General features: G+C 31.4%; 2 protein-coding genes across 2 annotated transcripts; both read right to left on the minus strand.

Moving 5' to 3' along the window:
* Positions 1-10,140: 10,140 nt before the first annotated feature.
* On the minus strand, positions 10,141-44,210 carry LOC143056427 (uncharacterized). Its single transcript, XM_076229515.1, has 26 exons — positions 44,024-44,210; positions 42,309-42,480; positions 41,916-42,022; positions 38,649-38,840; positions 35,642-35,697; positions 34,169-34,337; positions 33,221-33,327; positions 32,578-32,674; positions 31,166-31,278; positions 30,267-30,507; positions 29,911-29,948; positions 28,581-28,709; positions 27,593-27,677; positions 26,614-26,751; positions 25,462-25,577; positions 24,695-24,798; positions 24,022-24,340; positions 22,277-22,362; positions 21,364-21,412; positions 20,254-20,385; positions 18,231-18,476; positions 17,050-17,224; positions 15,627-15,786; positions 14,165-14,421; positions 13,838-13,919; positions 10,141-10,269 (listed from the first exon to the last, which is right to left on the minus strand). The coding sequence occupies exons 1-26, from the start codon at positions 44,142-44,144 to the stop codon at positions 10,170-10,172; spliced, it is 3,591 nt and encodes a 1,196-aa protein (XP_076085630.1). The 5' UTR covers positions 44,145-44,210; the 3' UTR covers positions 10,141-10,169.
* Positions 44,211-44,715: 505 nt separating this feature from the next.
* On the minus strand, positions 44,716-58,422 carry LOC143057481 (E3 ubiquitin-protein ligase MIB2-like). The gene is made up of 9 exons (XM_076230789.1): positions 58,375-58,422; positions 56,622-56,665; positions 55,838-55,906; positions 53,342-53,429; positions 52,351-52,563; positions 49,350-49,521; positions 47,873-47,970; positions 46,615-46,797; positions 44,716-44,846 (listed from the first exon to the last, which is right to left on the minus strand). The coding sequence occupies exons 2-9, from the start codon at positions 56,658-56,660 to the stop codon at positions 44,716-44,718; spliced, it is 993 nt and encodes a 330-aa protein (XP_076086904.1). The 5' UTR covers positions 56,661-56,665; positions 58,375-58,422.
* Positions 58,423-60,315: the final 1,893 nt, after the last annotated feature.

Raw genomic sequence — 60,315 nt, forward strand, 5'->3', positions numbered from 1 at the left:
TGACGTAATAATTATGTCATAATGAAATTATCACAATTTGAAAGGTTAATCCTTCTTCTTTCTGTTGGTACCTCATTTATAAAATTTACAGAAAGATGAGTGGAATTACATCAGTTTAAAGATGTCTGATTGGAGATGAAAAATCTTTGTATTGTGCTATCTTAATTAGCACAATTTATTAAGCTTTGTAAAAACTCATTTACGTCGTTCGTGGCTAAATTATAACGTTTGTTAGCTCCAGTTCAAAGTTATTTCGGCTGGGTCAGCATATTTGGCATCTCAAAATCATTGAAATGCAATGCATGCAAGTAAAGGTAGAATCAATTTATACACATATATTGATAAATGAAATTATTGGTACATTTAAATCAACGGATGTAAACATTAGATGATTGCCTATTTTTAAACGTAACGAAACATATTCATTGAAGTTGAATGTTTCAGACGTTTCCTTTCTAAGGTTTCTGTTATTTATTTGAAAATATTTGGGTTTTTTTAAGCTAGTTGAAACATATATCAGCTTTCTTGTAGATTGTTTGAATCCTTAACAAAACGGTACTTTTTACTCGAATATCCTATTAATTATTTTTATAACAAACTGTGCGTGTTAAAGACCGTACCTTGACCCATGATTATCAACTTTGGTAAATTGTGACTTGGATGGAGAGTGGTCTCATTGGCACTCATACTACATCTCCCTATATCTTTTTACATAGGTAATTTACATTTTGAATATAAAGTACATACATTCACAGAATTTATGCATGGTAATCATCTATAGTAACAAAACAAACATTGCCATTGGTAGCGTCACATTAAATACATACTACACAATAAAGGGATGTAACGTTGTAAATTAAATGTTCTTACTTAAACATTAAGTCTTGGTAAAGGGTTACTAAAGAACTTAATTAATATTTTTAATTAATATCTATTTTCTAAAAATACATTTCTCCCCTAAATGTATATGATAAACATCGTGTTTGAATACATTGTTTTGTGTACAGTTAACCCACGGATACACAAGGCCTACTTTGACTATCGACTGCATGTAGACAAAACCTGACTTACACTGCATGTAAACATTTTGTTTTATCAATGGAACACAATTGTGTTTAGTCTACGTGTGAATAACACTGACACAACACCGAATATATGGCAGTGTAAAAAGTAAAATCACAAAAATACTGAACTCAGAGGAAAATCAATTCGGAAAGTCCATAATCACATGGCAAAATCAAATAACAAAACGCATCAAAAACGAATGGACAAGAACTGTCATATTCCTGACTTGGTACAGGTATTGGTGTAAGCACGTCTAAAAGTTCATTCAATATTTGAGGACATTGGTTTATCATTCATTTTTTGCTATAGAGTTGCTGCATACAAGAATGCTTTGAACCAATGTTTCATATTTGTAAATTGCTTGCAACTCTTTAAACGTTTTCCTAATATGGTAATCATTTTGCATCGTGCTGCTTGATCTCCGGTTTTCCATGTATAAGATATAAACTGTTTTCTTGTTGGCAACACTGTATCATGATGCTATATTAGGTTTTTTCCCTTCTTTTTTTTTGGGCTGTCGTAGTGTGATTAGTTAGTTTGGTTATCGAAGGGAAAGCTTTTTTTTATATTGGTAAATATTTATTAGTGGGACTTTTGTGGTGTTTGTTTTTCATCTTGATTAATATATCTGATTTTCTCATTTGCTTTTATATTAAGTCTAAAATCAATGATACACTTATGATTCCACAATTTGTTTTTGGAGTATATCTTTATTAAAAGCAAAAATATGGCAATGTATCTCTGATAGGCATTATAAAATAAATTTAAAAAATAAAAAATAAAAAAAAACTATGAAAATACTACAACAATTCCCTCGATATGTTTGACATCCGGAGAAATATTGTAAACATTCATGATAGTATGTATACAAAGTATAACCCATAAAAGAAGAAAAATATAAAAACAAATGGCAATGATAAAAACGACTAAGCTATAATAATAGTTGATTCAAAATTTGCATAAAAACAATGAAAATGTATTGAACTGTTGTTTGATCATGTTGATTTGATGATAGCCGGCAAATTAACAAATTGCATTGTTTGAAAAAAGTATGAGTAAAATAAAGTAATCATTTTAGATACTGTTAATTTATTATTGTTCGTTGAATATAAATTATTGTGGATATCGTGGTTTCTCAGTAATCACGAATTACAATGTACCATGAAATATAAAATTTCTATTAAATTGTAAGCAGACTTCGGCAAAAAACACGAAATCAAATATCCACTTAACTGAAAGTTTAACTTAATCTAGTCAAATTTGTACCCACGCAAACAAATCCTACACAGTACAAACCAAATAGTAACAGCCATCCTTCAAATTATCTAAAGTAACAATTTTTTGTAAGCCATATTAAAGGGGAATAAGCTTCCAAATTCATGATCACCTATTCCACTCAAAAACATTATAAAACGTCAATCCAAAATGCAAAAAAGTCGTTAAGAAAAAAATTACAAATCATGGACTCGCTATAATCATAATGTATAAAAACTTCCTTTGTATTCAAAGTCATAATAAACGAGTGACCGGTGAAAAATAATATTATTCCAATTCCTGAACCAATGCATACAAACATCATAAACTTAGTCTTCTGTGCACGATTTTGTTATTTTTTTCGCATAAATTTCGTAGAATCGTCAATTTTTTTTCAATCGGTCAGTGTTGTTGTGAACATATGGCAGGTAATTAAAGTTCGTGTTTTGAAGCCGAAGTTTAACGATTGTCACCCGTTGTCAACAATCAACAAAGCATGGATATTGAGCACGTGTTTAACATGTACAATCAGATAATAGTTTATTTTTAGAACATCCATGCTGATAACAAATGTATTAATGATTTTGTTACACTCAAAGTTGAATAAAAAAAATTAAAACAACAATGTTAATATGCTGCGTGTATGTTTAAGAAAATTACAGCTATCACAAAGCTGAACAAAAAAAAACAAGAAAAGCATATAAGAAACACGAATATGAATACAATAAAACCAACATTATAACTACAGACCTTAGGCTAATAAGTTCATCCATCTATCTCGTCATTTAGTTATATAAATTGATCAAACGTCAAAGAAAAAACATATACATACATACATATTATCAGCAATCTTGAATTAAAAAAAGTATGGAAATATCGATCAACATTGCTTTTTTTTATATTTCTGATAATGAAAACATAAACAAACGCAAAATATAACACACTATTTTATGTGTGAACAAAATAATTAAAACCCATCTTATTTCTCTTCAACATTATACTTGCATATCATGCTAATGTTTTATCGATGAAAATATTTCAGTTTGATAAAAACATGAATGACAGTTTAACATTTTTTTTTGCAATGGTTGAGGGTCTCAGCAAGCAAACACAATTACATATCTCACATTCGGAATAATTATCAAGATTATAACTACAATTCTTTATCATAACAGGGATTACAGCTTTAACTTGTTGTTTTTATTTTCCGTATTATTGTCATTCATTTGACATTCTTTTTTTCATTTCATTTTTGGCTTAAGTCGTCATTATATTGTACATATTTATTTCTTCGAACTTGAATAATTTTTTTTCCTTTGTGCATTTTACTATGTTTGTTGATTAATTGTGTTTCAAATTCTTCATTTTTTTTCACGTTTCTCAATACATTATGACAAATCATCTAAAATGATGTATTGACACTCCAATGCAAATTCAATACGGGAAATCCATAAAAACATCAAATGCTATCAATCAACAAAATAACTGCCATATTCCTTATTTAGTACAGAGTAAATAGTTCGTGAAAACTTGTTTAACAGGTAAATAAATCTCCGACGTATGTGGTTTGTATATCAAGATGAATAAGTTCACAAATAAGGATCCGGAGGTCTCATGGCAATAAAAAAAAGACAATTTTTAATCTATCATTTGGGGAAGGGAAAATTGAAAGATTGATACATATTACTGTTCTAGACTATATATTTGTGATCACAAAAGATCACCTTCCAACGAACGACGTCTACAAAAATTGGTCTGATTTCAGAATCGTAAATCAATCGTTATTATATGCATTTATATGATTACCAAAATTAAGTATCGGCCATGCTTATGTTTAAAAAGTTGTTAAATAGTAAAATGTGAGATAAAATTCAATTCAGTCTTTAAGATACAGCTTGGAGTACATTGACTATTTACCAACTATTTAATTTAATTGGTGAGAACAATCTTTAAACTGCTTAAACTACTTAAAAAGAAAAACAACATGTAATGATTACTTCAAATGCAGTTATGTTTACACATACAATAATATGTTTTTATAGGCATTGTTAATTGTAAATCAGTAGAATCCAGAACTTGGTATACATTAAACGTTAGTACTGGCAACAAAATATGTAAGTGCATAAAGAATTTGATTTGAACTCTGTGCTTCACCAGTTAATATTTGGTCCTGAAATATCAAAATAAAAATATGTGACAATGAACAATACGTTTATTGAAACATATGTTAGAACATTTGCACATCTTATAATTATAATTCTTGTGAATAGTTTTTTTTAATGTTTAATATCCAAATGTAGGTTCCTTTTGATGAAGGATTATGACGTCGTATAGCGTATGGCGTTGTTAAATTGAACATAATGCATAAATCCTACAAAAATGGATGTTTGATCTGAAATATATCCACAACTTAACTGTGCAGAACAAAAAGATAATTTCAAAATGTTAATTATCAATATTCAATTAATTATTGACATCAATGCATTAAAACAAAAATACCGTCGAACAAGTTAATACGCCCGAACAATATGGCTTATGGCAGACAGTGAATTAGGTTTATTTAGGTTAAAATTATATTGCATTCAATGTTATAGGATTTAATAACTTATTTGCATTTATTGTTCAAAAGTTACCGTTTGCAAATGTATATTTGTCGCTGTATCGATATCAATGAATGCATAGTTTCTTATGTTTGCTGCAATAGAATGAAATAAAATTAGTCAACATAATTTAACTTACTTCTAACATAATCATCTGATGACACAGACTGACTGTCAGAATCATTCTTATCCGACGATAAAAATCCAAATTGATAATCATCGTCCTCATCTTCCGTTTGGTCTTCAAAATTCTCCAGAGTCTTGGCAATTTTTGATAACTGGAGTAAAAGAAAACACATATATTACATACAAAATTATCAGTTAAACAGCGAAATTATAATACCGAGTGATTTTTAAAACATGTTGCATGTAGACAAGCGGCCTATCGAAGTGATCAGGTCGTCATTAATAAGACACTTCATCCTCTGGTCTATGGTCTATACAAAACAAAACGCCAACAGTACCAACTTGTAAACTTTCATGTGTTTTCTGCATTTCCCTATCTGTAGACTGGGTGAAACGTTTCAGACCTTTTGCATCGTCATTATGTTTGACGGAGTGACGTTACACTGCTGCTTAACCATTATGGAAAAAAAGTCGCTTACTAACCTAATTTAAATTCGCAGAGTCTTCACGCAGTCCTGTTTGACCATCATAATTCTTAAAATGTTTAGGAAGTACGAAGTATAAGTATACTCCACAACATGTATGAAGCATTTATTGAAAGATTAACGGTATTATTCAGTGTTATTTCATATCAGTAAAAAATTAGCTTCTCTTATTGGATAAAAAAGGGCCACATGACATTCAATATTCTTCAGTTATATATTTCATCGGTCATTAACAGAACAGACATACTAGAAAACCGGTCATAAACGGACTTGTTAACATGTTAATGCCCGGCGTGGTTTCTCTTGTAATGACCAGTGGGGCGTGGTTTCTCTGTTCAGTGAGATATCCCCTTACTAACACATTTTCCTATTTAATTTTTTATTTAAGTTGAACTATCTACCATATGTTTTTGTAAACTACAAAATTATAGGAAACTTGATTTAGTGTTCATTTACTGAAAAATTGCACTTAAATGAATGGCAGTTACTTGTAGTTACATGTATTACTTCGACTAGTCTTCACTCTTTATAGAAACCGTACAATAACTCGATTTGGAATTTGTAAAAACAGGGTTCCTCCATGAAATAAACATAATAGTAACTGAAGAACTGGTCGTAATCGTGATAAATAGACTACCCATAGGACAGTGGCATTGATCATGACTTCGCCTACAACATTATCACTGTCTAAGTCAATACCACTATACTGTGGGCAGTCCATTAATCACGATAATGACAAGTTGTTCAATAACTTTTATGCAATTTACAAGTAGGTTGTCTTTATATATACATGGTAAATGCAGAAATAAATATCTATATTATGTTTGAGTGAGGAATATCAAAACTTCATCAGTTAAAACAAATTTCATTTACGGAGGAAAACAACGATCAAGTATGTAAAGGGTTGATTGCCGGATTTTTTTCGGAAATGCATTTTTTTTCGTGCACACTTTGTTGTGTAATTACATGTATGTATAACTAAATCATTTTTATAAAATAGTAGTATACATTGTCAAGTATTATATCAAATGTCAGAGTGTTATTACACTTAACGTTGATGTAAACACAATGTCAGATTAAGGGTGACATATTTTCCATTTCGAAATAGAAACATTTTTTCACATCACAGGATTGTGCATGTAACTACATCTATTATACTTAAAGTAGGTGTTATGCCATTTTTCCTTTAAAGAATCGGCTCCCTCGGTATAGATCTTTACACAAAATGTCATTGTGCATTAACATATTTAATTAGAATTGTGATCACCTTGGCTTCCAATTTATTTGAATTAACTATCCAATGAACTTTTATGAATAATGTGGAGTCTCAAAAATCCTTAAAGGATTTTAGATGAGTAAACTTGCGTATGAAATATCAGACATGTATTAAACTACAAAATTGTCGACGGTCATATAACATTTGGGGTTCATCATTTAAATATAAACATTTTATATATATATGCGTTTGAACTGAATTAAAGATATATATATTATGAATATATTGCTAACAAAAAATGCATGTATGTAAATATGTCTGAAATGTACTAAATTATAATCCTGTTACATTTGATAACTATGTTTCCATGTTGTCAAAATTAAAAAAAAAATAATATTAAAAAATGAAATGTGTCAGTTGTTTTATCAAATAGATGGAATTTTATCCTTCAAAAAGTAGTATTTCTAAAACTATATTCAAACCATTATTGCGATAAAACTAGCCCATATCTTATTTCGAATTCCTCAGTTGTTTTATCAATATGATTTGTTGATTCGTAAGGGATTCATACAATTTTGACAACATCACGAACATGTCATATGTCAGTTTTTTACCCTCAAATGTATGCCTGTCAAATATTTTCTTTATAATAAATAAATTGTACGCCTTTCAATATGTTGTGATACAATGTCAACTTACGTTGATAAAGAATTGTGCGCTAAAAACAGGAAAAAAATAGTTTTCAGAAACTACTAATTTGCTACACATGTGTTAATAATAAAATAGAGGTTGTGATAAAGACTTTGCGTTGTCAGTTTATTTTCGATTTATGAGTTTGACTGTCCCTTTGGTATCTTTCGTCCCTCTTTTAAAATGTATAAAATATCTATACTTTTTAGAAATAAATGCCTGCTAACGTTCTCGGTTGGTGAAAATAAAAGGTTGTCATATACTTTTTTTTTAAATATTGACTTTCATTTAGTTTATGTATACATTTAGAAGAAAAAAGACCAAACGAAAAATAGAATGTAATACCAACCATTGTCTTTATTCCTTTCAACTTTTTATCCACATGCTGCATGTTTTCCATTATCTGAAAGAAGAGAAAACTATTGTGGCATATTTTTCTTTTGCTGATAACTTCCATTTAATTTTTTTCAAAGAATATTGTTTAAAGATTTAAATGAAATATTTCGTCACATTAACACATAAGTTTGTAGTTACTGTCATTCATACGGGAATCGTAACATCCATTGAAATTACCAAACTGTATTTATGGAAGTAGACCTTAAACAGAAAAATAACTCTAAAATCATCAGTACGTTAATGTCACCTGTTTTCATCAATATATACTAAGCTTCTCGGTTGCATAGATTATTTTAATCTGTTTAAGGTAAATGCTTTAAATTCATTGATGAAATTACAAAAGCATCATTGAATTAAAGAGTTATCTCCCTGAACCATTGTCTGCCCCCTTAATACAAATTATGATCAGTATAGAGAAGGCAAATTATTAATACTGTATGTTTTAAATTATTTGCAGCGATATACCCTGATTGTGTTGAAGCGATTGAAAACACAGACTGATTAATCAATTTAAGCATATTAATGTAATAATTTTGATTTGGTATAAATTAAAATTTAGAATTCAAGAGTGCTATCATACAAAGGCAATTGTTACAAAGTATCAAGCAGTACCATCGCAAACTATTATAAAATGCAACCGACAATTTTCCGATTTGTTTTAGTAGAATTTGTACTTTATCATACAAACATCAAAAAATAGTTAAGTTCTTAAATAATCCTTGCATTGATTTTATATTACAATATATGTTTTCAAACAAGATATGAATAATAAAAATCTAAAAAAATAATTATTTTATGACGTATCTGTTCCAGTAACCACATGTTCATATTGCAAAATATTAAAAATAGAAAGGTGAGATTCTCAACCAATTTACATACATGGCATGATACTAAGAGATCCAAGTAATTATACACCGTGTGATGAACAAGAATATGTTTAGTTTACCTTCTCATTTTGTTTGCCATTTTTTTCGTTCTGTTTGTCTTGTTTTTCGTTCTGTTTGTCTTGTTTTTTGCTGTTTGTATCCATTTGTCTCTGCAACATCTGTACGATAGAAATTGTCAAGTTTACTTTTTAAAATGTTATTGGATTTAGAACATATGCACAATCTTTTACAATTGAATTGCGTCACACAATGACATAAAAATTGAAGTTGAAGTAGAAAAAAATAAAAAGCTTGGAGTCAACTTGCATGCTAAAATGATAAATAATGAAAAATAAACAACAAAACTAAAAAGCATGTAAACGCTACTGTTGACATATCTCATCATCCTCATAGCTCGCCTTAGTTATATCAACAGTCACATTGTCTTCATTTAGATATAAGAAGATGTGGTGTTTGTGTTTGTACTGTTTATGTCTAGAAGCTATCTGTTATTGATGCTGATGAGTGAAGCTTATTTGAACTGTTATTGTTCTGTATGTCATGAAGTTGAACCCTTTTCTAAGCTTATCGGAGGGTTTGGCTCTATCAAATATGTTTAACCCGAGACAGTCTGTATGTTTGATTTTAAAGTCAGGAACCTATATTTCTGTTCATCATATTTAATATTCGTTCGCTTATTTTAATACACCTCAGACCTTTGATTTTCTTGTTTGAATTGTTTTACATTAAGAATTGTCAATATCTTTTCTAAAAAAGCTTTCTATCAGTTCATAAATATAACAGTATACATATCAGTTTAAAACATGGCTAAGATTATACATATCAGTTTAAAACATGGCTAAGATTATACATTGGATATATATCATAGTCCTAAAAAGAGTTGTGCTATTTAATCTAACATTTTGTGATAATTAATCTACATAAATTGTCCTCAAGAACGTTTTTTTTTTTGTAAACACCGAGTGAAGAATGAAGGGTTTGGTTGAAAACTTTGAGCAAAGCCTATATCCAATATTGGTTTTCAAAATATCGTTCTCTCTTTATCTCTCCTTCTTTGTTTATAGATAAAGGAAGATGTGGTATGAGTGCCAATGACACAACTCTCATTCCAAGTCACAATTTATATAAATGAACCATTATAGGTCAAGGTTCTGTCTTCAACACGGAGCCTAGGCTCACACCAAACAGCAAACTATAAAGGGTTCCAAAATTACTAGTGTAAAACCATTCAAACAGTTAAACCAACGATTCAATCTATATAAAAAACGAGAAACGAGAAACATTTATGAACCACATCAACAAACGACAACTACGGAATCAGATGTCCGACATAGGACATGTGCAAACAATTGCAGCGGGATCAAACGTTTTATGGTACCAAACCTTCTCCCGTTTCTAAAACGCTAACAGTAGCATAACATCACAACATAGAAATACACACTATAAAATATCAATTGAAATGACTTAACTCAATCAAAAAACGCAGTGACACAAATAAATTATAATTCATGTTTACCGTAATTCTGTCAACTTCAGAAAGGTCTATTTCCCTGAAAATGAATGTTATAGTAATCAGTCCTTCGTGATATCATCATAAACGTATCAAATTGGAACACTAAAAGAAATTCCCGGTTTGCTTGTAAAATTATGGAAATTCGACTATAGTTCCATAAATCAACGAGTGTATTTAATCTTAAGTGTATTTAATCTTAAAAAGGAACGTTTGTCAGTTGATATATATGCTATGTCGGGCATGTTGGTTGGTAGATGGGTTCATCGGACACACTTTTTAAACTAGGTACCCTAATAATGCTAGTGACCAAACTTCGTTGAATTTGTCTTGGCAGCTTCAGAAAAGAAGTTGTTTTTAAGATTACCATGTGAACGAAAAATTCGAAAACCATTTCAAATCATTACTATTGAAATAATATTTTGTAGATGAATGCTTGATCGTTTCATAATTCAAGGATATTTGAAGCTCGCCTTTTTATTTATATTTTGATGATTTAAATCATGCAACGGTCATTGAATGAACAGTAAGCTAAATATATGCGTCCGATGCAACCCCTGAGTGTCTCCCCATCAACACGAACGATTTTTTTTATTTTTTTTGGTGTTTTAACGAAACTTTTAAGCACCGGATTTAGACTATTTCATGGCGGCCAGTTATTATTGGTAGAGAAAGCTGGAGTGCCCGGAGAAAACCACAAACCTTCGATAAGAAAACTGACACTCCTAGTCAATAAAGATTAGAGTCGAGTGCACCCGCACAAGCGAGGTTCGAAATTACAAACTCAGTGTTGACTACTTAGACCACTCGGCCACAGAGGCCCTTCAACACAAACGATAAAGAGTCGTAGTATGTTTTTTTTAAATGTATTTAGTTGCTTTATTTGTCAAAGAAAAAATTATGAAAATTGTTTTAAATCGTGAAAAAGCTGAGTGCAACATGACATTTGTGTGTACTCTCGGGAACTAACAGTCCACTAGAAATGCTATCTTCATAAAGCCAATTAATTGGAAAATAACAGTAGATATTTAGCGCTTCTGAAGCGATTTCTTAAACAAACGCATAACAACACATTTTAAAGTTGATGATGCATAAGACCAGAAACAAGCTCTATGATGAAATGAAACCTAACACATGGCGACAGACATGTTGAATTATTTTCAGCATCAGCAATCAGAAAAAGAGGGGCGAAATATACCTGAGGAACAGTCAAACTCACAGATAAAAAATAAACTGACAACGCCATGGCTAGCAAAGGAAAAGACAAACGAACCAATAATAGTACAAAAGACACAACATAGAAAACTAAATAGTGAGCAACATGAACCCACCGAAAAAGCTGGGGCCGATTTAAGGTGCTCCGGAATTGTTACCAGATCCTGCTACACAAGTGGTACCCGTCGTGTTTCTCGTGCTACTACAAACCCGGTAAATAATCTAATCTAATATGCTACTGGAATACTCAAGTGATGACATGTGCAACCATTAATAGATGATGGTCAGGTATATATATATATATATATAGGCATTGTGTCAAATATTAATTCGAAAACTGGGATCAAAAAGTTAAGCTCGTTCAACATGTTAAAAATGTTTAAAGTCTCGACAAATAGAGTATATGTATCTAACAAGTTGATTTCAACTTAGTCCTCTCAAGAGTTAAATATTAACGTGTGAAAAAGTAACGCTTTACTGAATATCAGAAGGCTGATGTTCGTTAGAGTGATGATAGTATTTTATTTTTGTATTTCAATGACTAAAAATTAATAAGAAATGTACAGGTCATCTGTCATTGAAGAGTGTTCGTTGCTGTCTACGAATGTGTATATTATATGAGTAACTTTCTGTAACTGTCCTTTCGACGTTAATTAAATATTCTTGATAACAAAAGATAAAAACATAAAGAGGAGTCATACAAAAAATCAAAACATATTCTCATTTGTGTCCGTCGGTATCATTTTGTTTTTGTTTCTGTAATTAGTAATTACTTCAGTTTCATCATGCATATCTTTTATATCGTCATGTTATTAAATTTACTGTTTGCAGAAGTATAAAATGTTCTAAATAATAAGGATATTCTTATCCCAAGCAGAAATCACTAGCCGTATTTGGCACAACTTTTTTGAACCTTTGATTATCAGTGCTGTAAAACTTTGTACTTGTTTTGACTTTCATACTTATGTATCTGGGCGTCACTTGTAAGTTTTGTGTGGACGACACGCACTTTTAACGTATCAAATTTTAAATCTGTGCCTTTTGTTAGCTATTATTTGTGTGTTTCTTTGTTTAATATGTTCTCCTATGTATTTGTCTAACATGTTCTTCTATGTATTTGTATTGTATTCCTGTAATGTCATGTTGTCATTTTAATGTTATATTTAACATTGTCATAAAAAGCGGGAGGTTTGGCATGCAACAACACCAGGTTCAACCAACCATTTGTTTCTTTTTAAAAAAAATGTCCTGTACCAAGTCAGGAATATGGCCATTGTTATCATGTTTTACAAATTTCCTGTTTACAAAACTTTGAATTTTTCGAAAAACTAAGGATTTTCTTATCCCAGGCATAGATAACCTTAGCCGTATTTGGAACAACTTTTTGGAAATTTTGGACCCTCAATGCTCTTCAACTTTGAACTTGTTTGGTTTTACACATATTTTGATATGAGCGTCACAGATGAGTCTTATGTAGACGAAACGCGCGTCTGGCGTACTAAATTATAATCCTGGTACCTTTCATAATTATGTACACCACTGGGTCAATGCCACTGCTGGTGGACGTTTCGTATCGAGGGTATCACCAGCCATGTAGTCAACATTTCGGTGTTGACATGAATATCAATAATGTGATCATTTTTTTACAAATTTCCTGTTTACAAAACTTTGCATTTTTCGAAAAACTAAGGATTTTCTTATCACAAGCATAGATAACCTTCGCCATATTTGGCACAACGTTTTGGAAATTTTGTACCCTCAATGCTCTTCAACTTTGAACTTGTTTGGCTTGATACATATTTTGATATGAGCGTCACTGATGAGTCTTATGTAGACTAAACGCGCGTCTGGCGTACTAAATTATAATCCTGGTACCTTTGATAACCAATTATATTATAGTTCGTTACTATGAGTGTTATATTTTAACGTTGTGTTTCTGTTGTGTCGTTTGTTTTCTCTTATATTTGTGTTTGAATTGACATTGCTATAAGACGTGTCACGGTACTTTTCTACCCAAAATTCATGTATTTGGTTTTGATGTTATATTTGTTATTCTTATCGGATTTTGTCTAATGCTTAGGTCGTTTTTGTGTGTGTTACATGTTAATGTTGTGTGTCGTTGTTCTTCTCTTATATTTGATGCATTTCCCTCAGTTCCAGATTTAGTTTTTTCCATCGATTTACGAGTTTTGAACAGCGATATACTACTGTTGCCTTTATTTACCCGGATTGTTTTTTTTTTTTTTTTTTTTTTTTTATCTCAATCGGTTTCTGAACAACGATATACTTATGTTGCCTTTATCTAATTAAAAACTCATTAGAAGAATACTTTATTTTTTTTGGTAGTATTTATTCATTTAAAATTTAAAAAAAAATAGTAATTGTTTATTTACCCTTTTGCTTTTAGTGCTCCATTGCCCTCTGCTTCTTTTGTTGTTTTCAGCTTCAAATCAAAATTTGTATTGTACAAAAAAACTGAAATTATATAAAGCAAGTGCATTTAAATATAAACTACTTGTGTGTTTTATAGTTTCATATATTTCCAAAATGATAAACAAAATAATGATGCATTGTGAATCAAATCGCACTTATTAACTAGACATACTTATAACCTTGGATAACTTGCATTAGATATGCATGAACTAGATTTTAACTGTGTCAGTATTTTCTTCAATATCAAAGAGTATATTTCAAAACGATTGCAACAATTTACATATTACCTCTAACAAACATAGGGCGATGATTAAGGGTTATTGTATCCCTTTTTCCAGAACCCTGGTCCCGAAATATTTTATAAATTTTTCCACACAAATGGGGACAACTGAACCAAAATATGGCATGCACGATTGTTGCTGGCAGTACAAGTAGTTGAAGATGTACTGGAAAAACTGTCTTGATGCTGTATTCTTCAAGGAAGTCAGTCTGAATTTGCGCCCAGTAAAACTCAGATTCTTTATGAACTTTTTGAAATGTATCACTGAAAGAAAGAAAAAAGTTAGCATTTTTGTGTAACAACTCGTCAATCTGTTCGTACGTTCAAATGAGTTTCCGTCTCTAACAAAACGTTGCCGCACTTTAATTCTTTGAAACTGCTATCCCAACTGCTAATAATTATAAAGCACAGATGTAACTTAAAATTTAATTGCGTAATTTCTACTGTTCTTCATGTTACCCCTATGTACTAGTATATACAAGCGGTGACATTATATATATATGTTCAATGCGCAAATTCTCTTTTTATTTCATAATGGAGAAAATAACGTATGTTTTCTTTTTTTTCGAAACGTTAGTTTAACAGAAATAAACGATAATCATAGGTTTTATAAGGAAACAAAATACTCATATATTTTATAAAATCATAATTGATGTTTAGAAGATATAAATAGTGAAATCAATGTGTGTTTGTGTTTAATCATATATCACTTGCAGCCTTCAACATGTTCAAGACATATTGACTCTACATTAAGTTTTCTTCAAATCAGAAGACAAGGGTTATTTCTGATCCTACAAGCTTTTTTATAATTCATCAGTAAATAAAGGCAACAGTAGTATACCGCTGTTCAAACTCATAAATCCATGGACAAAAAACAAAATCGGGTAACAAACTTAAACTGAGGGAAACGCTTTAAATATAAGAGGAGAACAACGACACAACACTACAATGTAACACACACAAAAACGGACCAAGCATCAGACAAAATCCCACGAGAATAAAAAAAATAACATCAAAACCAAATAGATGAATTTGGGATAGACAAGTAGCGTGACACGTCTTATCGCAATGTGAATGTACACTCAAAAATAAGAGAAAACAAACGACGCAACTTTAAAATGTAAAATGTTAAAATTACGTTCTTTTTATTCGCTGTATATTACAATTGTTATTTGATAATTGTTTTGTAATGCCAAACCATGTTATGTAAAGACAACCTATCATCAAGTAAAAATAAACCTACAGAACGTTATATCAGTTTTTGGTATAAGGCAGCGGTGGCGCTCCATACTCTGGTGGAAGTTTGTTCTATTTGTAATCATACCACATCTTCCTGTGTTGATATTGGAAAAATCTATCATCCTTGATAAAACACACTGCCTAAATAATTTTTAATTAAAATAAACAAATCAACTTGATTCTTTGGCACTTTTAATATATTTAAATTAAGTAGTGCGTTATACATTTACCTGTACATAGCTATCAACAGATTCAGGAGTAAGATTACTGCTATTAATCCGTAGAGGGCTTTCAAGTAAGGCGTAAGGTATACACCAAGCTTTGCAGGACATCTCGGTACATCAGTATTTTCATAAACTGTTCGGTTAAATGTGCAGTGCGGTTCAGATACTGAAATAAATTAAATGAATTGTTAAAGGCATTCATAAGAAGCCATCATATTTGGTAATTGTTTGGTAATACAGTCCAAAATAATGTGTGCTTCTTAAAATTCTGTATTGGATCTTATTATTGTACTTTTTTTTTAAAAGTTATATGAATTGATACCAGTTGTTCCCCAACCGTCTTACGAAGACATACTTGTGGTTTGTTTCCCTTAGGTATAGTATGATTGTAAAGAAGAGCAAATTGAATGTACACAAGATATCAGACAGGAGATGTTTGTAATGTTTGAAATTTTATAGGAATAAGTCAGTTTTCGACCCTTCCCTATTTTTCTGAAAGATAACCATTTGTTGATTATATCCCATGTAAGTTTACGAGAAAATGATCCACATGGCACCTTTACACATTTATCAATTGAGATGTACACTTTAGTCATTGATTGAATATCACTAAATACTATTAAACACAAATAATATTTTATATATGCAATATGCAAATGTTTTCTTCATATAACATAATACCAATTGATCTATTCCACTGAAATAGTGAAATAGTAATATATAATGTCAATATTTTAAGTGAAATTGAAAACGATGTGCGAAAACGGCAAATTATGCGAAAGACTATCTTTTTTTCCTCAAGTGTTTCGAGTGATAGATTGTTAAAATGAGGATGTTTCTTCAAATACGAAATACTGTTTCTAGCTTAATGCTGTTCGATTTTAATTTTAATACTTTTGTTCACAACAATAATACATTGTAGAAAAGCTAGCCTCAACTGAGGTTCAACCCACCATATATTCTTAAAGTGTCCTGTACCAATTCAGGAAAATGGCAGTTGTTATTTTATAGTTCGTTTCTGTGTGTTGAATTGTTGTTTTTAGTTAACTTCATTGTTTCTGTTGCTTCGTTGTTTTCCTCTTATAGTTGACGTGTTTCCCTCGGTTTAAGTTTGAAATCCGGATTTGTTTTTTTCTTAATCGATTTATGACTTTCGAACAGCAGTGTACTACTTTTGCCTTTATTTTGTAATGAAGTTGAATTCATTTCTATAGGTTATGATCTTTGATGGCATCGAAAGTATTGTTTTCTTATTGTTCTTATGCTTCGATTTATTTCTAGAACACGCAATTGCTTAATTTTTGTTCATTATCATGTTATTTCAAAGTAGAGGCAACATAATGACCGATGGTTAAATTTGTGCAAATACTGGCTGTAAAACCAGTTTTTCGCCTTTATAGATCAACACATACTTGTTATCATCACTTACGTGTGACACTATCTAGATTAAGTTCTCCAAATAACATCCAGTAACCATTTTGTATTATCTTTTCAATCTGAAGCCAGCTTAACTCAGAATTAGGATACAAAAGTGCATAAAAAGATATGTTGTAACACATCATTATGACTGCCATTATAATCATGAAGGAAACAGTATCTCGAGCCTGCAATAAAGACGATACTGTAAAATATATCATGGCACATTTTTTTAACCATTGTCTTGTGCTAAAGATAGTACAATGTATTTAGAGCTCGGAAGAATGTGTACCCAAACATTCCTTCTACATGAACCTGTCCAATGACAAAAGCTCGCTAACCAATATATGTCATTGTTCGCTCTTAACAAAATATTGTAATTGCTTGTTTTTTTGTTTATTCTTTGAAAAACAAATGGAGCCGTTGATGAACTCTTTCAGAAAGTTTAAAAAACTGTATATATTGAAGTGTTTTGTAGCTTACTATACGATACAGATTGTGCACACTGTTGCGGTAATACGAATATTTGTAGTTGCTTATATCGGCATCATTTAGTCTGTGGAAGAACACTTTTTTCAACATAAGGTAGAGTGTTCTTTTTGACAACTCCGGTAGACTCCACACTCATATACTTAAAACACTGCAAAATTAACAAAGTGCTGAAAACTACGTCAAACAGTTATCAATAAGTCAATGAATGGTATGGAACCGATGAAAATGTACCTCTGACAAATAGAGAAGAGTACATCACGTGTGTTATATACTTTAGTTTGAACACATACATCTTTTCTATTGGGCATTGTTTCACCTAATTAGTGAGTTAAGGTGAATGAAACAAAGAAAGCATTATAACACAATTTTGAATTACTATTACCTTTTGACTGTGTGTCGGAAATCAACAAAATGTGTGCATCGAAATTTAAAAAGAGGAAAACGATATCTTCCTCCACAAGCTAACCGCCGGATTAGCATAGCCAATTGACAACACCAGTGTTAGTTAAAACATCAAAATATAAATTGCAAAAGCTAGAATATAGCTAGAATTGTTAGAATTGATATTATAAGTGCACTGTCAGATTTGTACAATAACTAAAGCAGCTTTGATGAGTGTAAAACACAATCGAGTAGTACTTTTTCGTATGGTATAAGATTGAACAATTTGAAGTGTCATTATATATCAATTGAAATCCATACCATTTTTCGTATCATGACTAACTTTGGTCCTAACATTGCTGACATGCAGAACAGATTTAAAATTCTTATTGATAAGAAAATAAATGCTGCCACCAACAAAACTTTGGATGCATCTCGACACCGGGGTCCTTGGCATGACTTTATCAACATTCCAGAAGCATAAACTATTATTGACAGCCAATCTAATTGGTTCCAACAATCACTAGCATAACTCTTCCATTTTTTTCTTATTATAGAAACGATGAGCTTAAATAACATAAAAAAAAACATTCAACATTTATTATTTTTTTCAAATACATAGACATGGTTTTATTTTCCTACCAAACATTTATTTCAATACATTTTTGTTTACATTACCGTGAAATCAATATATCTAGTGTCAGTTTCTTGTCATGTGAGAGAAGAATGACGTCCAACATGAACGCAATTGCCTGGTACAAGTAGAACACACACAATATGTATGAAAAAGTTGTGATTAAAAGAGTAAAAACATATTCAAATGGCGAATTTCAGAAAAAAAAACTTTCAACATGAATATATAAAATTTTAAGAACATAGAAATAGAACATGTTTTAATTCGAGTCTATATTAAACGTCCATTTGAATATATCAGAACTGGATAGTTTAATGGTATTATTATGTTGCATTTCGTATACCAGTAGCCAATAAAAGTAAAATAACAACAATACCGAACTCCAAGGACAATTCTAAACAGTAAGTCCCTGAGAAAAAAAGTGCATTCTATAAACAAAAACAAAAAACAAGAAAAATCAAAACAAGAAGCACCTTGAGAAAGTAAATGCTTCCGAAAAAGAATCCATGACAAACATACACACGTATAGCATCAACAGAAGGAGGATCTTCAAACTATGTACAACAAGGCTTTTCCATCAAAAGTTCATTTTACAATACATGAATATGCTGGCGTAGACTAAAGAATAAACTATTCACATTTCAAATCCTGTGTCCAACTACGAGTAGATTAATCATGTTACATAGAATATAAGCATATATAGGGGCTTAAACACATACAATACATGTATATCAAGGGACATTATACAGACCACAAAGGTTCAAAATGTATCGTCTGTATACATATTTATGTAACGTTCAATGTTCCCGAATTATAAGTTGTCACTACACCGTTTCGGCTTATAAATGAATCGTTCAAAAACACAACAAATATTAGTTTATTTTATATGTATTTTTTTCGACAATTGCACAGCATTTTGCAATGAGTGAAAAATGACAAAATTACGTTTACAATTCAGTGTAGTACACCATTTTCATTTAATAAATGCATTTCACCCTTGTAGAAGTCACGTGTCCAAAGGGACACTGAACCGAATGTTGGTTTACGGAAATTATACTGTACGTTAAACCAAATTATACATTATTTAACAACAGAAGTCGGTTTTACAAAAAAACCTTACGACTAAGATTGATCGTTAGTCATGGACAATTCAGTATGCTATCGACCAATCTTTGTGAAATCGACTCCAGAATTTTAATGTAAACGATGTTTCTAATATCATATGAACATATTTATTGAGACTACATATATGTGAGGAAATTAGTTACTCCGTGAGATTAATTCATTTATCTAGTCGAATTTAAAACAGGTAGGATCGCTTCATATCTTCTTTTTATAGTCGACATCAACGAATATTTTGATATTCCAAACTATGAAGCCTTTCTCCTCATCCGTACAGAGCATCAATACTAACCTCGGTTCGGTGGCATTTACATGTGCTTCGTATGTCTGAAATTAGTATTGTGAGCAATTGTTTGTTGACTTTTGTTTGTCTTTTCTGTATTTTGTTTTAGGCGTTATTGGTCGTGTTTCTGAATGTTATTTTTTTCGAATTACATATTTAAAAAAAAAGCTTTCTATTTTCTCTTTCGAGTTTTCATTCTAATATACTTTTGTTTTTTTAGAAACCGTCTACCAATATTTTTCGCTGAATAACGTAGAATTGCTGAAGCATAGATGAGTTATAAAAATAAGTATTTAACAAATAACCTGCTTGGTTTCATCCACAAAGAAGCTGACCATCCATACTATTATAAAATAGTCCGAATAGGTAATTCTGTCATCACTGTAGTCAAACAACAGCATGTATGCATATGCAGTATTGAGCGTTAAGAAGCCAAACTGCAACATAAATCAAGAGATAAATCTGAATGCAGAACATGTAAATCCTGTCAATCATTACCATAATTATAACATACGAATCCAACTAAGTAATGTGTGTTACAAATGATAACGTTCTACTTTTCCACTACAAATGCTTAATGAGAACAAAAACCACTAACACGACCAGAAGACATTATCATGATTATAAGGCAATGTTAAAACAGCATAAAAGCTCAAATCCTTTTTTTAATTTAGAGTCGTATTGGATAAAAGCATTGAAAGATGTGATTGATTTGCTCTAGTGTTATACAGTCTGTGGAATGTAAGTTCGATCAATCCCAGACAAAAATACAAGAAACTAAAACAGGGGCCAAAGATACCAGAGGGAAAGTCAAACTCATAGATTGAAAATAAACTGACAATGCCATGGCTACAAAATTTTGCAGAAAACAACAGACAAATAATAGTACAGAAGAAAAAACTAAAGACTAAGCAACACGAACCCTATCAAAAACTGGGGTATATCTCAGGTGCTCCTGAAGAATAAGTAGATCCTGCACTACAAACGACTGAAAATAGCACAGTTACTTTAAAATATAAGAGAGCCATAGTGTAGTTGTTAGCGCATCGGACTTCTAACACAAAGGCTCCTGCTTCGATCCCCGTTCCGTTGAGAAAATGTCAGGTTCTTAATTTTCGGTTGTCTCTTGACACAATTTGCGAGTATGATCTTGAGAAACGTTGATTGTCCGCCAAATGAGGACGATAAATGGCTGACTCGTATAAAGAGTGAGCCATATCTCTTGCACGTAAAATACACCCTTGTAGATTTCGAAAGAGAGCAGGCTAAAACTCATACCCGGAAAGTCGAAATAGGTTAATCGAAGTTGCAATAACTTGTTTCCGAATCCATTATAAATAAATATTTTTGAACTAAAGGTAATGCTTTAAAGTACTGAATTGGTCTACAGAAATGTAAAATATGAATTGTCATACCATTTGCAAGGACACTTTCATGAACGGAAGGTTATACTTCTTGTAAAACCTGAAATAATTAAATGACAGTGTTAATCTTTCTTATAATTGTTAAACAATAAGTCGAAAACAAACTGACAACGCCATCCAAAGCAAAAAGAAAAACACAGAGATAAACAACATTATATATATCACAACTGTGAAAACCTAAGATTGAGAATTGAGAAAAACGAAACCCTTCCCTCCGAGAGAAACCTGCTTCACAAATGAAACCCGAGATATTGTTCTTGCAAGTACAAATCTGATGATTTGTTTAAAAATAAACAAAGAATGTTCAAAATTAGAAAGATCATACCATAGGGAACATGTGTAGTAAGTTTCAAGTTTATTGGACTTCAACTTCATCAAAAACTACCTTGACCAAAAACTTGTAACCTGAAGCGGGACGGACGGACGAACGAACGAAAGAATGGACGGAACCAAGAACGAACGAACGAACGGATGCACATACCAGAAAACATAATGTCCCTAAATGGGTCAAAAAAGGAAGAGACCAAAGGAAATAAAGAACAATCATTCAGTGAGTCCAACGGGTAAAGGAGTAAATATCTTTTGCATTTCTCAGTGTTCTGACTTGTTTGACAAAATTTGTGTTTGTCTTTCTAATTTGAATGAACCGATTCACGAAAGCAGCCATTTTTTGAAGGTGTATTGTGATTTGGTAGTGTTAACCTTTCTTATAAAATTACTAATGATTATTTTTTTCTGATCTCAAATATTCTTTTTGTTTCATCAAAATTTTGCAACTTGCAAGTTCCACTAGGTTGCTAATGTGTTGGTGATAGTTTTTAAGTTTCTAATTGTTTACATCGCTTTCAATGGGTGAGAAGTTGGTTTATATTATAAAATGAATAATAATACAACACACACTCACCTAATTAAAGGACCTGCTTCCATACTTATCATTAATAAAGGCAACACAATTATGTGTACAACAGCAAGACCGAAGAAGCGCACACTCTAGATAACAAATATGAATACTTAAAGTTAAGAAAAAATACAATCATTGGTACAGTTGGGTGCAGACCAAGCATTACATGTAAACGGGCCTAAAAAGTTGACGCGGCGTTTACTCGCGTGCACTTCATGTAAACGCCGCGTTAACTCTGCGTTAACTACGAAATTTTAGTAGACATAAATAGAAAACGGGCGTTTACTTTCGCGTTTACCTCCGCGAAAACCGCGTGTCTTCTAATTTTGTAAAAAGTAAACGGGCGTTTACTTTCTCGTTTCGTCGCGTTAACGCGAAAAAGGCGTATCTTCTATTTTTGTAAAAAAAAGTAAACGCCCGTTTACTGTTTGTAGTAAACGCGCGTAACGTAGATTGTACTCGTATCCTTGATACACTGACCTAATATATCACATGATAAGGTACATCAAAATATCCATCTGTCCATTTTCGATCAACATATTGACGATTGCATTTAATGAAATGACACTTCTTTAATTAATCTATTGATTTTTTTTTTAAATATGCCAGTTTAATTGTGAGTCGATATTTGTACATGTAAATTTTGAACAGAAAAATAGAAAATCCGCTGTTGAAAGTTTTTGGAACTGACTTTTTTTGCAATTAATAAATGTTATTATTTCTAATAAAAAGTATTTTTGATTGTTAAGGTTCAAAACACATATACGTAAAATATTAAGTCATTTCAACAACGTAAATAAATGTACAAATGCATCCGACAATTATTTTATAATATACACAATTAGTTAACGCGAAAAGTAAACGCGCGTCTACTCTCAAGTGCATGTAAAAATACAATTAAGAAATCTGTAGTAAACGCCCGTTTACTTTTACGTGCACGTAAAATTAAACTAGTGAAATCTGAAGTAAACGGCCGTTTACTACTGACTAAACGGACACAGAGTAAACGCGCGTTTACTCGAGTAGACATTATAAATTTCCATTTTGACCGCGTTAACGTAAATAAAGTAAACGGGCGTTTACTAGTAAACGCGAAATTTAAAGTCAACTAACGAAATATGTGCACGCCACGTTAACTTGCGTTTACTTTATGTAATGCTTGGTCTGCACCCAACTGTATGTTCACTTACTTTAACGTCATTTGTTTTAATTATTATATTTTTCAAATTAGTAACTTCATGCAACTCAGAAGAGCTAACAAAGTTCACATAACTCATACAACTATCTGCAAATTCACCACATTGTCACTTGTCAAATGTGTGTATTTCTATAATTTCGAAATGAAGTTGTCTTATTCTTATCGTTTTGTTGCATGAAACCAAATACCTTTACATAAGTTTTTACATTCTATTCCTCTTGTAAATGTTATTAATGTTTATTTTCAATAGATAGGCGAAAAACAGCCATATAAAGACGAACTTCTCTTCTACTTTTTCTTTATTTTTATTTTAAAATCCAGGAAATAAAATTTTGTATTTACGACGGACGCACGTTTCGTTTACAAAAGACTCACCAGTGGCGCTCGAATAAAAAAAAATGCAAAAATATAAACACTTAATTTATTATGTGAATCTGTTTTACAACTGCTTTAATCAAGTCTAGACTTAAAGTAAGCGTTATAACATATATTCTGTCACACGATGTAGTCCTTATACATCTACAAATAGATGTGATAATCTTAAACTAACCGTTCGCTTATCTAACTTCTCAGTACCGTACCACATTTCATTTAGGATATTCCTCACTGTGCTGTTGTCAAGAAAAGTCTTGTTTTGAGTCTTGATAGCATCCTCTATGTATCCATGATTTACCAATAGCCGTCCAGCATGGTTAATATGCTCTCCCAATTGTTGTTCTTCTTTTTTTTCTGAATCTTTATTAGAACTTTGTAATTTGTTCTTTTTTATTTTCGCGGATACGTCCTTTATTTTGGCGGATACGTCCTTTTTTTTCTTGTCAGCCTCGTTAATACAGCTTGTTATTCGAATTGCTCGCTGAGTAATTGCACTTTGAAAAAAAGAGGGATACAATGCTTACAGAAAAACAGATTTGATAAGATTTTTCGTAGATCTCAAATTGAAGAGTTATTATACATGACATATGGATCGATTAACATTAACTTTACGAGACTCAAAAAATGTTTAGTCATTTGTGGTTTTAATGTACATTGTAAACAGTCATGACAGTTATTACAGTCTTCGCTCGTGAATCAACGTTGGTACAATATTAATGTAATTCATGAAGCAAACTCATGAAAGGAAGTAAACTACGTCAAAGATATTTAGAACATGGAAGAATATTTATGTTAATGAAAGAATAAACGATACGACCCAATACTGTTAAAGATTGAATTATAATTACCTTTTCAATCGTTGCAATTTTTCCTTTAGGAATGAATTTGTTCTCCAGTTACTGATTTCATCTTCTAAGATGACACAACCGATAAGAATATAACGAATCCTAATCTGAATTGTAAAACATATCAATGCAAAAAACGTTTAGTTGGTAAGTTGTCTTAATATGCACAACTCTTCATTGGAAGAAATGTTTTTTTCTAAACAGATTAATAGATTAAGGACATCATTCGTAAATATAGATTGTTATATAGACGTATTTTACATTCAATATGTTATGGTGATATTATATACAAATCACAAAAAAATGGCCATAACCACAAAAGCAAACCAATGGGATATAGCTACGATGCTGTCAGGTCATTAAGAATTATATATTTTGGTCTTGACAATGATTCATTCATAGATTCGTCTGATATAGTTTATGATGGTATGACTAAACTCCTACCGGGAGGGATTGTGTTTGATCTTCATATGACGAAGGCATAATCTTTTATTCAGTATAATTAAGGGTTGTAACTAGCATGTCTTTGCTAACTTATGTAACATTGTAATTTTGCGTAGTTGCTTCTGTTACTAATTCTGACTGTGTGTTTTGCCGTGTGTTTTTTTAGTCGAAATTTGCTAGAGGTAAATGGGGATATCTAACAAATATGTTTAACCCAACCGCATTTTTACGTCTGTCACAAGTCAAGAGCTCCTAACAGTTGTAAGTTTTGTATGATTTTTTTTCTGTTAAAATTATACATAACTTTCGTAATACTTTGAACTTACACATCCTGTTTCTATCAGTTGTTGTGCACCATTCCAATACTGTTTTTTCAACAGGGCGTATAAAATTAGACCGTACAACTCAGACGTTGAAACCTTGAGTTCTAGTTGTTTGCGTTCTGTGTAAAAATGTGAATACACTAAGTTCATTTATATGTGTTTTCCAATCGAAATAAGAAAAACGAGCATATCAAAATTAATGAATAATAACATTTAAGTATTCTAAACCACTAGAAAAAAAAATAAAAATAATATTGTTTAAATAACAGTACATAAAAAAATCATGATTTATCAGCATTAACCCTGTTCGAGTTCTGAACTGTCCAGGCAGTGATCCCATATAAAACGCGGCAAAAATCTTGTTTTCAAGTAAAACAAGATAGTGAAGATAGTTTTAATATTTGGTCCTGTCTACGTATGAAGACAAAACATGAACGAAGCTCCTGATTGTCCTGATAGTCGTGCATGTACATGTATGTATCTTGTTTCAGTGGCAAGATGTATATTCATCTAGCACTCTTAAATCTTTTCATGTGCCATATGCCAAATATAAACAATCAATTATGTTTTCCAACAGATGCATTGACTCTTTGACAGAAAACAAATACATTCGCAGTAAATAGTTCAAAGGTACCAGGATTATAATTAAGTACGCCAGACGCGCGTTTCGTCTACATAAGACTCATCAGTGACGCTCATATCAAAATATTTATAAAGCCAAACAAGTACAAAGTTGAAGAGCATTGAGGATCCAAAATTTCAAAAAGTTGTGCCAAATACGGCTAAGGTAATCTATGCCTGGGATAAGAAAATCCTTAATTTTTCGAAAAAATAAAAGTTTTGTACACGGGAAATTTATAAAAATGACCACATTATTGATATTCATGTCAATACCGAAGTGTTGACTACTTGGCTGGTAATACCCTCGGGGACGAAACGTCCACCAGCAGTGGCATCGACCCAGTGGTGTAAATAGTTATCAAAGGTACCAGGATTATAATTTAGTAGCCCAGACGCGCGTTTCGTCTACATAAGACTCATCAGTGACGCTCATATCAAAATATCATGTGACATTTGTTGTGATTTCCGTATACAGTAATTTACATCGAAATGTATAAAATAAAAAATGTGTATCTGGAAAAACTTCGCACTTACTTTTTTTCTTTGGTTTATCCTTTTTGAAGTTCAAAAATATTTTTGTTTTGGCTATTTTGCTAGTTATTTTGTTATCTTCATCTGTTTTGCTGGCTTTTGCTGATTCGTCTTCATCTTTTGAATCGTCTACTTTTTTTACTTTGAGAAAAACAAAGATGTTTCATATGTGTTTAAAGGGGTTATCAGCAATGTGTACATATTAGCTTTGATCCTACTGCCTCATATGTTTATGATCATCGCCATGACTTGATCCTCAAAAATATTAGACAATGACGTCATACATCAGTAAATAAACGTCAGGTGTTCCAGTCTGTTCACGTCAATTTAAAAATTAATTGCTTCTTACCAATTATTCATGTATGATAGCATGCATTCATGTGAGACTTGTTGTTTCTGTTTTCTTTTAATTGCCATTGTTCAATAGTAAAGTGCAATATATAAATCTCTCTCTTAAATTTGGTTAGTTTAAATATGGCTTTGGATCAATGCTTTACAAAAAAAGACAACAGATACCTAAGGGACATTCACACTCAAAAGTCGAAAATTAACGATAAACAACAACAGTCAAAAAATACTTAAACAAGTATCATTATTTAGAACACAACATAAGGAGCAATAGAGTAAGCATCACGAACCCCACGATAAACGAAGACTGGTCGTATGTTGTCCATAGGTAGGTAGACCCTGTTTCACATGTGTCAGCTAGTGTCTTGCTCATGTTGATACGTGCACAATCATAATTTAATTGTGTATTCACATTCAAATAAAAAAGGACGTTATAGTGGCTACAATGTTTAGAACTTATCCGTCGTTATCTGTGATAAGGTGTTTTTTATGTAGTAAAAATTGTTAACTGATCACATCCTTATTGATATAGTCGAAGTCTCTTTTTTATATACTGTGGTTTTCAAAGTTTTACTGTAAATATGTTTATATGTATACACTCAACACAGAATCAACTCAATAACTATATAGATACCTCGAAAATCAGGAGTTTTGTATGCCATATTGGTCATGGATTGTAGATAAGACCATAGGCCGTTTTTAATTTCTGCTGTCATATCCTTTAATTAAAAAACCAACATATGTTTAACTATAATAATAAAATATGAAGATCTTTTGTGTAATCATTGTATCTGGAATAAGTAAAACAAATCCAAATAAATCATCATCCGTAATAGAAATAAGAATACCATTTCTCAATGTATGATTCTTTTTAATTCTATAAAACTGTTTTCTTTAATAAAATAAAAGATATTTTCTGCAAAAAGTAAAGTAAAACAAATACGGATCTCCGAGGAAAATTCAAAACAGAAAGTCCCAAATCAAATTGCAAAATCAAAAGCTCAACCGCATTACACGAATTGATAACAATTGTCATATTCCTGACTTGGTCGAGGCATTGTTCTGTGTTAACAATGGTCGATTAATCTGGTGTTAGAGCTAGCTAAACCTCTCAATTGTACTACAGCATATTTGTGTGTAAAAGTTTAATACTGCGTAGATATGGTGGCTCATTATCATATCAAACTTGAATACCCTAGTTGCAAAGGTAAGTAAAGATCAAATGATTCACACGACAATCTATGGTGCTATTTCTTAAGAAATCACCCTGTACACATACGTTCAGTATTTGTCTTACGTTCTTGTTAATTTTGTAGACAAATAATCACACAACACTCCACTTGACGACTTTGTTGTACTCTTCTTTGTCATTTATTTTGATAATGGTGGATAATAAGACATTTAATTTATACGTGTTTCTCGTTTCTCGTTTTTTTATATAGATTAGACCGTTGGTTTTCCCGTTTAAATGGTTTTACACTAGTAATTTTGGTGAAGGCCGTACTTTGACCTATAATGGTTTACTTTTTTCAAATTGTTATTTGGATGGAAAGTTGTCTCATTGGCACTCACACCACATCTTCCTATATCTATTTAACCTAAATATTTACTTATATTCGTACCTGTTCAAATATGTATTCGAGTGATCTATAATCAAAAGACGTTTTGATATTCTCTTTTGGTATTCTCCATTTTCCTTCTTTTAAAAGGTACATCGACAAGGCGTTCGGATACACTTTTGTATATGATCCCTGAAATTTTATTTACATTCTACTTTCTTAATTTTTGTCATTTCAATATATATATGTAGATGTAAAAAAAAAAGAAATTAACGTGTTCATCAAAATCATTCCGTTCCACGATTTCACCTGCATATACTAAATGTTAACTGTTGTACTCCAAATGATATTAAAGAAATCAACATCAAAAGCAATACAGATATCCAAGATATTGTCCATTACTAAAAGACAAATTGAAGGTAACACTGGTGTATTAAATGTATAACCTACATCAATATTTCTAAAGAGACGGTTTCGAAGAAAAACTACTATGTTTGTTTGTTTCAAAATCAATAACTGTTAAAAGCTGAATGTGATTTACTATTTCTATTTAATTTTGCATGTGGACACATACTATTTAAAAGAGTTTGTTTTTAGCAAAATATTTAACCAAAGTATGAAAGGTTTCGCCCTGCTGTTAACTTGCCTCGTAAGGAAATTATCACTTCAAATCTACTGAGAACTTAAACCTTTACAAGAAGAAGCCAACATGTCCTTGACAATAAACGAAGATAATATAAGAAGTTGTATTGTTTATAATCATTTTGTGAATGATTTTGACACTTTAAAATTTAAAAATCACTTTCTTAAAAGTAAAAAGATCAACATTGGTGTTTAATTTAGTTCTCTTTTGTAATTGATACCGGAACTTCAAACACATTCTCATTAACTGGGTCGTCAATATGTTTTACTTCGATTTTCTAAATAGATATCAAAGAAATCAGAATTACAGTTTTATACGCTAGACGCGCGTTTCATTTATATAAGACTCATCAGTGACGTTCATATAAAATTAGTTAATGAGCCAAACAAGTACAAAGATGGAGAGCTTTGATGACTCAAAATTCCAAAACGTTGTGCCAAATACGGCTACCGTTATCTATGCCTAGGATGAGAAAATCCTTAGTATTTTTCGACTAATTTATACTTTTGCAAACAGTGAATTTATAAAATAATGACCATACAATTGATATTCGTGTCAACAACAAAGTGCTGACTACTGTGCTGGTTATACCCTCGGGGATAAAAGCCAGACAATAACACATTTCATACCAATGTCTGTGTGACTGTTGTTTTATTTTTATTTTTTCTGAATTATATTGATGATGCAGATATATCTAGAAAAGCGTTTTGGAATTATATCATTCATTTAATGGTATGTTCATGTACTTACAAATATTTCTTTTTCAATTGACCCCTCTACCATTGACACTGCAAATATTAGAGTTACTAACATAAATATTGCTTTAATTGACGAAATGAAAATTTACATTCTCAATTTTTAAGGAATTATTAAACGACATTTTTATCTATATGAGGATCATGGAAATTCCTGTTGACGTATTAATACCAGATCAAACAGCATGTTCTCATTTCTAGTACAGTAGCACATGTATATATTGTTAAGCCATAAAAACAGCTTCATTTGGTTTCAGTATTGAAAAGTATTACTATAACTGAGGCATAAAAATTAAAGAATTTCTGATGATATTTTTGCATTTATGTATCATTTTTCGGAAAGATCCATACCCCCGATTAACAGACAGCAAACTAAAGCGTCTAAATTGTCTGGAAATTCCGACTGAATCTTGGAAATAACAGCTATTTCATCTGGATCGTCTTTTCCGTCATATTTTCCTAGTGTGTAATCCCTTGGTTTGGATGTCTTGATGCTCCATGGATTTTTTATATCTGTTATGTGTTCTGTCATCTGTACAGAATCATCATCTATGCTCTGATGGGTTAAAATACTTACATCCAAGCTGTGTTTCTGTGATATTTAAAAAAATATATATACATATTAAAAGTCTTAATTAAGGTTGTTAAATTTGATATATGTCTTTTTGTGCTTCTGTAAACATCCGTATGAACGTTAAATATATTAATAAATAAGTCTGTATTTCTGTAGATCAAATTATTATATTATTACAAAGTTAAAAAAAAAAAAAGCTCTTTCAAAAATCGAAGTATAGGGATAAGTTACGAAAACACATTGTTTGTAGTGAAGAGTTCGATCTCAAAACGGGCGGCGTTATAAATTTATGTTACAAAATATCAAAATACTTTTCATAAAATTGAAAATGGAAATGAGGAATATGTCAAAGTGAAAACAACCCGACCATAGAGCAGACGACAGCCGAAGGCCAACATTGAGTCTGCAATGTAGCGAGAAATGTTATTCGAAATTTCAATATTATTTTTTTTGTCAAATTCAAATACATCTGATATTATGTTTTTCATTTTGATTTAAAATGTTTCCACTATTAACAATGATTAACTAAAGAAAAACACATCATAGTAAGATTTGCCCAGAGAATTACTCTTTAGGGTCATTTTTTGAAAAAAAAGCCTTAGTAAATAAACACAAAGACGAAATTTGATTTCATGTATATACATATATATCTTAAAGTTTAAATCATATTCTTTACCTTTAATCGAATTATAGGAATTTTTGATTTTGCTGTATATGTCATCACTTCTGTTGTCATTCCACCATTTCGCAAGGATATGACGACTGGCAACACAGCTTCTCCACTGACGTCTATTTATTAGAAACATGTAAGTTTGAGTTTAAGTACATATTGCATATAAGAAAATGACAAACTGGCAAATTATAACTGGAACAATAAATACTATGTAATGTTAGTTTGTGAAATCTTTTATATCCAGATTCCAAGTGTTTGAAAAATTTGTCAACTGTATTAACTAAATTATTAATCCTTAAAGAAGGGCTTAACAGCATAAAAAGAATACACACATGACAAACAGTTCAGATCTGAAAAAAAACTCTCAATTTAAAGCAAAAAGCAACTATTAATACAATCATGGTTCAAATACATCAGTATCAATCAGTACACAGATAACAATCAAATGTATGTATTGTAAACACATATATATATTACCAGTCAAAGACAAATATCACCTTGGTCAATGTCCATATTTAGGTATCAATGGATTGTAGAGCAATTAATGTACATGAAAGCAAAAACAATATTCAAAGACTTTATCAGATTGTTGATTTGGTAACCATTATAGTTATTTAAAGTGTATTTAAAGTCAGTGAAATTAACTATAATCGTATCTAAATTTACAGTTTCGGCAATCAACATAATAGTTATCAAAAGTACCAGGATTATAATTTTATACGCCAGACGCGCGTTTCGTCTACATAAGACTCATCAGTGACGCTCAGATCAAAATAGTTAAAAAGCCAAATAAATACAAAGTTGAAGAGCATTGAGGACCCAAAATTCCAAAAAGTTGTGCCAAATACGGCTAAGGTAATCTACTCCTGGGGTAAGAAAATCCTTAGTTTTTCGAAAAATTCAAAGTTTTGTAAACAGAAAATTTATAAAAATGACCATATAATGATATTCATGTCAACACCGAAGTGCTGACTACTGGGCTGGCACCATCGAAATTAAAATATGCTGTCCTATTTGTAAGAAGCCGTACTTCATATGTCCTAAATCTAGAAATAACTTAAACTTCAAGTAAAAGCAAATCGGTTTGAACAGTTGAAAAGCTACTTGACAAATAGGAACTATTTGTTAACAGAATTATTAGTTTTGGCTCTATCACTTTGTAGTGAGATACTACAACATATATACCAAAACAAGTGTACATTTATAAGTTTTGATTTACCCATCATATGAGTTGCAGACTGCTCATTGCTATGCATAGGGACCAACAAAATCTGACTATGTAAGTGTACTAATACCATTAAACAAGGAATATTTCTGATATTCTTTGTTTTGTTAAATGAACGATAATTTATTACTTATATGCACATGATGCAGTTCTAGTGAAATTTAATCAACTGAACAGAAATAATAGTTACATTTTGCCATTCGTAGGAAGTAATGAATCTCGTCTTCTCCATTTTCTTCATCCATGTCACCCCTTTCGAATTTACGGAAGCCTTTCTCTACAAGTTCCTGAAACAGCGAGTAAGCCATTGTAGTATCAATAAAGTTATGTGTAATGAAGTCAAACTGAGTATTGAGAGCTAACAAAATGTGTATGAATTTGGTGATGATAACAAATCTAAATGATTATAACTCCTGGTAAAACAAATAGACTTAAACAGTCATGTTGACCTGATCCGACTGTACAAAGCAGTTATGTGTGATATTAGTACTTTACTGTTATGTTTTAGAATTTGAGGTCAAATAGTGTCATAACCTACTTTCAACGGAGTTTGTTTATGGTATCCATGTCCACCGTTCGTTCACACCAAAGTTATAAACATTAGAGAGTCTTTTAGAATATTTCTCATGAATATGTTTCAAAAGATCTTAAAAATTATATTATAAATATACACACTGCAAAAAAAAGAAGTCAATTTAGAAAATGTTTTAATTGTCAGCTTTGATAGAATAAATACTACAATTTTCCAAAAACAAATTAACCTAATGTGAATGTTTAAATACAAATATAATTAAAAAGATTAATAACAGATCTCGAAAATGAAATTCAAATACCTTAACAGTATCCTTCTCTGTCTTATAGTGTATAAAGACAGCATGATTGGAACCGCTGTGGAATAGAACTTTTTGTCCTACAACGTGACATGGAAGTTTGGTCTTCTCTGTAAAGTCATAAACACCATATTTGTTACATATATGTATGTTTACTAGGATGCGTAAAAAATATTGACGTATTTGATAGAAACATCTTAATTTCTTGGATAAACATGTGCTCCTTTTGTAGACGACATGTTATGCAATATGTTTTACAAAACAGTTGACATTCGCTTTAGGCTCCCCGGTCCGTGATCAAAATGAGGTTTTTTTTAAAAGCTTTGTTCGTATAGACAACGTGTTATCTATTTGTTTGAAAGGAAGCTGTCAGTATCATTCAACTTCAAGTTCAATTTTTAAAAAATAGGTCCTGTTTAAAGTGCAGCGCCTTTGATGATCGATTAATTTTCAAGTAAAGCGAACATGAGCATGCCGTAGTTCATTAGTTTTATAATGTGATGTTTATAAGCCTTGAATTGATGGTTGAAATCTCCACCAATATTGAAACAGCGATGCTTAACAATTTTTTCATTTTGAACTTTCAGTTTCTTTGTTGCAATAGAACATTATTATATTCATAACGAGAATTTATCGTTTCAAATGATAAATTTTTGTAATTCCTTTATAGTTTCGAAAGTTGCATTTGCTGATCCGATATTTTTGTTAGATGCCTTACACCTTATATTATTGCTAAGTCTTGTTTTGTGCAAAAAAGATTCGGTAATGTGTTTTCTTTTTATTTTATTTTCGGTAAATTGTTAAATGATTCTTCAAAACGTGTCATAAGAATTCGAAAGTGCATCATTTGTATACAGAAGTTAGTTAAATATTGATTTGACACATTTACATGTTTATCTAGTAATAAATCTGTATCATTTCTAATGTTAAAACAATAGATATAGTACTAACTTGCAAAATCAAGTACTTCTTCCATAAGAACCATGTCCAACTTGTCATTTTTATCGCCTTTTGATTCTTTTTTGTCTAAATCTGTATGATTTGCAAATATCAGATACAAGCTTGGTTTATATATGTCTTTCTTGACTTGCTGGATAGTACGCCATATATCAACCTGAATCTATAAGCATATATAAAATTAAAAAAACAATAGCAATAAGACATGATCCTTTAATCAGTTTAATTGAGGTCTATAGCTGGCATGTCAGTTACTACTAGTATTATTTTATTAATTTGTGTATCATTGTCATTTTGCTTAGTTTCTTTTGTGACATTTTACATCGGACTCGGACTTCATTTTTGTTGAGCTTGCGACTTTTGTCGCAAAAAAGGGAATAGTGATTTGGCATTCCGTTTATGTCGTCGGCGGTGGCAGCAGCGTCCAAAAATATTCGCTCTGTTCTTAAAGTTTTTGACATGTTAACAACTTTCTTAAACTAATCTTGATGTTAATCAAACTTGGACAGAATCTTGTTTATAATCATAATATAGTATATATATAAAGATCACTATATTAGATATTCTTGTGTATAGAAATATATATAGATTACTATTAAATCCAACATTTCCGGTATAAATAGTTTGACTTCACAAGTACAAGTCTGAATCCATTATCTCTATAGCTCCATTTTTATCGGCCTGTTTAATTACTATGCTTTTATCGTTTCTTATATTTTGGTGTGCTGTCTTCCTGCATTAAGTTAATTGTAGTTGACTTTGTTTCATGTGTGTCAAAATGTCGAGATAGTCGTTGTGGAGCATGTCCGTATATCCATGTCGGCAAGGAAATGAACATACCAAATGGACATCTAATTTTCACTAACGAGAACATTACTTGTTAATCCGAGAATTTGATCTATTGTATAAAATGTCATGGTTGCCAGGAAATTTATATCGGTCAAACACCGAAAGGGTGAGAATTCATCGACTACACATAAGGCAACCAGAATACAGAAAAATCCCCCTTAGCAAACATTGAGACGAATGTGTCGGGGGATTTTTTTTTAAATAATCCCATTTTATAAAATGAATATGGACTGTGACATTACACGGGAAGTAAAGAAGAATTATTTTATTTCAAAATTTAAATCACGACTGAATGCCAAGTATGCATTTTCTATTGTGTGATAATGACGTTAGTGTGATACGATTTATCTCCCTTAATATACTGAACAACAACTATGACGTTACATACCTACCGTTACACAGTTACCTTGTATAGTTTCACCTGAAGATTGTTAAAAACATGAGAGTACTTGTGAAGTAAAACTATTTATACCGGAAATGTTGGATTTAATAGTAATCTATATAAAATAATATGTATATATATATATATATAAGTAATACAATTCTAAGTTAATGCAAATATAACCAGAATCATTATAATCTTTTTTAAACTCAAGAACCAACTATCAGAAAGATTACCTTTTTTGTAGCTTGATTAGCAAGATCAAAATTTACTGCAAAGTAGCCCTGGGAGTCTACAAATATATAAGACAATAACTATTTGATATAAATGTTAGTGTCAAAACACACACATAAAGATGATGTTTATATATAATTTATAAACCTATCGTACATACGGCTGAATCCTATACCATTCGTCAACTATTTGTAAATTCATATGTCTGTCAAAGCAGGCTCAAATGTCAACGGTCGCACTTATGTTATATTCAAAGTTATCTGCATGATTACGTATTTTGTTTTCAAAATAATAAAATAATGTGCATACAAACATAAATAAAATGTAGATATCGAACATTTTAGTAAATAACACTGTACAACCAAACGTGAATTGCTAGCGATCGTGATTTTCTTGTGCCTATTTAGACATTATTTGTATGGTCAAAAATTTACGTAACATACAGATCATGCATCGCTCAAGTGGCTAAAGATTTTTTTTAAACCCGGAAGGTATGATCGCGAGACGGATTTCTATTGTAGACATATACGACATGGAAATTCAACACCGCAAGGTTTTATTGCATACAAACGCAGATTGTTTATCGCGTTCACCAAAAAAAAATGCAAACAAACTAATTGTCTAGACTGTACAGAAATGAAAACAGATATAGAACATTTGGAAAATGTCAACACAACGCATTGTATTGATGACCTGAATACCGTCAAGGATGGTCATGCCTCTTGCTTAAGTGTTCAATCAGTTTTCACTGACAAGGAAACTGACGGCGATACTGATAGAGGTTGTCTTGCAACCCATTTACCTATCAGACCGGTCAATGTCAATACGGAAGAAATTAGTTTTGACACAATATCAAACTGGCTCAGTTATTGGTCGAATTACCAATTGAGAGAAATGCAAGAGAACGACCAAAATAAAACTACAGCGAACATGATAAACATTACCAAAAACCAAAATCCTCCTTATAGTGTAACTGTTAATCGTATACAAACTTATTCAAGATCTGGTATACATTTCACACTATAGTTTTATGTTCAATACTACAAACGCAATTGACTTATTTACTTTCACAGATACAGTTCAGCTTGCCTCATATCTTGACGTACATTTATAAATAACTATGATGGATGGTTGAGAAAAATAAAATCATAAGCAACGTGATTATTACACAGTTTTCCATTAATGAGATTTCCATTTTTATGTAGCATAAATCCTACAACGCAAATATTCGAATCATATATGTCCCGTTGATTCGGTTTCGATTGCAGCGGTTTATTTGATGAAGTCATCTTGCTGACTACAAGGAAGTTGTTCAACTACAAAAATGTAAGTGTTATAAATCGTTAAGCTGTGATCAGCTTTGTGAGATTCCTAGATGGCTATATGGATTCTATCACGAGCTGTTTGACCGGAGTGAAAAGTCTGACGCACACATGACATCGGAAATGATTCTATCGTGGCAATTGTTATGAGACTTTTTACCAAATGTGTACATGTGCATGATGATGTGAGCCATAATTGCTAGCAGATATGTTCACATTTCCAAAGAAACGGTGTTCTTGAAAGTGATAGTTTTTGTGTTTTTGTAATGTTTGAGGACTCAATTTGCTTTTTTTGTCGTCGTTGGAATTGTCAGTTTCTTTTCGATTTCGGTGATGCAGAGTGCTCCTATAAAATGCCTCTTTGTCGAGACGTAAACAAAACTCGGGTCTATCTCGGATTGAAAATTTTACTTGATAGATATAGGACAATACAAAATATAAACTAAGATTAAGAATATTTTTGGAAGGGTTGGTGATTTTCGAACGAAAAAAGGTCGGAATGTGTCACATATGATTTTGTTTTAACAGGTATGGCAAGTCTATCTCGGATTGCAAATTTTATTAACGTATCTCTCTCATGCAAAGCTCTGATTCCTTTCACGGATTTGGCTTTACTTTTTGGACCTTTTTGATTATAGCTCTTCATCTTTTATATAAGCTTTGAATTTCAAATATTTTGACCATAAGCATCACTGAAGAGACATGTTTTGTCGAAATGCGCATCTGGTGCAGGAAAATTGGTACCGATAATGTTATTACTTGATAACTAGTACAATAACAAATATAAACTAAGATTAAGAACTATGGGTATGGAGCGTGTTTTGCGAACGAAAACAGGTCGGAATATGTCACAGATGACTTTGTTTAAACAGGTAGAGCAAATGAATGTTACGGTGATTTGTGATAATGCATAACATATAACATTTTTTAACACATTTTCTTTGATCTAAGCTCGGATCTGACCTATGTTTTTCCAACATAACTTTGAGAAATGGAAACCCATTTGAAAAAATATTGCTATGTTTGAAATTTCCTCAGAGTTTTTTTTTAAATTTTATTATTTAGTATTGAACCAAAAAAAAAGTAAAAATAATGTTTTAGATGTTTTAGATAGTGCATGTTGGTTCGAATATGATAAACATTGTCCATATTAATTTTTTTTTTAAATAGGTTTAACTTGCTACCCACTATATTTTTAGATCATGCATGTTGGTTGGAATATGATACTGCACATAAGAGAACTGTATTTAGAAGGTTAGACTTCAGATACTTGCTCTCTTATAATTTTAGAAAAATATGACTCTCAATTGTTGTATAAAAGTTTCATTTCATTAGTTTCCTTGTCAAGTTCGTCTTGTACTGAGTTTTCCGAAAGTAATGGATAAAACTAATTCCTAAATTTGATCATGGAGGATACGCGATTTTTAAGAAATCGTTAAGAAATAGTTGCGAACAACCTTTCAATCTACAAATTGGTTGCATTTAATGGTTGAAGAAGCGTCACCGGTGTCATTCAAAGTTATGTATCGATGTACTGAATCGATAGTCATTGTTGACTTGACGATTCATTCAGAGTACAGGTCTCGTTTAATGAAATTGTATATAAAAGTATATATTCTTATGTGTCAATACATATTTTTTTTTATAAGACCCATTGCATCATTTGATAATTTAATTAAATATTTACCTCTTCCTAAAGCAGGCAGATGATCATAGTAATAGAAAAAAGCCCCTCCACTAAGATATTTTAAATCGAGAATCCGGTGTGAACTTTTTGATCTATCCTTGAACCACATAACTTCCACTTCGCTTCGACCTGTGTCTACCTTACAGTCGCAAATGTCTTTAACGGTGCCTGTTTTCTCATCTGTTATAGAAACTAAAAATGTAAAAATGTAACAGCGTATATTTCTGAGCCAGTATTACACTAATAGATGTACAACATCATCATATACAGACTGTGAAAGGATTGATGATTATTGTTTTGTTGAGACTTCGGTGCTATTTATCGTAACGTGTAGTTTTATCAAATATTCTTTTCTTTTGTTACCGAATTCGTCCAATTAAATGTTTGGATTTTTTTTTTTTTATATAGAAATAGCATTTTATTATTTATCATGAAAATGTGGCGTACATTTACAAAAATGTTGAAAACCCATACCAATACCATGAACATTATACACATTAGTTTTTAGCGGCTTTTATTCAATGTATGTTGGTTTGTTGTTGTCTTTGTTTACACCATGCATTGTAGGATTACATTATGTACTGCAAACCAAAGACTGGTATAAAATAAGAAATGTTGAAGTACGATTGACGATAGCTACTTGAAGCATACCTGTCTTCCAATTATCTATAATACTAAAATTACGAGGTCCAATTTGTCAGCCGTCATCGGGTAAAAACGACAAATCAAAGAATTCAACTCTATATATAACTAATATAGGACAATGGTGTAGATTAAAAATTACACCACTTCAGACCCTTTTGTTTTCCACATAATTAATATTGCCAATAATTAACAAGTTCCGGGTCGAATCCGATACCGATACCAATAGTATATTCACCTGTTAGCTATTACCTTATCTGTACGTTCCGCATTTGACAGGCGCACCACCAAACGGTGTATTTAGGATTTTGCTATATACACGGGTCATAATCAAAGGGACACTACTAAATTCAATCATTGTCAAATTGTTCCCTATTGTAGTTTTATTCAGCAATCAGCAAGACTTTCTAAGATAACTAATATAGGACAATGCTGTTGATTAAAAAATACTCCATTCCTGGATAGCCAGGACCTTTGTTTTCCAAATAATTAATATTACCAATAATTGATAAGTTCCAGGTCGACGGGTTCAAACAGAAAGATTTGAAAGCAGAGAAAACTTTGTATCTTATAATCGACATGACTTTATCAGATGACAATACTAATTACTTAAATAAGGCTTAGGCATAGTTATATACTTTAATTCAGTCACGCCCCCGACTATATCACGGGTGTGTACTTGTATAATTTAAAATGAATCAGGAAAAAAATTAACAAATGGTATGGACACGGAACTCCTTTTTGCTTAATTAATGTATATATCCACTTTTGTTGATCTTCATACTCCACGACTTCCTAGATATAATAACCACATAAGTTGTGTTTTGGTCTTGTATCATCGAGTGCATATATGATTGTGGAGTTGAGCAACACCCAAGTCAAACCAAAAAAAACCCTGATAGTTGTTGCTTCTTTACCCAGCAATCAGTATTAAGGACTAAGACAAAATACTGGTTAAGCATGTACAGTCTCACTTTGACGAAATCCGTGAGTCAGTTTTGTAAAAGCAGGACCGTGTTCTTACTAAATTAGCATGTCCGCGCCTTGAAGATGCATTTAATGGAAATTTTTCAGCCATTTACCTATCTATCTACCCTTTTGTGTTGTACTTAGAATTCGCTAAAAAAAAGTCCTTTTGTTTTGTCCTCAGCTGTTGTTAAAGTAAGCTGTTCGGTGTTAATCTGCGGTTTACATATTTAAACATTTATTATAATATTCAAATATATTTGTGCTGAGTGTTCTGTTGTTTATAAGTGCTGCATTTCTGTCACGTAGTGATTATATTTTAGAACTATACACCTTAACATTGCCATATAAGGGGTCGGTGTAGCTAGACATATCAATAGGTTTAACCATGCATGTTTTCTTAAAATGTCCAATTCCAAATCAGAAATACGGCAGTTGTTCTCTCTATGTATGTTTCATTGGCGTTTGTGTTTGTTGCACTGCGGTGTTTCTGTTTTTCTGGGTTTTTTTTCTCTTATTGTTGATATGCTTCCTTCAGATTGAGTTTGTTACCGGATTTGTGTTATATCTATCGATTTACGACCTTTAAATGGCGGAACACTATTGTTTCATTTATTTTTCCCTATTTTTACACAATATATATTTTATTGAAAAAAGCACATTTGTTTTAAACTTAAAAAGGACCTTATGAAAATAAGTTGAATATTACTAATGCTTATTCAGAATTAAAACAATTATTCGTTGGTATATATATATTTTTTTTATGTCGTATTTACTTTCACTTAACAATGTGGTAGGCATTCATATGCGTATCAAAACAATATCGAATTAAAAATATCCAACCAATTGTTAAATAGAAATAAATCCCCTCACATGTCATGAGTTTGTCCAATTAGACGGTTAAACAGTTGATGTTTATATACAACGTCAAAAGTATTTTCACCCATTATGTCTGTTTGTTTAGTTCACAAATCGTTGTCAATTAAATCGAAATTGATGAGACTGTCGTACAAGTGAGAGGTTTTGCGCTATCAACCCAGGTTTTGTCCCCCATTTTCTACATAAGAAAATGTCTGTACCAAGTCAGGAATATTATAGTTGTTATCCTTTCGTTTGATGTGTTTTTTTTTGTTTTTTTTTTGCCCTTTGATTACTAGGGACTTTCCGTTTTGATTTTTCCACGGAGTATTTTTGTGATTTTAGTTTTTATCATTACATTAATAATACGATGTATGAAAGTTTATTATGACATCCTTAAATTGATCTCTCTGTTTCCGCGAGTGACTGCTGGTGTATAAACAAAAACTTTTGTTTAACAATTCTTTATAATCAGCATTTCGTGGAATGCATACGTCTTATATTTTACAAATTATATGTCCACTCAATGTTAAAATTACAGCGAAATAAAGAATTAAATCATGGACATTTGTTAGCTGACAATTGTTTTGTTAGGACCTGATTGTCAATAGTTCTAAGTAGTTCACATTCAGTATCGTTACGTTAAATTGTCAAAATATAAAGCCAAAAAAAAAACCGAAATATTAAAATTTGAAAAATGTTAAGAATCAAATATACATACGTTAAATTATAATAGTACAATTAAATGCCTACTGAATCGGTATATCGGCAATATCATTTTAATTATAGAAATTAAATTACCATCTTTGTCGGGGTCTACTTCAACAACTGTTGCATCTTTAAATATACCGTAGGACTGCCTTTTAACTGCTGACCTCGGATGTTCTCTTGGTGTCGGCATATTGTCTCTAAAAAAAGTAAGGCATTTAATTCAATTGGTTTGTTATGACAAAAAAACATGTTAGTATTGTAATCACTTTATTTTTAATAGATACTTGATCAAAACTCATTAATGGCAATATTTAAATAAGAGTTTATCAAAACTCGCATTGCAAGACTGTAAGAGAAGCCATATCTAAATGGCATATGGAAATAAAGTATAAAATGCTCAAAACAAGTATTCTTTATCAATACACTTCTAAGATTATAAAAAAAATATTAATGAATTTCTGCTACTCATGGCAAAACTCTAACCTTACATTTGCAGTAACTATTCTTTGAAATATATGACCAAGATCGTGTTCGTCGGACATGTAGCAAATATTACACAAATCAAAATCATGACACGTTTTACATTTCCATCTGATGCCACGTATATACTCTTTAGGACGGCAACAATCACAAACATAACCCTCATGATAAACTCCTGTTAACAAAACATTAAGCATTCGATTAAGAGTATCTAAGTTTAGATAAAAAGTTGAAGGTTCATACTTGTAGTTTATGAAATATTAGTTATTATCTAAAGTTGTAAACCGATACTGCATTTAAGGGTAGCAACTAATATAAAGCTTTTCAAATAATCGTAACGAATCTTTGAAAAGAAGAGCATCTTGATAAACTTGCTTGATTTTAAATAATATAGGCGACCATTAAGCATATTAAGTAATCTTAACGCTTTGGTATTTATAATGTTTTATAAATAAGACGATTTTGTAACAACAAATGGAATAAAACGTTTCCTTATTTCTTTTATTAATACACGCATTTGATAAGGAAGTGTCTCTGTACGTTTACAGTTCTTATTAAATTGTTTAACGTATTTAATCGAAACTACTATTCTATTTCTTAAACTTTAACATGTCCCCATCAATTGCTTTATATGTATTGTTTTCAGTTTTCATGATCCAATCGGTTGTTGTTAAGGTTTTTTTATTTTATATTGGCAATGCACAGGATCATGCATGCCAACAGCAGTGTTGACGTCTTTCGAAGCAATTCCTTGAATGTATACTGATTGATACGAAGTCTTAAAGATCAGGGTTTATTTATTATATATTCGTATATTAAATAACTTTGAACTAGCTTTCAGTAGCTGCGAGGACTCGTATATGGATATTGCATTATTAATTGTTGTGTGTGTGTTTCCTATCTTTCTAGATCAGTCACGATCCACTTTGCTCATATGTTGTTTCAAAACCTTACCTTACAATGCAATACGAGTATTACTCCTAAACGACAAATGTTAAAATTAGTTAAAGTGAGAATGGAAACGAGGAATGTGTAAAAAAGGATCAACACAGAATTTAGTTACTTTCGACAGGTTTTGATTTTCATCATCATATGTGCATACATTGCCGATGAAAGCTTTTTAAAATAGTGTATCTCATTTTGTTTTATATTCAATATTTTTTTGTCAATTTTATTTGAAATTCGTGTATCGTTTCTTTTGTTGACTAGTATATTAGGCACAATCCTTCCCGTTGTGGGTTTAGTGTCACACTGTCATAAAGTTACAGAAATGTTTATTTCTGATGCAAAGACCTTACAAGTGAAACAATAATAAAGCAAAAGTATACCATCTTTAATGATAAACTACAAAGTATCTATTGGAGGAAAATTATAAGTTTGGGAAAAAGAAGTACTTCGATGTAATTATGTAGACAAACATGTATACTAGCAGTGTTATAGTAAGCTATACAAGTCGCCGTAGTGAAAACATGTGAAAAAAAATCTATAACGAGAAACAAACAACTCTATTTATTATGAAACAATAACTGAACAAAAACATAGTAAATTAATTTAAGATCAAATCAAAACGAAAATAAAATTAAAATAAAAACTATGTGTTCTACTAATAACTGTTTAGGAAGGCCATCACATTATTAATGTGATCATTATCATATGCTCAAAAAGCTTAAGTTAAACATGCTATTAAGAAGTATGTTACATTTGTAAAATAACAGTACCTGATGGTCCATTGTCAAACAGTCGTAAACAATTACTAGACAAACTGTAATCCTCTATATTACCATTATCCCATTGTACTTTTACATCTAGTTTAAGTGTTACCATGTCGAGTTTTGACATGCGCTTGCTGTGTTTGTTTTTTACTGATTCTTCTTGTGCTGTTATATTGTATTTCCCTTTGAAATCTCCAACCTAATGCAAATAGAAAGTATTGCATATGGTTTATTTTGGAATTATCAGTATTGGTGAATTCATCTTGACAGACAATTTATCCTATGTCTTTCAAAACAAAAACTATCAAATGATTCGTCGTTAACAATGTAACATAATAGAGGCAAACGATACTTCAGAAATATTTAATCTTATTCATCATAAACGAACTGACAACATCACAGAACAACAAAAATAAAAACCATACCAAACAACATATAAAAGTTAAGTAAACACAAATCAGAAAAAAAACACAAGAACCCAAATAAATCCAGAGAGTATGTCAGGTGTTCTCCAAGATTCAGTTATTATAATAGTTGCTTTATCAGTATAAATTAGACCAATCCTAAATATAATAGTTCATGCCACGTCACTTTCAATTTTAAAGTAAAATCGGAGACGTTCTCTGTTGACCACTTACTTCAACAAAACCATAAACATACATATAGTTTCTTTTATATCCGGGAAAATAAAAGCTATATTACAAGAAACAATTTGCTTGATTAAATCTTACATGTGTAACTGTTCCTAAATATCCTAGTCCACCATCACACACGTTATCGTCATCCCATCCAGGACCTCTTACAACTCTTGCGCCTTTCTGTAAATTTTCTGCATTACAAATTACACAACAAAGTATTACATGTGTTCAAAAACATGTTAAACCCCGCTGCATTTTTTCGCCTGTCCCAAATCAGGAGCCTTTGGTCTTTGTTAGCTTGTATGATGTTGACATTACGTTTCTTGTGTTAAGTATGACGTCCAATATCACTAAACTAGTATACATGTTTGTACAGGGGGCACATGAAGCACACCTCCGTTTGCGGGATATTCTCGCTGAATTGAAGACCCATTGATGGCCTTCGGCTGTTGTTTACATTTTTGTCGGGTTGTTTTTGTCTTTGATACATTCCCCGTAGCCATTGTCAACTTTATATTCACGTGGTAATAAAGATATGCATCATGACCTTTCTATAATGGCCATATCGTATCATCCTAATATCCTGTCATAACCCAAGACGTTATTCGAAAAAAGAATATGTATTAATCATTTTATAATATACCAATTGTTTTTCATATGACAATGTATGAGGCAAATAATACGTATAAATAACGTTTTATGAGCCGATGCAAATTCATGTTATATTTCGAGACAATAGATATAAGAGGATGTGATATGAGACAACTATCCATCACAGTCATAATATGCGAAAGCAAACAAACAATAATAGGTCAAAGTACGGTCTTCAATATTGAGCATTGGCTCACATCGAATAGTATATTAGGTTGATCTGTATATCTTTCAACTTTTTCAACTGTTACAAGAAATGTATATTTGTGATTCAAACTTTTTTTTTAATTTGAAGCGGCTGATTTTCAAAATCCGGGAAACTTGTATTCTGATTTTTCGTTTTAAATAAAACTACACGGAAACGCTTTGCCAACGTCATCAATAAGGCAGTATATGATACGTGACTGTAAATTACGTATGATTTGTTTCACCAATTAAATTCTAAACTTGCAGCATTTATAAACGGAATACCATCTGTTATGTCTTGTTGTGTCATTTGTTATTTGCAAACGGAAGCCGCCGTAAAATACTGAGTCACAGTAGTGGATTATTTGCACGCACGAGACGCCCCTGATACGGGTTATCAGATTTTGTATGTATCAATGGCTGCCTTACTTCTGCGCGTTACATATGTGACAAAAACTATTATGTTAATGGCAAGTATCTAAAAAATGTATATTTAATCTGAGAAACTATATCTGAAATGAAAACAAAAGTAATCAGATTTTAAAATTGTAAGCTCAAGTATTTTCGCCAAGACCTGTCTCGTTCAGGTGAACACAGTTTTTAAATGTTCGGTAATAGGTTTTGAACTAGACATGTACATGTATATCGGAAAGAACGACAAGATGGAATGGCTTTAATGACGACATAAATTTCGTTTAGGTGAAAACAGTTTTCAAATGTTCGGTAATGGGTTTTGAACTAGACATATACATTTACAAAAAATGTATATTGGAAAGAACGACAAGATGGAATGGCTTTAATGACGACAGAAAATACGATCGAATGCTTCACTTCTGAAAAAAATGTGTTTCTAATAGGTAAAAAAGATAAACCGACTAATACAAATGATTTTGAGATGTGCCCTTTCATTACTGATTTTTTCACAAGTGTTAAATATGGTGTCTCTTTTGGTTTTATATTTATTCAACTAATGTCCACATATTCTATCATACATACTGTTTATGCATGCTCAACAGTATTAAAAAGATAGAGTAAAAATATAAAAAAAGGAAATTTAAGCAAGGGAATCAACCATGTATATGCAATAACTGTGACTACTTCTTATGATTTAAATTTACTCACCAACTGTTGCAATAGGCAAATGTTGTTCGTAATACATAGGGCCTTTTGTTGCTACTGTAAATTTTAAATCACACTGTCCATTCCTACCTACGCGATAGCTTCCTTCGAAATTGTCGTGCCAGTGTACTTTTGCATCAGACCTGTATGTTTCAATAGCGTTTTCAAGGAATTTTTTTACTCGCCCTGAAAAGACACATCCGGTGTGTTTGTAAATCAAATACAGTTAGCTCTCATTGTCTCGAACTCGATTGACTCGAAATTTTGGATGAGTCGAAATTTTCACGTGGTCCCGAACTTGTTCCATATAAATGTATGTAATTCGACTCCTGATGAGTGAAAATTGAATGAGTTGAAATTTTGGTTGAGTTGAACTAAATTTACGATCCCAAGGTTAACAAAAGCATTCAAAATTCATTATTTTCTCGGACTAATACACATATGTCAAAACATGACCTTCGGCAATTAAATGGATTGAAGAGTTAATCTGACAATACACGTGTAATTAAATTTCCAGTCACTGACCACTGTATTGATTTATGACATGCTATTTCCACGAGTGTTTACCTAAGATTATCTTTTATAGAATTTTTATAAATAATTAGTGAAACATTGTTAATGTTCATGAAAAAGTATTTAAAATGTTTACAAAACAATTAATTGTGATTTACACTGATGAGCTTGGGTGTGTATAAAGTAAGGATTATGACTTCTGTTGATGATCACCTAAAAACCACTCAATCGGCGTTTCTATTCCAGTTGTATTTACTTTTGAAAAGAAAGATTGAGATAAAACAAAATGAAGAGGAATCTAAATTTTCTAAAGTCTCTTGTATCCGAGAATAAACAATTTTGTCAACTATAAACGACCTGAATAACGAAACTATTGATTGGAAATTACTCTCTCGGATAAAAGCCATAGGAGAAAATTGTACCTGAAACAATTGAATATTAAGTAAAAATAATGTTATTATAATAATGAAAGACCATGATATACAAATACATCGATCTGATACCAGAATATCGACCCCCTTCCCATATTCTCCCGGATTTATTTTAGCTTTACCAAGCTAAGCAAGAGTTGTGTCCCTTGTTCTGTCAAACTTCCGGTTTTCGTTTGAGTCAAACTACGTGTATCTCGAAATATTTCTCTGGTCCGGCTGACTTCGAGATAACGAGAGTCGACTGTATATTGCAACCGGAACATGTTTCACTATGCTAAGATAATACTAGATGATTTTACATAATGACGATCGTTTACCTTTATGTTTATGGTCCCCATACAGGTAGACAATTGCATTTGGTTGAATTCCTAAGGCATGTGTGATTTTCTGATTTTCTCGTGGTGGCATTTGTTCACTAAAATTAAATATAAAGTATCTCTTTTAACCGTATATAGAATACAAAAGAAATTATTATTTATTGTGCAAAAATCCGATAGAAAAACATGGCAGAGTCATATATGCCTTTTTTTCTATGAAAAAAAACCATGGCAAATGTTTAGAATTTGCTAATGCTACATTATATCTGTTAAGAAAACCCTTTTGCTAACAGTCTGTGTTATGCTTTAAGCATTTATATATACGAAGTAAATGGCCGATAAATTGCTACATAAGGAGATGTTGAGAAAAAACAAAAGAAAGGGAATCTCTAAAATGTCCTTTCAGACTATAATATGTTTATAAAAGTTTCACTGGTAAACATTATTTTTAATGTTGCCAGCTGAAGATTACAAACACATTATTTAAAGAAACTAGTAATATATTTTAACTTAATGTTCTGCAATAAACATGTTCTCTTATTAGATATTTCACCACTAGGTGACTATTTTGTAAAAAAACTAAGTAAATCAAAAGGATACCACAGATACAGTTAAGTTTGTCTAACAAAAAGTTACAAAAATATCGAACGCTAAGGAAAGTTCATATCGGAGAGTCCCTTTTCAAATGGCAGAATCAAAAGCTCAAACAGATAAAACGAACATAAAGCAGTAGTCATAATTCATATATCTGACTAGGTTTAGCCATGCTTTATACATTGTGAATTAAACCTAGTTGTATAACTAGCTAAAGCTCTCACTAAATAGGAGAGTTGAATAAATGTTCAATTTCAGGAAAAGGTGTAGGAATTCAGACAGCTGGAGAAAACATCATAGAAAATGGGAATAAATTAACCGTTACACAATATCAACCAGGAAAACAAAAAGAAAACATCGGACTGGGTACAGTCATGATCTAAAGAGATATAGAATTATCGCTTAAATCTTGTTTCATGACTAGCGCATATTCAACTTGTTTATAGATTCGTTATATTGGCAAATGAAGTTGAGCTATTCAAACAGATTATATGTTAATCAATGTTAAATAATAATAAGTGTGCCCCATTTGTATACACATACAGGTAAACAACATTACTGAGATCAAAATTCACACAATATTTGCGTACTACGATCAACAGAACTGATAAAACTAGTTCAGCCTTTATAAACACATAGAATTACAAAAAAAAAGAAATGGTAAGACTCGTGTGGCTGTATGTGTTTTTTGCCATTGGTTATTTGTTTGCCCTTCTTTTGCTGGCAAATGGCTTTGTTGCAATTTGTTTCCGTTTCTATTTCCGACTTATCGTAGTTTGATGTTTTCTTTCTTCTTTTTTTTTTGTTTTTAACAAATACCTACTTTTTTTCATATTCAAATGTGTATGCTATCGTGTATAAGTTCGGGATATTATCAACTAACCCTTTTGAATCAGTACTGAGAATTCTTTTGAATATATGTGAACGATCATGCTCATTGTTCATGTAGCAGTCGGTACAAAGATCATAATCCCCACAGATTTTACACTTCCATCTAATTCCTCGTAAAGGGTACACGTCGCATCCATCGCATTTGACATAGGGATGAATGACACCTATATTGAATAATAATTACATTAGATGTATGTTTCATTGTTATACGTTACTCTGATTGACTACACTGCAATCTCGCGTTATTCCTTAGTCAATTGCATTACACAACAACATCAATCATTCATGATGACACGAGGTCTCACGATAAAGTGCACAGTTAACTTAATAAAAAAACTTGATAAATGAATGATCCTAGTTAAAAAAAATATAATTATAAGTATTGCAAGCTTCTTTTTGTAACTTCATAGGGTTGTAAAAGCGTTGACTGTACGCACATTTTTAGAATAAAGCCCTTCCGCGCTTCATATAAAATGTACTTCGGTCAACGCTTTTACACCCCAATAAAGTTACAAAAAGAAACCTCATTACGTGTAAATTTATCACAAATCAAAACAAGGTTATAATCATGTTTAAGTTGTTTGGAATTTAGCAGCATTTATTATGTGCTCACAAGTGTTATCAGAAAACGGTCTGTATTCCGTTCGTGTTTGTCATTTTCAAAAATATTCAATAAATAGAGAAACTGAGGAAAACATACTTACTATATAAGTTCGAATAAGCTTGTTATGAATATAATCCAAATCACGTCGTTTTTTTCACGTCGTCAAGAAAATGTGTTGTTCCATGCATACTTTTTTGTTTGTTTTACTTTTGATTAGTTAAAACAATACTTACTCCTAAGGGGAAATATAAAACGCTTATAACGATTAGTAGGTTTAACTAACGTGAAATAGAATTTATTATAAAAGCGTTTTGCACAAATGAACTTGTTAAACAATTGTATACAGAGTTTCAGAATATAAATGGAATAGTAAAATTGAGAATGGAAATGGGGAATGAGCCAAAGAGACAACAACCCGACCATAGAGCAGACAACAGCAGAAGGTCACCAACAGGTCTTCAATGCAACGAAGTGTATATTTTCAGGAACTACTAAAGCAGATCTGAAGAAATAAAAGTATAGCTTTTTATATTAGGATGAGAAAAAAATAAAGAATCTAACAGATAACGATCAAAGTTCATATTGCACAGACTATTTGAAAAGTCGTTGTAATTCTAAATGGTTTATATCGCGTATGACCACATCTTGCATTAAAACAACAGTCAACCTACGACCACTTATACAATTTTAAAGCAGATACGTTACTGTGGAATGTTATTCCACCAAAGCAGCTCGTAGCTGGTCGAATGGCTCTGGTGGATGGCTGATAACCTCTGCGTACACGTTTGTCATGTTCATCCCATGAATGCGTCAATGGTTGATAGATCTGGCAATAAAGCTGGGCATGATAAAATGTCAATGTTATTCTGACCACAATAGTGAATGCATAAACATTCAACGTGGCTCCAAACATTGTCCTTATGAACAATATACAAGTGTCTCTGTCTTGCGATAAATGTTTTGACAATTGGTAGGATTATCTCGGCACAATATCGAAACGTAAAAAGACATCCGTTGATACGTCCTGTCATTTCGTCATTAATCGATTACATTAAAGTAAGCATGATTCTGCATTTCGTTCATCTTTGCGTATTAAACTCTCATTCTGCCATCACATATCCTTAACCGAAATCTCGACTCATGACTAAATATGACGTTTGCATCAACACAGTTATACTGCCAATATGCGTTTGTCCAACGCAGAGATGCAGTAACATGGCGTCCTGAACGCTTATCAGCCTCTCGAAGCTTATAACAAACAATTTAGTGGATATTCTTGGACTATATTTCCCAGGTGGTTGTCTTAAAAGTGGAAATTGTAGGTGATAAAAATCGATCCATGAGATGAGTCAATATTTTTCGACGGCCTTGACGTAACGTCGTTTATCATGGACAGCCACTTCGACCGCGTTCGTTAGATGACCAAGTCTTTCTCAAACTGTCCATTAGTCGTGTTGTTGTAATAGTTACCAAAGGTACCAGGATTATAATTTAGTAAGTTTGGCATCACCAGAAGATAATGTAAACCTGTTAGTAGTTCTATCTCGCTCATTTTGATATAGACGAGGTTTTGTTTTCACTTGTGTATCATTCATTAACCTTTCGTTTGCCTATTTTTATCAAATATATTAACACTATCCTAAATCTTAAACCAGTTTTTCGAACAATATGAATTTATTTCCGCTTAAAATTTAAAAAAAACGCACTGCGTTTTATGGTATAACAAAAACAAAGGTGAAGAAACAAATGCAGACTAATGACTGTTTTTGAACATTCAGCTAGTGGAAAAAAATGTTTTCTAATTCAAGCTATTATTTAAAAAGATTGTGTATCGTTTTAATTTTTGACAAAACGCGTCCATTGCTGTTCCTGACAATATCTAAATGACGTGTTTTAAATTTAAAATTAATCTTGCGAATAATGCAAATGACGTTGGTGTGAAATTATTGTAATTTAAATCACATCGATTGAGATAACAATTGAACGTCAATTTTCAATGTTATTCAAAGGAAATGGTTTCAGACATTTGCAATAATTGCTATCAACCTTTAATACGAAATCTTACATAAATTACATAAATCATTAGATTAGTAGTTGTTGCAGTTTTTCACAAGCAAATTTATTTTTTTGCGATAAAAACAAAACCCAACCTCCATTCAGAAAAAAAATGTAACCTTATTACCATGCGGCCCTCGAACTGATTGTTTTTTTTTTCTCCGATGATCAACATTGAACTATCTACTAAATTTGTTTTATAAATTTGTATTCTGAATGTGAATGATAAATTAACCATTGACAAGTGTAACAAAGCAGATAGTAATCAATTCAAAAATAAGTAGGAATTGTATACAGTAATTGTAATCATAAACATGAAATATTATTTTCATACCTATTTGTGCATTATCATATAAAAGCAAATCAAACTGGTTATTGTCTCCCTTCTTAAATTCATCATTTCCGCCTGTGTCCCATTGAACTTTTACCATGCCTGATTCAGTTAAATGCACTATAGTTCCAATTGCTTTGCTATTTTCAAACTTATTATCATTTTCAGATTCCGAGCTTGGTGGTCTCACAACTCGAAGTCCAACTTTGATTTTTTCTGAAAAATGAATTAGTATAAGAGTGAAGAAGGACATGTCATCATATATTGTACTGTTATCATGTAATTCGACCAGTTAGTTTCACAAGGATATGATTCCGTTTTAGACATTATCACGCAATAATAACATTGATACAGTTTACCTGTCCTTGTCAATATTGATTGCTCACACAAACTACAACGATCTTAACATTGTTAATATTACAGTTTAAATATGATGCGTGCATTCATCCTAAGTATCAAAATTGTTCTAAACGTAATTAAATGTTAAAAATGAACAACGATCACAAAAACATGTCTATTACGTACGCAACAACAAATACTATTGTTTTTAGTATTTTCCCTTTTAAGCGTCTAATCTAAATAAGCAATGTCACTAATGGGAGACTTTTAAAACATAATTTTCAGTACTTTTTTTAATTTTCGCAAAATGATTCGACTTAAATTAATTGAAATAAACAAAAATGAAAAGAATGTCATGAAATACGTTATTTTTCAAAGATAACTTTTGTAAAGAATATTATTTTCAAACGTTTTTATAACGTAACATTAAATGTGTATTGACAAGACATGTAAAAGTATACACACAATCTGAAGTAATTTGAAGAATGAAAATGAGCATTACAGAACCATTACAAATCGAAAAACAAGCAAGTGCAAACATGTGCTTTTTTTCTATATAAATCGATACATACATTTACATATATGTATAAACTACATATTAGACATTATAACATTCTTAGAATGTACAATGTACTTTTCTATACAATTTCCATACCTCCAGCATATGCCTTGTGAACGTCGTAACCATGGAAGGTCGAATACACTGACAATTTTTCATCTATTCGCGGATTGTGCTGAATTTCCTGTTGTTAATATACATATATATTTCATTTTACAGCATAAAAAACATGAGTTGAAGTAAAAATCAGGAATATATTAAATAATATATATGACTAATAAAACCGATTGTAAGTCCAGTATGATGTAATGACTTGATTTGTAATATTTGGATTTGCAATATTACTGAATTATTCGGAGAACAACAGTCCATAAGACAATACTCGACTTAGACTACCTCAACCGTTTAACTTAAACCTGTGCTCACGCAATCAATGTACTGCAGTTTCGGGAATAATGGAGAAGGAATATTCGATACGATCTTACTGTCTTAATCAAAACGGTTGCATAATTGCTTTTAGTTACGCACAACTAATGGCACTAATGATTTCAGTAGTTACTGTAGAAGTTATCATTAATGGAGGAAAGCGAGAGCGCTTATCAAAGTAAGCCTAAATACGACTTGAAAACTCACAATGGTCAATTAAGATTGGAGTATGTTGCACCTGACACGTGGGGGTTAGAACAAACACACTCAGCTGCTGGTAAAGTAGATAGACAAGTTTACTCATTCGAACGTTGAGGTCCTTTCGACACAATCGAAAAAAGTGTAATTAGCGTACTCTGTTTCATAGACATTTTTAAAGCAAACGAATGAGAAATTGTACGTGTTTATTAGGCCTTACTCATTCATTTTAACAGCATTTATCGTTCTGCACTTTTTTCTATACAAACATGAATTCCGCTGATTAAAGCTATACTAAATTGTTAGTGTTGTCTTCTTTATCTATAATACTAAAATTACGAGGTCCAATTTGTCAGCCGTCATCACGTAAAAACGACGAATCAAAGAATTCAACTTTATACATAACTAATATAGTACAAAGGTGTAGATTAAAAATTACACCACTCCAGACCCTTTTGTTTTCCACGTAATTAATATTGCCAATAATTAAGAAGTTCCGGATCGAGTACGATACCGATACCAATAGTATATTCACCTGTTACCTATTACCTTATCTGTACGTTCCGCATCTGACAGGCGCACCACCAAACGGTGTATTCAGAAGTAATATGCTATATACACGGGTCATAATCACAGGGTTGACACTACTAAATTGTCAAATTGTTACCTATTGTAGTATTTTAATCAGTAAGACTTTCTAAGATAACAATACGAATACTAAAAATCTGTGACTAAAAATAAGGCGTATAGGTACAGTTTTCAATTTGTTAGCGGGCATGACGTAAAACACCGAATTGAAGAATTCAACTTTATTTATAACTGATATAGGACTATGCTGTTGATTAAAAGATACTCCATTCCAGGACCTTTTGTTTTCCAAATAATTAATATTACCAATAATTGATAAGTTCCAGTTCAACGGGTTCAAACAGAAAGATTTGAAAGAAAAGAAAACTGTGTATCTTATAATTGATAAATTCCAGTTCGACGAGTTCAAACAGAAAGATTTGAAAGAAAAGAAAACTGTGTCTCTTATAATCGGCATGACTTTATCAGATGACAATACTAATTACTAAAATAAGGCTTGCGCATAGTTATATATACCGTCTTTAATTCAGTCATGGACCCGCGATATCACGGGTGTGTTCTAGTAAAGTATAAGTACATTCCCTTTGTAGTGCATTCCCTTTGTAGTACATTCCCTTTGTAGTGCATTCCCTTTGTAGTAAATTACCTTTGTAGTAAATTACCTTTGTAGTAAATTCTCTTTGAACGTTGCAAAACATACAAAACTGAGAGCGAAAAAAGAGTATGGACACTGTATTAGCGTTTGTGATATGTGTCATTTAGGTATTCAGATATCTATTATATCACATACAAACAACCGATACAAGGCAAAGATTTTAATCAAAATATAAATCATAATTAATTTACGATATAAAAATTAAAAGTTTTCAAATTGATGTTATATCTAATATAGAGTATTGTTTTTCGTCTTTTATCTTTGCAATTATATTGATTTCAAAATATAGATTATCACCCAAAACATAGGGATGTGCAAATGAAATACTTATAATTATTTTCTATATTGTTTTATAAATTGAAATTCGAACTAATATAACTAAAGTAGTTACTTTTTTTTTAATTAGTTAATTGTTTGAATGAAATTTATATTAATGCAAAGATGAACTTTCAATTTCACTTTGAAAAAATGTTAAGAAAGGTAAAAACAAAAGATGAAGTTGAAAAGCACTGAGGACTCAAAATTCCTAATGTGTTGTCAAATACAGCCAGGGTAATGCATGCGAGTAATTGGAGTATATTCTAGATATTTGTGTCCAAACATTTATCAGAATATAAGTTTACTCTTATTTAACACATTTAACTAATATTTATCTCTTCCACTGAATAATAACTTATGAAAACAATACATCATTCGACAGATCATTGTAAAATTAATTAACCTACTTTTTTCTGACTGTTTTCGTCGTCATCTTCATCATTCTCAGAGTCGAAAAACTTGTTCCCATGAACAGGCTGCAATATGATCACGTTTCAATTACTGGTGCATGAGGCAACAAATAGAATCACAAAAATACTAACTCAGAGGTAAATCAAAGCGGAAAGTCCGTAATCACATGGCAAAATCAAATGACAAACACATATTCCTGACTTTGTACAGGCATTTTCAAATGTAGAAAATAGTGGATTGAACCTGGTTTTATAGCGCTAAACCTCTCACTTGTACGACAGTACACATTACTTGGAGAAAACTGATATTTGATAAAATATATCGGATTTCCAGTTAAACATATTTCATACGCGTACTTCACATAATGATATACTCAATGTTTTTCGTGTATTAAAAACACCAAATCGTAATGAAATATAAACAAAAATGATGTCTATAAAAGAGAATGCACACCTTTCAAATATTATGTTATTATATATGAACTTAAGGCTTTAATTGAATCAAAAAGTCTGTAGGTCAAGATCACAATAAGACTTATATCTAGAAACATGAATGCCTTAACATTATATGTCAAACATTTATTCGATCTGCGTTGCTTTTTTCAAACTATATAAGTTTACATCTGTATTCTCTTGTTTAAACAATTGAACAAATACTGTACAGTGCTCTGGAACCATTGGTTCAGAATTATATAATTTATCTTAGTCTGATTATGTGCAATTTACGTCTTTTCATCCTATTTAACACTGCACCTTATTAAACAAAGTTGTTTATCTTTACCTTCAAATCAAATGAACATCCAGGAAGGTCCGTTGCCATATTGTCTGAAATACAAAAATCGAAGTTTTACCTTATATTATACATTATATTTAAGAACACATATTCTCATCTGAACACACTTATTAATTCGCTTCTTTTGCACCGTTGAAAATATTGTCAGACGAGTTTTGTGTGTTGTATAAAAGAGGTTATTGCATATTTACATGTTTGGCGATTCTAAACTTATACCTTGTATTCTATTAACTAAAAGTGTTAAGCTTAGATTAGCAAAACATCGGCTTATGAAAACACATTATATAAAACAATGTCCTAGTCACAGGCCTACAAAACTATAAAAAGCATCACATCACAGAAATAGTGAAAATAACGGACAATACCAATAATGTTCATTACCACCCTGATCTATAAATGACTTCGTACGAGAACCTTCAATTGCCACTGTTGGGATCATTTTGTTGTGTGTTTTGACGCAACTTTTAAGGCTATCTAGTTGCGGTCAGTTTTTATTGATGGAGGAAACCGGAGTGTTCGGAGACAAGATACCTATTCACTATTGTTGTATGTGTTGGATTTACTTTATCAAACATATACTTGTGAAAGATGATCTACATGATAAATCATTGATAATCCGTACATCATCCGTACATCATGTACTTTATTTAACCCTAAATTATTCTTGAAACCAATGCGGAAAGATATTACCAGACTATTGCTATGATTTTAACAACTTATTTTTGTTCATACATTCGAGTTGCGTAAGTTATCGAGGTGGGTAGATAGTATATTCAGAGTGGGCACGATGTCGTAGAAGCATGGGTTCATCTTTGCAAATCCAACAGTGTTGTGCTTAGTATAAATTTGGGAAGAATTCTTTTTCAACCTCACAAATAAACATGTTTTACTATAAGGACAGTGGAGTAAGACAACAACATAAATAAAACTGTAAAAGCACGTTATCACTTCACTTAGCTCAACAAAACATAAAACAACGTATACTTAAACAATCAACCCAAAGCAAATGCATAATAATAAGATATTACTCAACATTAGGTCAAAGCCAATAACAACTAAAAATTAAAGTGTGTTATCTTAGAACATACTATCAATGAGTACACGATCTTAGAAGGAGTTCTACTGCAGTTCACAATTTTTTATTAAAAAATCGGGCGAAATTCAAATATAAAGCTTCACATTCAACGAGTGTCGACCACGTACAATATTAATATATGGTCAATTATTGTTAAACTTATTGATGCAGCGTGAACTTCAATGTCTTGCTACAAATGTAACGCATAGTGGTGTATGATGTCAGAGAAAGAACATGAATATTTTTGAAATTTTAAGTTTTTATGTTCAGAGACAGAGGGAATTTTATTGCTGCAAGTGTCATACCTTCGACATGTTAGGTTATCTATACGTATCTATTTCACTGTTAATCTTATGTCTATAAAAAATATTAGGATATAACATAAAACAAACCTTTGTTAACGTTCACATTGAAGACTATGTAAATGTCTAATTATAACAAGGGTATATTATAGACCTTCGGGATGTACATAAATGTACATGGTAATGTCATCATGTATTTGTTTCATCAAAATTGATGAAAATCAATATGCATTATATGGCTTTAATATAACGAATGATAAGTCACTAGTTTTTTCTATGTGCAAAAAAATGGGAGTAAGAAACATGAATAAAGTCAACTAAACTTAAGAAAGAGAAAGTTATTTTTACTAAAATGGCTACTTACTACATCTATTTCCCTATCGTCAGGCAAAATAAAATAGTTTAAATAAATCGCGCTAGTGTTAATAATTTTCTCAGAAAACAGACGGAAATCCAAAAATCTATAATCTAAATACGATGTTATCGGTCTTCTAGAACTGAGATTTGAAGATTGTTTAAAGTAGGTTTAAAAATAACATAATCAATGCTATTCTAGAAATTGTATTTAAATGAATTAAAGATTAAAAAAAAAGTTACTAAAGAGACATTGAAACTCAAAAGTGGAAAAATAAAATGACAACGTCATGGGAAAAATTGAAGAGGCAAAAAAACAAAAGAGCATACAAAAATTACAGAAAATATAACTGAAAACTCAACCATCAAAACTACAATGTTATCAGTCATTTGGGCTATGAGAACAGTTGACATTGGATCAGTTAATATCTCTTACAGTAACGATAGCAACGCATATTCATTTTTTTCTCAGTTGAAGCTCACTGTGGTGTAACATGGACTAGATGTTTGTATTTTTATTTATAAGAATATATCAATACTTTCTTGATTATTTATCAATATTTAAGATCTCTGAAGAATGTTACGAGATATATAACGAGTCCTTTAATAAATAAATAAATAAATAAAAAAGCTGTGTTGCCATCAGCTACATGTATTCATTAACAATGCAGATATGCTATTGCTATCAGACATATCGTTATGTTGCACATTGGTCGAAAGCAATATTCTGAAGTCATGAAAATATCTTTATGAGATTCTGGATGGGGTTTTCAGAATTTAGAAAAAAAGTCGCAAAAAAAGCCAAATAAATACTGAAATAAAACATTGAAAAGACACCTATAAATAGGTAAAAAAAAGTGGGGTGCTAAAATGTGAAGAATTGGACAAAAATAGGTTACATCAATTAACGAAAGAATGGTGGTGGTGGTGGTGGTTGGATGGGGGGGGGGGGGTCCATAAAAACGTAAAACCCCAATTCTTGACTTTCCTTAATTATGTTAATTGCAAAATTAAAAAATTAAAAAAAACTGAGGAAATTGTTCTGAAGAAATGAATAACTACATTCAGACCCTCCTCAATTGTAAACAAGTTAATACCAACAATAGGTAGAAAAATCGTTTATTATTTGTTCACTATGTAAACGAATAATGAATGTTCTAGACATAGTAAGATGAAAAGTAAAGATAATTATCAAATTAAAACTACATTTTGCACTACGGCCATGTACTGCAGTGAAAATATTATACTTTAATATATACAAAGCGTTCTACAATGACGTTTGTCAATTTTAAAAGTTCAAGTGTCACTTAATTTTTTATTGATATTAATCTCAAATTTCATGAAGGAGGAAGGATATTTGAGTGGTCTATTATTAGTTATACTACAAACAATCCCACGCAAAAACCTTCTTTATGTGCGCGTAAAAAATGAATCAATTGCTATCCGTATAAACCCTTTATTTATTGATTTCTTTTAAAACATTTGTATTAATTTTGATATTTGAGACTATAAAGCCTGTGCCAAAAAAAAATGCCATGATTCCTTTTAACCTATAATTCGTCTTATCATGTATTGTTTTTTTTTAATATGGTGTTGTTTATATGTGTTAAAACTGTATGAATGGAGCATTTTAATTTACAAATTAACACTGCAGGACACAAACACAAGTCGTTGCTGCACTCATATGGGATGTCATTGCCTAATATATTCAAGTATAAGTTACGTACATAATCACTCAAATATTGGGCAGTAGGGTAAGAGGGAAAGAATACAAAAATACCGATAATTTTTAATACTTGATATTTTTTGGGCTGATTTAAGCCAGGTAAAGGTAATATTATAATTCGGTTAGGTAATTGAAAGACCGTTTGTGGTATGAATAGAGAATATCACATCCGTATCAACCGGAGACATCAGTCTCATCCAAAGAGCTCTTTCTGAGAGATTATAT

This window comes from Mytilus galloprovincialis, chromosome 13, assembly GCF_965363235.1.
Source record: "Mytilus galloprovincialis chromosome 13, xbMytGall1.hap1.1, whole genome shotgun sequence".
Classification (NCBI taxonomy): Eukaryota; Metazoa; Mollusca; class Bivalvia; order Mytilida; family Mytilidae; genus Mytilus; species Mytilus galloprovincialis.

What these genes read in the sequence shown, in the direction of transcription:
- LOC143056427 (XM_076229515.1), bottom strand. Translation starts at nt 44,144, where the DNA reads ATGTCAAAACTCGACATGGTAACACTTAAACTAGATGTAAAAGTACAA. An exon ending in CAGAGAAGGATACTGTTAAG is followed by an intron (nt 32,675 to 33,220) that starts GTATTTGAATTT and finishes TCGCTGTTTCAG; the next exon opens with GAACTTGTAGAGAAAGGCTT. An exon ending in CTGTTGATAGCTATGTACAG is followed by an intron (nt 14,422 to 15,626) that starts GTAAATGTATAA and finishes TCTTTCTTTCAG; the next exon opens with TGATACATTTCAAAAAGTTC.
- LOC143057481 (XM_076230789.1), bottom strand. Translation starts at nt 56,660, where the DNA reads ATGGCAACGGACCTTCCTGGATGTTCATTTGATTTGAAG. An exon ending in ACGAAAACAGTCAGAAAAAA is followed by an intron (nt 53,430 to 55,837) that starts GTAGGTTAATTA and finishes TATTAACAACAG; the next exon opens with GAAATTCAGCACAATCCGCG. An exon ending in TTTGCCTATTGCAACAGTTG is followed by an intron (nt 44,847 to 46,614) that starts GTGAGTAAATTT and finishes TTTGTAATGCAG; the next exon opens with AAAATTTACAGAAAGGCGCA.